We start from the raw sequence: 71,663 nt of genomic DNA on the forward strand, positions 1-71,663 counted from the left end.
AAAGCTCCTCATAGTCACAATCGTAACTTTCTTGGGTAATTTATCAAACATATAGTGAACACACAAAAATAACATGATCTAAGCATCAACTAGAGTAGCACCCATCACAAGTAAACTTTCAACTCATTCAACGAAGAAGTCCTAGAAAATACATAACAATTAATAGAGATCGAGTTTGCTTAGATTTTTCTCGTCGCTGTCACTTTTTCTCATCTCCTGTTCCCGTATTTGTAGAAGTTTGAAGATTTGTAGGTTTCGTGGGTTTAGTTATTTTGCTAAGATTTTTCTCATCTCTTGTTCTCGTATTTGTAGATATGTAGAAGGTTAAGGGTTTGTAGGTTTTGTGGGTTTAGTTATTCTGTTGTCGTCTAGCCCTAGAATGGGTAAGGCGAAGGGTTTTCCTCGAACTGGGAAGGCAAAGAGTTTTCCTAAATCTACAAACTACACATGTTCCCTCGCCATCCTTTCTTCTCGTTGCTTGTTCTGCTACCATCACTTGTTCCCAAATTAGCCAAAATGATAGATTTTTCTAGCAATAGCGCCACAACCCAAAAGCGGGGTGAATTAGTTATTTTAAAAATGGTGGTTTTGAAAGAGAAATATAAAAAACAAAGAAACACAACCAAAGTAAAATGCAAAAGAGACACAAGCAATTTATAGTGATTTGATTAAATATGGACTAATCCACTCCCTTAACTCCTCACTAAAGATTTTTAAATATCTACTAAATCCTTCTACTTGATCACAAGTAGACTCTCTAGTTTCTAAGACTAGGAATTACAACATCCTACTATCCAAATAGACCCTCCTAGCAACCTTGCTATGCAATTACAAGAATTTTATAATAAGAGAGAATTTGAGAAATAAATCGTCTCAGTTACAAGATTTCTTAAAAATTAAATACAAGACTTGAAATCAAATGATACAAATTAAATACAAAGCCTTTGAGAAAAAAAGTATAGAACACTTGAACACTTGAATGATTCGAACACTTGCTTGTAATCAATTCTCTAAGAGTCATAAATGATCTATCAGTCTTCAATTTATAGAGCATGACGAGCTATTTGAAAATTTTAGCCGTTGGTAGGTAGTTAGAGGCATTTAATGAACTATCGAACTAGCTGTTAGAGAAGTCTGAAAGAAAAACGGTCGACAGATTCTAATAAAAAGTCGACAGGTTAGTTCAAAAATTTAAAAACGGTCGACATGAAAGGCAAAAATTGATGTTTTACATTTGATATAATTTTGATGATGAAAAACAATTGTATTTTGATGATGAAATAAAGTTATGAAATTTCAATGTTAAAGAATTTTATGATTCAAAATATTCTTTTTCGTGTTATCATTTATCGTTTCAGTTTTTATAAAAAGGATAGTCGACTATGTGTTTCATTCTGTTGACTATGCAGTATAAAAAGAATTTTTATAAAAAGAATTTTTAGGCAGTAGTTGTCGACCGCATTTGGCTGAAGACAAACATTCGACCGGTCAACAGCAAGGACCAAAACGGTTGACATTTCCTTTAGAATTGGTCGACAATTTATCCTTTACTTCTAAAAATTTTGTTTCATATCTCCGGCACTTTAAAATGAATTTTAATTGAATCTCATGACATCAAAACTTGATTTTTCAAGTGCCCTCAAGATATGTTTGACATTGACTTAAAAGAGTTCGAAAATGATTTGGAAGTCTTTAACAATTGATAAAATGATTTAGTGCACAAGGATATAGTATTTTTCATCGTTAAAATTAAAATTAAGAGTAAAATAACAAAATAAAAAAAAAAAGGAAAGAAGAAGTCCGGACTAATTTTAACTTTTCTCATTCTATATGTTGATCAGTAAAAAATTGCATGAAATTTAGTTTTCCAAGAATTATTTTCATTTATATAAAATTAAAAATAAAAAAAAAATCATATGATGCCAAGAGTGAAGACGGACAAGACAACAAGGACTTAGACTAATTAATGTTTGAGACAGGGTGAGTAAAATATGTGCCACCATATCTCACTACCATCCCCATAAATATCAACCAACCCATCAAGTAAATAAATCAAATTATACAAGTACTAGAAAAAAACAAGATTAATTAATGTTTGCAGTCATCCACAAACATTATATCTAATTAATCATTAAAGCCTCCATTCTAGGTGAGTATTTATATCATTCCAGATGATGGCATTTATATCGTAAGTAAAAAATATAAATGATTTAATTTTTTTTTTTACTACTTTGCCAAACAACAACCAACCACTTTTTTTGATTTGATTTAATTAATTTTTTTTTATTATAAAAAATTCGAGAGGTCTCCAATCATAGACAACTTTAGGTATATAGATAAATTCGCAACAAGCTGAAACTCGAACCTTGACCCTTAAGATAGATGTGAGATGAAATCAAAACTATAATCTCATAATATCCCAAACTCTCGAATGCTTACAAATGAGCTATCATAAGGGTTAATTTTCTTCTTATCTACCTATATATTGCACGTATCATATCTCTTTATTATATATGCTGATAACAAAATTAGAAAATTGTCATTCTTTAAGAGTCTTTTTTGGTTTTTTTTTCTGTAAAAAACAGGTTACTCTTTAAAAACAAAACAAGCTCGCAGTGTATCTTCAACCTTTTCCTTCTCACCGGTCTTATTTTTTTAGGGACATTTAGAGTTGTTTATAGCTTCTCTTTGGTTTGCTCCATATAATGCAAGTAATAGGTTATTATGGGATATATACGATATTTGTTTTAATGTTTTTTTGTTCAATTATGTTATTGTTCGAATACAACATTGAATTTATTAATTGAAAATATCGTCGTCAATCTGTTTGAACTTTGTAAAAAAGAGAATGATCAGAGGATGCATGACAGTTCTAGCACAAACACTCTAATATTTAAATTAGACACTAAAAACTTGAATGCAATATTAGAATAAGTATCAGAGACATATCTCTTTTGGAATGAGTGGTCATCTATAATTAATAGATGAGTATGGAGCTTTGTGATAAATATTCTTGTTATTCCAAAATCTATTACAATTAAAATTTTTAGGGATAGTGTGTTTATTTTGATATTTCAAAGTCCACTAGGATTAAGATATTTTTTTTAGATAATTTTTATTTTTATTTTTTTTTGCAAAACTCTGGAATTTTTTTTTGGATATCAAAGTTATTTTGTTTGCATTTTATTCAAAATCTCCCTTGATAAAGAGAAAATTTATAAGATACAGTATTCCCATGGTTTTGGCCATGAGAATATAGTTAAGATTGGTTTGAAAGACTCTCGCAAGATTATGGGGTAAGTAAGTTTTACTGAGCCCCACAGTGAGTGCCAAATGTTTGTTTCGGCCCAAAAGAATGGTCAGACCTGGGCTTGCAGTGGCAGGGAATGGACTCCGGTGAATGGGACGACGAATGGTGGCTGACACCTGCAAACACTCCGATGCACAAGTAAATAAGAAATTAAAATAACAAAGTATCAATAGGCTCGAAAAGAACACGCACCTTGACCTGTTATCAGGTTGGTTTATATAAAATAGAGAAAGGGGGAGTCTCCATGTATGTATACTTGCCTTGTGTGCCGTATGGTGATGAAACTGTGATATTCGGCGTCAACGAGGTTCCCTGACAAAGGCGTGATGCCAACGAGATCAACAATAAATGCGGATGGAATCCATAATAGGTGTGGGGTACCACCGTGCCAATACGTAATAGTGATGATAGTTGCTATAGATTGAAGTTGGGCTAAGCAGTCTTTGGACTTTTGGAACTAGGCTATGCTTGATTTGGCCAGTACAATCCATTAGTATTTCGTTAACCTGATAATTGATCGTAATTATAGAATTATATATTAAATAGAAGTTAAATGATATTTTAACTATAAATTAAAATTTAATAATTTTTTTATGTTTTAGTATAAAATTCATTGATCAATTATACTATTTCGTTTCTTAAAAAAATAATTTCACTAATTTAATTTCTATTTTAATTCAAAACTCGTCACCCTCAAACGTTCTGCTCTTCACGTTGGCTTTAAGGTACAGCGGCCATCACCATCACAAGTTGATAGGCATAGTCTGCGAGCATGCACTTGCACGGTCAGACGTTAAATGCGAGAATCTTGTCCACCTAGCTGGCCTTTGCTTTGTGCGTCTTGCAGCCTCGAGGAATCTCATTCTAGAATGGTTCAACCTAACACAATATAATATCATAATAATGGGTCCTGCATGTCAGCGGGTGCCCGGGAAGCCCATTACCATTCAGAATTAATAATCTACTTTTGCCTCTTGGGTGTTGAAGCTAAGTTAGAGATGCTTTATACAGGGCAGTTCCTGGCAGGCTTTCAAATGTTATATTTTATATAGGGTTAATATCCTCGTATATACTCAACTTTTCTTTAGTTTTTTATTTAATGTATTGTTTTAATTTATGTTTAATTTTTGAAGATTAGTTATAATTATATTTTAATTTATTTTGCCATAAACCCTTACTGAGATGAACTGACGCATTGATGGCCAAATTGTTGACTTATCAATGGAGTGCCACTATAATTCATGGTTATAATAATGGTTACTGACCAAATTTAAAGATCGATTATGTTCTCAACAAGTTAGAACGCTCTGAATAAGAATTAAGTTTTGTCACTTTTTCTCGCTAAGAACTCAAGTTCCAAAACAAAAATAAGCAATGAAGAGCCCTTGAATCTCGATCGAGCTACACATTTAACAAGGTCTTGGGAATGGAAACCCAATAAAAATTAATTTTCAGAAAATTACTCTAAGTCCCATTTCTAACATTAAAATCTCGTTTGTCACACACATTTAATTAATACAAAACTAGAAAAATAAAATACTCATAATATTTGTAGTACAACAAAAGTCTTTTTATGACTGGTTAAACACGTTCACCGAAAAATTGTCCACTAGCTACCACCGCTTTTCTTTTACTAGGGCTTGAGTTATCTATGTGATTAGTGAATAGGGGTGAGTCTTAAAACCCAATAATAATAAATTGTAACTCATGACAAATATAGAAAAATATAAAGTGAAACAAACATGCAGACCCATCCACCTAATCCATCAAAGACTCTTGATGGCCCTATATGAATTTCTATAGAGCCTAACACGAGTTCTGTTTCGTCCCCAAAATTTATAATCTCATGCTTAGGTACTCTCCTGTCATTATATACTAGTCATAAGAATGTAATTTGCACAAATAACATATTAACCCTTACCACATTAATGTCTACGCCATTTCTTGAAAAATTCCTTTAAGCCATTAGAATCACTAACGTTGCGCTTCAAAATTTCTCTAGCAAAATTAAACACAATAGGTAAAAAAAACTATTTAAATAAGTATCACTAAATCTAAATTTATCTAATACTAGACATATCTCATTTACTTTGCTCATTAACTTTAAGTGCTTTCTTCCTTTTAATTTCTTCTTAAATTCACGCTCGTTTTCTCTTTGCTAATTTCTCCTCAGCTTGTTCTTCACCATTTATAGCAAATTTTACACACATTTGAGGCATATTTAAAATATCCTATGTCTCACGTTTTTCTCTTGAAATCCTGACCTTACCTTTAATTTATGAACTTTCTTTAATTTTTTACACTTGATTTAATGTGGGAATGCTGCAGAAGTGGAGCATCAACTTCATGAATTAAGGTGATATGTCTATAGCAAAGGAATAAATAATGCATCGGATGACAACTTTTAAGGAGATGTGTTTGTAAAAAAAAAATAATAATAATACATTAAGTGGCAGCATACCTTTCTCATTTGATATATGTGCAATGAATAATTATACACTAATCCCAACTCCCTTTAAAAATATAAATTTCAACCTTCTACTCCTACTCCCAAGAATTGAACCCTGAACCTGCAATTCGCTTGTGCACAAATAACCACTAAGATACAAGGTCTATTTATTTATATTTTTGTAACAATTTATTTTATACTAAAGAAACTCCCAAATTCCAATCTTATGCTTAGATTTCAAAAATCTCAAAAACTTTGGATCACTTTCCTAAAAATTTAATGTACTCCATTAAATTCCACAATACTATAAATTTTTAATAAATCATAAATAAATCATCTCAAAAATAAAAATTAATTTATTATTCATTCCCAAAATACCGAGGTGTTACAGGTGTCGAATTGATTGTGGGTTTAAAACATCGTTCCATTGATGAGTTAGCAATTTGACACGCCAGCGTGCTAACTCACCTCACTATGTCAGGGCACATACCATAACAAATTTGGATACAATTGCAATCAATCTCAAAGTATTTCACATAAATTAAAGTAATTCTCAAAATATGATTAAACTAAAAATTGATAAAAAGTTTAAAATAAATCAACCTATTAACCCTTTTGTATAATATGAAGAGTATTTTATATAATATAAATGTTGTTGCTTGACTACAACAGTGAATTTATAATATCGAAGACCGTCTCAAGATAATATACAAGTGGCCTCTTGGATGATGGGTGACCCTCTCATGACGAGTGACCTACTAAAAAAGAAAATCGGATAGAGGTACAGATGAGTGTCCTCTACATAGATCTTCTAATGCTTAAGTCAGTCTTTTGAGAATATTGAGTGCTCAAACGTAATGAAAGAGTCTAGGTGTGAGAGTGAGCAAGGATACTCACCCAGACCTTTAACTGATTTTTTTCTTAGCAGATCACTCATCATGAAAGAGTCTCCCACCATTAGGGCTAGTTCAAGTGTTAATGGGGCGTTAGTGGGGTCCTAGGCGAAAATTAATTTAGTGGTCTTATAAAAAATAATAAAAAAATATTAAAAATTTATTTTTTTATTTGAAATACAAAATCACTAATTAAATTTTTGTATTTTAGTTTAAAAATAAATTTTTTTCAATTGACAATATAGCTAAATTACTTAATCATTTTTGTGACACAATTGAAGGTGAATAAGATTTTATTAATTTCAATTTTGGAAATTTTTTTCTTGCTAAATATATAGTAACATGAATAGTTAATAATATTTTATAAGTTATCCATGTATTTGGAAACGAATTTATCTTTTTTATAAAATTTGGTATCGCAAGTAGTGTTTTAATTTTTATAGTTATAATTTCTTTTAAAACTTTTAATTCTAAAAATAAATCTAAATCATCAATATCAATAACATATCATGTTTTAGAAATTTTTCAAGATTTAAATAATTTTTTTTTTCAAATTATCATCATCAAACAATTTTAACTTTTCTACATTATAAAGGAAATTAAAATTATCTTTATAAATTTTAAATTACTCAAATCTATTTTGAAGAGAGGAAATAGCATGATCAACTAAATATGAAAATAATTAATTTTAAAAGATTCTTCAATAGATAATTTAATCTCCTCCTTTTCATTCTCATCAGATTGTTTCTTTCTTCTTATTGTATGTTTTTATGAAAATTTGATTTTATATTCATTTACTATGTAATTTCTTTAGCATAAATCATAGAAAATTTAAACTATTTTTTTTTTAAAATAAGAGATCTATTGCAATAACAATGACCCTATCTTTACATTACAAATATTTATTAACCATATTAATAGTAAAGAACATATCGTATCAAATAGTCATGCCTAATAAAAACAGAACTCGATAATATGAATTAGCTTTTGAACATAAATAGAACTTAATAATATCTACTTTTTATTTTTTTATCCAAAACTCGCAGCGACTAAATATCCTTCTAGTATATGCATTATACTGAGGTCAATTCACCACTACGTGCACCAAATAAATATAAAAAGGAGATAATATTGGTAGCAAAAGAGACCCTTATATTCTCTTAACACGAGTAGTACAACTTTAAGATTATAGTATCTAATTTATCAACCCTGAAAATTTCAAAGAACATTTGGAGATTACCAGTTGATTCATCATTTACAGCCACACCGGAGCAGGTATCAGTAGAATAAGAGAAACCCACTCCAACTGGTGTCTCTAAATACAGCATATTAATTAATTTGCTTCTGAAAACAACAAATTAATTAATAGGAAAATGGGCTGAAAAATTAAATGTGTGTGACAAACTCCCATTTATAGTTCTAATACGAGTTTGTTTCTGAAATTTACAGCAAAACACACACAAAACAACCCAAGTTGGGAAATAGGAAAATGGGCTGCCAATTTTGGGACTTAAGAGCATCTCCAATGGAGAGTGGCATGTAGAGTGCCATTTCCATAACCACCAAAATAACACTTTAGATTAAAAATTAACCACTCTAATGGGGTGGGATATGGGGTTGTAAAATGACAACAACCCTCTTGAGATGCCATTTTATAAATAAATAATTTAACACTCCAAAATAACACTCCTCGTTAGAGATGCTCTAAACCGGCCGGGCCTGCTGCCCGCCATCCAAGAGATCACTCGCATATTATTATATAACACAGTCTATGACACAAAGCATTACATTTCTAGGAATTTTTTGAAACTAATCCTAGAGACGTGATAATTGTGTTGACCTTCTCTAACGTGGCGCGGGGTAAGCTATATATGAATAGCTAGCTACAGGTCTGAACCCTGCTGCATGATGCTTGCTGCCTGCAAGTAATCAATGAATTGAATTAAGCAATTCTGAACGATCTAGTACTGGAGCATTCAGGCTCTGTGTCTGCAGGTGCTGCAGTTGTGTGCTCGTCAGGAGAAGGCTTTCTGGGCCAAAGTATTTGTTGGGATCCGCGTGCATTAATTACTTAAAAGGTGAAAAAGGGAAAAAGATGGAACTCGCGGGCTTCGAAAGGTTCTTCTTAATTTAGCCTTCTTGAAACTCTTCTCATTTCTGAAGGTAATGTTCTTTCCTTGTTGAGCTTCCTCGTTCGCTATCTAGTCTCAGCAATCATTATGATGAGCTGCGGGAATGGAATGGTGCTGAATTCTAGTTATGGTTAGCAATGAAATTCTTCACCTTGTTTTGCCATATAGATAGTATACAATTTTTAAAATTATTTTATGATTTGTAGATGGAACACAAATAATAAATTTATTAATTACAAATGTTGTCATTAAATAGTTTAGATCTTATAAGAAATAGAATGATAAGAAGGCACGTGATAATTTTCACACAAATAATATGATGTTTAAGTCAAATATTAAAAATTTAAATATACTATTAAAATTAGTATCAAAGATCTATTTTTTTTTGAAATGGGAGTTGGAGCTTTCCAACGCGTATTAGAATTAGAATTTTTACGAATAATGTTTATTTTGATATTTCTAGTATCTACTAGAATTAGGATTTTTGTGAATATTTTTTAAGAATTTTTGGATATCGGAGTTATATATCATGTTTGTGCTTTATTCAAAACTCCTCCTTCCCCACCAATTAAGGAAAAATTTATATGACTGAATTGCAGGTTTTTATAGTCTCTGAACCTTATTAATTACAATCTTCAGGAGACTATTAAAGTATCTCAAAACAACTTTCGAAAGATTTGATGGTCTTCCAATTCTTTGGTCTCTAAGACAACATGTCTCACAGAGTCATGCGTTTTCAACCTCCTAGAGATCGGTATTTCCCATCTTCATTTTTTAGCTAAAAAATTGTTTTGGGCTTTTAAGCTTCTTTAGTATTTTAATGGATTTTTGTCTATGACATATCATTATGTACGATACGTTTTGGTTTTCTCTCAACAATTACTATAATTTTTAAATTAATTATTTTATTTATAAAATTCAACATTTTTCTCAAAGAACTAATAAAATTGCCACTTACATAGCATAATTGGCAACTACCTCCTAAAATCACGTGTCCTCATTGTAATAAGTCCTTAAGTCTATATGTCATTTCATAGATTTTGATATCCATATTATTTAGATTGGTTCGTCCATAGCAAATGTGGCCAATAAATGGAAGAACTAGATTGCTTTTTGGAGTCTCTATAATGCCAATTCAAACATTATATATTTCAATAGTTCCTAACCTTTTGCTATCTTTTTAGGTGGCATTTGTTAAAATGAGTAAAATAAAATTATATTAAGATAAAATTTAAATACTTTCTGAATCAAAATATGAAATAGTTAAGATAAAATTGAAAAACATTCTAAAATTTTTATCAAATTGTTTGTTAAATTTTTCAGAATACACTGAAAAACATATGCGTTATTTTTTTTTTATTTATAAAGTCCAAAATATGCTTATCTAAAGAGGAATGGAGAAATATCAGATAAGAAATCACATGACTTCTTTTTTAAAAGTCGTTAAATAAATTTAACAAGTACATTAAAAATAACAAAAGTATAGAATATATACTTTTTATATATGTCTTATCTTTTATAGTGTATATTTTAATTAACAAACACTATGTTAATTAATTATAATGTACTTGGTGTTGATCATCTTGCTACTATCATGGTAGCCTAAGCCTTGCCATAGAGTGATGAAACAATCTTCTTAGGTTATTTTTATATATCTTTGTCCACCATTAAACTAACTAGTACTTATAGTGTCTCATTTTCTCTTGCTTTTCTAATTATAGTTCTGGTTTGAGAACTAGCTATTGGTCTTGTTACAGTTCCTAAAGTCCTTTTGGATCGAGATGTTGGTAGATCACCAATATCGAATCGATAGCGAATGAAAACCAAGTCAAGAAGAAAACTAATTATTCATCACTTGCCTGTCACAACAAATTACAACTGCGCGCGCCCTAATATACTCTACTTCTTCACCTGTGACGGTCTGGGAGTACGGTCAGTTCACTGGGAGGATCGCCCGAAATCGATCGGGTTTTAAATTCCCAGAAACCACACGGTAAAGGGTGATGCTCCTTTGCAATTAAAAGAAAGTACTTAACTAATAATTATATATATGTTCTTCCCAAATAATTAACTAGCATTATACCTAACCACAGCGTTACTTCTGGCTATGGTTCAGAGCAATTCACCAGAAGGCTATTCCAGTAATTCTTCTCCTCTTCAAAGTCACCACCACTACCGCAGCAGCTGGTTCCCACCACATTCTGCGAGTTTGTCTCCACAGATTCAAATGAGCACTCGTAAATCTCATAGGAATTATTGCGCAGTACATTCGCAAGCTTTTCTTCGAGATTTGGATGCAGCAATATGTTTGCATTACCACTGTAACCGTAATTAGATGGCTTCAACAACTCTGCAACGTAATCAGGATCATGCGCAGGAAGCGCCATGTCTTCAAACTGCATTGCACTGTGTATCATCTCCTTGAGCTTCGGATAACCGCTTGACAGTCCCAACACATCATCTTCTACTTTCATGATCATGCCGTTGTCCAAGCATTTAAATGACTCTGTAGCCGAATCATTACTGTGAAATGGGTTCATGGAAATGCCCTCTAAATTGACATTTTCCGGCAGCGGTGCCGGCCAGCAGGCGCCTTGCCAAGCAGTTAGTACGTCAAGGCGTAATGCTGTTGGCGGAGCTGCAGCTTGATTAAGGAGGTGAGCTAGCTTGGAATCTCGACCGAATCGGGCTTCGGCTTGGAGGCGGGCGCTCTCCCACTGAGCAACGTGGCTGAGGTTGGCGGCGTCCTTGGGCTGGCCCATGGGCTTGTGAGTCATCGGATCAATGCCCATCTTTGCTAATCGTTTCTTTAGGTGTGTGTTCCAGTAGTTCTTGATCTCATTGTCGGTTCTCTTTGGCAAGTGAGCTGCTATGGCTGACCACCTATATATATATATATATAATTAATATAATATGTATAGAAAGCTTAGGCGGTCTTAATTATTATCATCACCTGTTGCCAAGAAAAGCATGGAGTTGGATGATGGTCTGTTCTTCCTGGAAAGTGAACTTGCCCCTCTTGATATCGGGTCTCAGGTAATTCGTCCACCTCAGCCTACAGCTCTTTCCGCATCTTTGGAGCCCTGCCCGGATACAACTCTCACTATGAAAAACCAACAATATGTATAGTTCTGTACGTAGAAGGACTGTACAATTACAATACATGTACATATATATATATGTAAGTTATTATATGATTATTTTGATACGTCAAAATAGATGAATACCAAGAGAGAGAATTAAAAACAAATCACACACAATTAAGAAGGTAGGTAATTAAAAATGATTGATGCTTAATATTAATTACCAGCTTTGGCAGGCAAGGCACGCCAGCTTCCATGGCCATGAGCTTGAATGTAGGAGAAAAGCTTGTGGTCTTCAGCAGCAGTCCAGGGGCCTTTCTTCAACCCCAGCTGCTGCTGCTTCTCCCAGCTGCCACCCATCAGTCAAAAACCAAGTCTTGTGAATATGTATAGGTGTGCAGAGAGAAACTCTTGTTACGAGGCAGCCTGCTCGAGTGGAGTGGACTGGAGCCGAGAGCCAACAGTTAATTTATAAGGACTGCATGCATGTTCAAATGTATCTGTTAACGTACGTACGTATATAAAATAATTAAAAAAGACATTAGTAATTAAATAAGTATGTACCTTAAACAAGAGCAGTGCTAACTATATATTGTGTCGACAAATATATATATCTTAAGGATCACGATGAGGGACAACTTTTACTTCTTCTTTCCATCCATCAATTAGCCCAGACAGCCGAGTTGGCAAATTAAGTCTCCTTACTCTCTCTGAGTGATAAGTTTAATAAAACACGAAATAAAATGCATTAATATTAAACCAAGTCTATGTATTAATAAACCCATGCATAAAAACACAAAATAGAGCTAACCTGGCCCGACACTGTAAAGTCACCGTCCGTGACAACTTAAGGATATATAATTACATCGATCGTTTGTGTGTTAAATGGTTAGCTAATTCTGTGTTTCCTAGAAACATCAATATGAAGAAAGTTAAGGGTCCACTGTACATAAAGGGGGCCAAAGCACAAGAAACAATGGGAAAGAAAATATGTGGTCTTGGAATATTGCATTTATTTCATGTGTGAATAGGAGAAACCAAGTCTTGTTATGTCCATATATATACATAATTAATGATAGAGCCAGTGATAAATTATTGCTATGACCAGAAATTTACATTGTGGTGTAAGCCACACCTAAAAACTAGCCTGAATTTATGGTTTCATAGAGGCTGAAATTGATCTTCGAAGGCTGCGAATCTAAGCACAGTACTTTCATTTCATGCAAACTCAGAGCAAAGAGATGTAACATTGACAAGAGAGTTACCAGCGGACAGCAAGCTTTAATGTACCCTTAAATTTATGTGCTTCTGGGAATAATTAAAAACGACAAGTCTTACAGAGAAGACAATAATATATAGTTCTGTTTATCAGAAATTATAATTATTTTTTTTATTACTTTTTCATCTAATACCTCATTAAATTCCTTAATCATTGTCTAATAAATAAGGCAAGAAATGATCAAAGTTTGAGAAATCTAATAGATTCTCCAAAACCCACTAGAAGTGTTAGTATTTGATTAATTAAATTTAATATCTAAAGTTTAACTTTAACATTTATTAAATTCCCCATGCAGCATCCTGCGAGGGATAGCCCTGAAATCTGAAATAGTAGTTTGGGCACCATAAATGATCGACCAACCCTAATCAATTCTATCATGTCCCTTTTAGCAATTAATATTTAGTTTTGAGTAATGTTAGGAATTTTGTTTCATAACATAACAATATCATTAATTATGTGTCGTATTTTTATTGGACAAAGTACTAAAGAGATGAGACGATGACACATGGCCTCCTTAAATTCCTCTAATGAGGAAATACCACATAACTGATAATACTATTATCAGTCATGACTCATAATATTATTTTTTAATTTTTGACGTGTAAAATTTTAAATTTTAATTTCTTAACTACTAAAATTATTGTTTTAAATTTTTAACCTAACAAAAAGTTAGAGCATGCATGAACGTGCATGTTTCTACAAATGACACGCTATATGGATGACCAGTTGACAGTATTTGAATAGACTGATTGGTTTGCTGTGCTCTTTCAACAATTAAAAAACATGGTGTTTGTCCCCTAATATACAAAAATGTCAAGATTTAGTATCTCAACTATTAAAAGTTGTTGCTTTAATAATAAAAATATCGAATCTTAATATTTTATACATTAAAGACTAAACGCTACCATATATATATCAAACCTTATTATTATTATTATTATTATTGTAAATGCATATCCAGTAGTTTACAATGCCTCTAGATTATTTGGGAGAGTTAAAAACAGACGATTTTGCACCTAATTTTATCTTTGTTTTGTCTTGTAAATGGTTCATAAAGAATCTAAACATATCTTGAGATCATAGTATATATACAAGACTATTTTTGTTCATGTTACATGATATTTAATTTTTGCAGGTAGAGTCTTGCATAAAAATTGTCAGATGATTGGCACGGAATTTATGTCCATATCACTATAATATTTTTTTTTATACCGTGAAAAATTCAAAAAATTCTTAATCACAGATAACTTTTAACGTGTATCTTCTTATCTATTATAAAACTCACAGTTCATGTTGATTTGGTTTAGATATACAGACAAATTTGTTACGAATCGAACTCCAAAATCTACCTCCTAAGTACATAGATAATTGTACAAGTTCATATAAAAATATAATCAAACCCGTAACTTTACAATATCATAAGTTTTTAAATGCATGTGATGAATCATTTGTGTTACCGTAGAGTTTATATGACTCGTAATATTATGGTAAAACTAACAAAACTTGTATATTTATCAAATTTTTATGCAGAGGATGCCATGAGAAGGATGACACTAATCATAAAATGAAATACTTTTGTTGGTCAAATCAAATAAAATTGATTAATATTGGTCAAATCAAATGAGAAATACTTTTATTGTTAAATATGTTTAGCCTTTAGAAAAGTGTAAAATAAAATTACCAAAAATGATACTAATAAAATTGTTTAATGTAGTTAATATTATTGGATAAGTGTGATATTTATAATTTTAAATATTGATTGAGATAATTTTGTCTAAAAATAATAATCTCGACTAAACACGCAATAATATAATTTATTATATTTTAAATTAATTATTAATTATATACTATAAGGTGGGTTCAGCTTCAATACAGAACATTCCCTCTCAATCATTGGTAGAAAATTCTTAGAAAGAGGAGAAATATTAAAATATTCTTTTATTGGTTCTTATATTATCATCTTATATTGTTAAGATGTGACAAAACATTTTTGGCTATGAAGTAATAGTACACAATTCGACCACGCCACGTGCAGTCGGCTGCTTTTGATCCTTAAACCAAGGCCCCATGCTTGGAATTATTCTCAACACCTGCCAGCCAACTCAACCCAGGAGATTTATCCAAATGCCTTGGAAAACGACAGTCACTTCACCCACAGTTTTTATACTCAAACTACATAATTATATCAAATGGCATATGCTTTTTGTAATTAGAAACTATATATTTTACGTTATGAATATTTATACCAAAGTTCATACAGAATGATGCACAATGGCATCATAACTCCTCGTGGTTTTATGCATAAAAGCACATGAAATGATACATATTTTTTCATAATCTCGAAAGGAATGAGGAATATGTAAGGAGGAGTATGTAAGGACCCATAAATGGTGAGGTGGGTTGAGGACTTTATCTGTATTTTTTTTTAATTTATTCATTGCCCATGCTTATCTGTTTTCTGGGTCTCTTTTAGGCATGTGACAGGTGTCCACCTTCTAAGTGGCCCGCTTGGAATATACATTTGGTTTGAGGTCAAGTATGAAAAGGAACCTACTCTCGGCACGCTATTGACTACATTTTTCTAAAGAAAACGTGTCCTTTTCTTTCTTTTTCTTAAACACTTCTAATGCTGATCCTTTCCCTTTCTTTTTCCAATAGTAATGTTAAGAATTTTTTTGTCTTTCCATGCCATGCCCCAAGGTCTACATTTGGAGCTTCTCTTGCTTAGCACATAAGTTATTAATTGAAAGAAAAAAGAGAGAATTTGAGAAGTGGGTCTAAAAGGGTTTGGGGGTTGAGTGATAAATTTGGCAACCAAAGTCGCAAAGTTTGAACCCCTGAGAAGGATATCCCCATTCCATCTGAATATTTCTCTAAGGACGGAAGCAAAGCATTTTGGTCAGCTCTGCAAGTATGGCCTCTTGCAATAACCATACAAGGTATGAGCAAAAGTCCAAGGAAGCAAAGCCAGCAATGAGTGTTTTGTGATGTGATCCCTACAAAATGACAAGAAACCCTCACAAATAAAATGGCTACCCCTCCCCTAATGACCATTTCAAACACCCTCTCCCCTTCCCTTCTCTTCAAAAAGGAATACATTGTCTTCTCTTTTATAGCATTAGTAGAACCCATATTGCCAAGCTCTCTTGCATGGCTGCCATCTTTTCTCATAATACATATAGAGAGCCATCTTCTCCTAGTTGATTTACTTTCTCATATTACATATATTCAAAGCAAAAATATAGGGATTGATGTATATGCAGAAAATGGTAGGAAGAAACAGTTCGGAGCTCCCTCCTGGTTTCAGGTTTCACCCCACAGATGAGGAGCTAATCATGTATTACCTCAGGCACCAGGCCACTTCAAGGCCTTGCCCAGTATCAATCATCCCAGAAGTTGATATCTATAAGTTTGATCCCTGGCAGTTGCCTGGTTAGTTCCGAAACTAAGTATATCAAAGGTTTTTTTATTTTTTTTGTTCACATAAAGCTAGCTTGATTACTTGTCATGAGCTAACAATGTGTATTCGTGTGATTGGTCGCAGAGAAGGCAGATTTTGGAGAAACTGAATGGTACTTCTTTAGCCCCAGAGAGAGGAAATACCCAAATGGGGCAAGGCCCAATAGAGCAGCTGTTTCTGGGTATTGGAAGGCCACAGGGACAGACAAGTCTATTTACAGCGGAACTAAGTTTGTGGGTGTCAAGAAAGCTCTTGTGTTTTATGAGGGAAAGCCCCCAAAGGGTATCAAGACAGATTGGATTATGCATGAATATAGACTAAGTGATTCATCAACTCATATTCCCAGGAAAAATGGATCTATGAGGGTAAGACTTCTTTTTCTATACATGTTACAATATATATATATATATATATATAGTGCCATTGATTTGGTGATTAATGGGGGTTGGCTTTGTGTGTTTCAGTTGGATGATTGGGTGCTATGTAGAATCTACAAGAAGAAAAGCCTAGTAAGAACAGTGGAGAAGACAGCTGAAGAAGATTCAAGCGCCCAGATGGTGGCTTCAAATGGTGCTAGTGACTCACAAGCGTCAAGAATTCCAACGACTTGTTCACTTTCCCAATTATGGGAGTTGGATGGCCTGGCCTCACTTCCCCAACTATTAAGTGACAATATTTCATACAACTCAAACCTTCAAACTAACTACCAGGACCCAGTTTGGAATGCAGGAAATGGGTTTCAGTGAATCAGCCATTTTTTGTGAGTCCTATGTTCCAATATCACTGACACTAGATGTGGCTTGTTAGGCTTGATTAGAATTTAGGTGCATTTAACTTCTAGGCGATTGTAACACTTTCATTCAATGAAACAAACATGTATTGTTGTGGGTATGAATAAATCTTATAAATTTGAAGAATTAATGCTGTGATTTTCATTTGGTTTTGGCTGATCAAAATTCTGCCAAGTGTTTGATCCAGCTCTGAATTCGTGCAAGTTATTGGATCTATGGGCTGTTAAAATTTTCTTTTGTTTTTGGTAAGTGGGCTGCTAAAATTTTCAGAGGATGATATACAAAGCTCTCTATGGAATGAACAAGCTGTGGCTGCTTCCTAGTTGTCCTTCAACAAAGTCAAAATATAAGAGTTAATTACACGTGGCATCCCAGAGCTTCTACTAAATTATACTGACCTCCCCTAGGTCAAAAAATTGTTAATAAATCTGTAGAATTTTATAAAACTTCAGGGTACTTCTAACGTAAATTAACTTCAATGGGTAATCTGGCATAACTTTTAAATAGTAAGGATAGTTAGTGTAATTTTCTAAAAATTGAGGGTACTTCCTATATTTATACCAAACTTTCAAGGTGCTAACTGCTATTTACCCAAAAATATAACTAGAATAATGTGAAGTGATTTTTTTGGGTAATTATAAACTGCGTATAACATACATTTGTGTTTAATAAATGAAGACAAAAGAGACATTTTAATTGCATTCTAGCTATAAATTTTTAATTTTTGGACAACATTACCCTTTAGGAATTAGGTCAGATCATCCCAAATGTATGAACCGACTTCTAATCAAAAGCACATAAAGAATGTTGGCAAGGTATGCTAGCTCATTACCCACCCACATTTCAGCCACTTCTTCAGCACCAATTCTCTTTAAAAGAAGCAAAGCCCTTCAATCCCTTCCAACTACTGCTACATTTCACTTTATCTTCTTTCTTTTCTCCCTTCAAATGGAAACAGAGATCAACCTCCCCTCATTTCCTTTACTAGCAGATGGACATACCATGGCCATTCTAACGCTAGCCTGCATGCTGGCATCATGGATTTTGATCCACAGATGGAACCAGAGAAACACAAAAGGCCCAAGAACATGGCCGCTCGTTGGTGCAGCGATCGAGCAGTTCATGAACTATGACCGGATGCATGACTGGCTTGTCAACTACCTCTCTGAATCGAAAACAGTAGTTGTCCCAATGCCATTCACCACCTATACCTACATTGCTGATCCTGCTAATGTAGAACATGTCCTCAAAACCAACTTCCCTAACTACCCAAAGGTAAAAAGATCGTCTTTCTTACATTTTCAATGATAACAGGTTGAGTATCGGGCAAGTTTGTCTCAACATGATCTTAATCCGAACGAGATAATGGACCATATGTGTGTTGTGTTTGAAGGGAGAAGTGTACCATTCTTATATGGAGGTGCTGCTTGGAGATGGCATTTTCAATGCTGACGGCGAGCTCTGGAGGAAACAGAGAAAGACCGCAAGCTTTGAGTTCGCATCCAAGAACCTGAGGGATTTCAGCACTGTAGTCTTCAGAGACTATAGCCTCAAGCTATCAGCTATTCTGAATCAAGCATCTCTCAACGAGCAAGAATTGGATATGCAGGTACTTAATCTCCCTGGCAAAATTCAACAACAAATCAATCAGTTCAAAGTAAGCAATAACTAGAAGGCTCTTAAAGTTTCTGTTTTTGATAGGAATTGTTCATGAGGATGACTTTGGACTCCATATGTAAGGTGGGATTTGGGGTGGAAATAGGAACTCTGGCTGCCCACCTGCCAGAAAATTCCTTTGCCCGAGCATTTGACTCTGCAAACATTATTGTTACTCTTCGATTTATTGATCCACTATGGAAAATAAAGAAATTTCTTAATGTCGGGTCAGAAGCAGTTCTCGACCAGAGCATCAAAGTTATCGATGATTTTACATACTCCGTTATTCGAAGAAGGAAGACAGAGATGAAAGCAACAGGGGGGACCTCTACAAATGAGAAGGTAATGTTCATTTTCTTTTAATGAATTCAAAAGGAGAAACAAAAATTATTGAAGTAAATTATACTTGACGACATGATCAGATGAAGCATGACATATTATCAAGATTTATTGAGCTTGGCAAAGATCCAGAAAACAACATTACTGACAAAAGCCTTAGAGATGTTGTCCTGAACTTTGTCATTGCTGGCCGAGACACAACAGCCACAACTCTTTCTTGGGCTATGTACATGATAATGACCAACAGCCATGTAGCAGACAAACTCTACTCAGAACTCAAAAGTTTCGAAGAAGACCGGGCAAAGGAAGAAAAGGTCTCACTGTTTAATTTTGACACAGAGGATCCTGAATCATTCAACAAAAGAACAGCACAATTTGCTCAACTCTTGACATACGATTCTTTGGGGAGGTTGGCTTACTTGCATGCAGTGATCACAGAGACTCTCCGACTGTACCCCGCTGTACCTCAGGTATGAAATTCTCACTCACTATACAGCACACAAAACCAAGAAGTGGATAACTCAATCTGCCAGTAGAAGAAATTTTCAATAATGTGGTTAGGATTATCCATGTTTGGCTATTCTTTTGCATGATAAGTGATTTCAGGTCAACATAAATTTAGTACACATTCGAGCAAGTTGAAATTGGACAACTTGAACACAAACAATTACCACAAACATAAGAAAAAAGAGAACTGAAAGGGAGCAAAACTTGGGCAATTGTAGGACCCCAAGGGCATCATGGAGGATGATGTTTTGCCAGATGGAACCAAAGTAAAGGCAGGTGGGATGGTGACTTATGTTCCATATTCAATGGGCAGAATGGAGTACAACTGGGGCCCTGATGCGGCTTCGTTTAAGCCCGAGAGATGGCTTAAAGAGGGATTCTTCCAGAATGCATCACCATTCAAGTTCACTGCATTCCAGGCATGTTTAAAAGAACAAATGAATATATACACACACACACGCACACATCCATGAAGTTTAAACTTTAAAGTTCTCCACCACGGTTATCATTTTGGTTGAAGCCAACTTTCTTTGAATTTCTTGCTTTTTTCTCCTTTTTCTGTTTGAAATCCAGGCTGGGCCAAGGATATGCCTCGGGAAGGACTCAGCTTATCTCCAAATGAAGATAGCTCTGGCTATTTTGTGTAGGTTCTTCAAATTCAGTTTAGTGCCAGGGCATCCAGTGAAGTACAGGATGATGACAATACTATCAATGGCACATGGACTAAAGGTTACTGTGAGCAGGCGTTTATGTGACTTCTAAAGACATTATGATCTAGTTGATGTTGAAATGGTACAAATTTCTACATGATACAACATTAGGGGATTGTTCTCTTCAACCTGATAGCATGTGGCTGCAAACAATGACTTTATAATCAAATCCTAAAGTACTTCTATTAATTTGAAAGATTTATGTGGATGAATACTGATGACAAGAAGTTCGTCTGCCATGCTGAGTAACAAATTTTAAGCTCCTTTGAGCTTCATGGATTTATGATGGTACAAAACATTTAATGCAGAAATGTTTATGTGAAGTGCTGATCATTGTGATTCAAAAGGAAGGGAGTAAAGATACAAATACTGGACAAGATAACTGTGATAAAATGAGAGTAGGGTCTTGACGTCAATGACTGTAAAGGGAAAATTACTGACTGAAAGGAATGATGACACAAGTAAGAAAAATGAAAAAGAGGAAGAAATCTGAATGCATAAAATCATGACAAAGTGCTCAGTGGCATGAGAACTAGAGCACATACCTTGTTATTTCTACTTAAGACCTGCAGTAAACTACCACTGGGCAAAACAACACTATGCCTTCTGCAAAGTAAGAGCCAGATGACAACACGATTCATAATAATAGTGATTGTGGTAGTAAGAGCTGCTCTCGGGAATTTTAATTAAAACAGCTCAGCGAATTGGCTAATACTAGGACTGGTGATAGATAACATTCAAGAATGTTGGCAAATAACAAGCAGTTTATGCATTACTTGAAAAATTCCAAATTGAATCAGACCAGAAGCCACCCAGTGGTGGGGCTCTCAAAAGAGTAATTTATCCTGCAAAGCTTGAGATGTTTGCAATATTTCAAGTCAACTATAACATAGTTTTCAAAAATCCACTGCAACTCTATGGAATTTTGAGCTCCTAAATCACAATCTGCACACAAGTTTGAAGGCTTGTAATTACAACTCGTAGGCCTTATTCCTATAGTAACATGACACAAGCACCAGCACATAGTAACATGACACAAGCACCAGCACGAACTTAAGAGATTAGTTTCTTCTTCTTCTCTTGCCATTCGCAAATTTCAGCTTCTATCTTTGCTTCAACTGCAGCATGGAACCCTGGGTATGGTTCATAACCAAAAAGTACCTGTAGAACCTGCATCAACCAAGAGTGGTTAATATTCATTATTAGTTTCCAAACATGAAATCCTCCAAAGCACATCCAAAATCATACAGTAGCTACCTCCAATAGAACAAAGAAGGGAGCCATCAGAAAGGCTTGAGAGAGATTGTCCAGAAGAGCTGGTGCACGTTTCTGCATTATATTTTCCTATTAGAGATTTTCAAACATGGTTGGAAGAAACTAGTTAGTTGAATCAGTTACCTCAAATACCCCATGTCCAATAAATTGTCCTGTCCAACATACCAGCTGAGCTACCAGAACAACCTGGAATGGTTGGAACAAAATGGTATGATATGAAGCTTTGTGTGTCCTAAGTCACTTGTCAAGTAGGAAATACGAACAAAAGGTGAGAGCAGTAGACAGGTTTTAATAAAAACTTCCTCCTTAATTTCAAATAGCAAGTAGTATGCAAAAAAATAACATATCAAGCTTTAATCCCACTATGTGTGATCAGCTACATGAATTCTAGTTCACCAATTATTTTTATCTATAGCCTTATCTTCTGTAAGGCCCTTATATATATCATACCTAAGAGTCTCTCACCAAGTTTTCTTGATCTTCCTATACATCTTCTAAGCAGGTGACAGTAGTTCTCATAATACAAGCCAATGAAATTATGCCATCCAAGTCCATACCTATTCTCCATGTTGGCTTTTTTCTTGTCAATTTCACATTGATGAATATCCTTGCGAAGGCAACCCCACAGTTCAATGTTGCTCTTACAAGTGTTTAGTTCACGGGAGATTAAATCAGGGAATCCCCTGCATTACTATTAAGTTTATCCCAAAACATAATGCAAATGTAAAGTAGATGAAGTTGCTAGAGGACAGGAAATGAGTGACTTTGTTGTACGCAGAAACAAAATCTGAGGATAGATGAGCAATAGTACCTTCAATCCAGGATTATAACAGTTGAATTTTCCCAGATCATGAATACTACCAATAAAAAACCAAACTGTGGAACAAGGCAAGTAACATGTGAATCCAGCCCAACCAGAAGAAAATTGGTTCAAGAATGAGTGGCAGCAAGGAGGACTACAAGGTAGAGTGGGGTGACAATAAAATATGGCTTATGTAGATGAAGGGAAAGAAAGACAGCCAAAGCAGCAAAGAAATGAAATACCAAAAACAGAAGCAACGGAAAATTCAGCAAAAGTGCCTAAATATTGGTATCTCTCCCTCCCGGTAGCTGGAAACATTCATTTCACAAATACTTGTGTACACAAAATGTTAGGGGTATCAGATAAAAAGTCAACAACAAAAGCCATAAAGGAAAGGAAAATAAAAGGGAACTGAGGGACCAAAGCCATAAAGCCACAGCTCTAAACACCACCAATTCAAAATTAAGAAGCAGGACAAGCATTCAATTCGAGCCCAAACAAAAAACCCTAATTAATTCGATATAATATAAATGAAATAGCATCATAGTACTTACCTTCCAAGCCAGTGAAAAACCCAGTTGACTTGCAAGGTAACCGCTGAAAACCCAACAAACGAAACAGAGGAAGGCAGCCAAACACCCAGCTTTCACATCCAAACAGACATAAAACACGGCGTAGATCAAGGTAACCAAGAACCCAATATTCAGAGGCAGAACAATATTGTTCCCGATCAGAGAAATCTCGATGCTGGGGAGATTGAATGGAGAAGGCACGAAGTAGAGAATGACCAGAGCCGTGAAGAAAATTGGCCAAACAAAAAAGGTGTGGATGGCTATGTTGATTGGATTGCTATGATAAGCCCCGTAAAAGGCGAAGTGCCTCTCCAGATCAAACAACCCAGTTTTCCCCATCGAGAGAGATCCTCTGGGATATCTAGCAATCTGAGACAGAGCTGGTGGGATTCAGTAGATGAATCACACGAACGAAGAACTTTCTTAAAAGAAACGAATGGGTTTGTTTAATTACATGTCATTAAAGGGACAGCTATGATTAAGCACACCTACCTTATCATTTGTCAAATTATCATTTTCCACTCACAACTTTATCTTTATCATTGAGGAACTATCTAAAGTTTAGATTTTTATTAAATAAAAATTCTGTAAACACAAGACAGATTACCTGGTCACATATATTTTCACAAATATCATTAGATTTCTCAGTAACTGTCATCATTTTGTATCCCTGTTTTCTATCTCTTATATATATATATATATATATATATCAACCAAGAAAGGTAATTAAAAGTTAAATAATTATGTTGGTAGGTATTGACGTGTTTCAAGTTCAAAGGGCCATATATATGACTAATGAGTTCTATGAATCAAGTTTAAGGAATAAATAAAATAAAATAAAATATTATTACGAAAACTTTATAATAATATTTTGGATTAATTATGAAAATAATTATTTTTTTTTTAAAATTTGATAGATTTTATTTATATATTATTTTATGTTTTTAAATAAAGAATTAAATGAATATAAGAGACTCTATTTTACAAAATGAGCCTTCATAAGCTCTCCTCCCAACTGGCCCATGAGAGTAGTAGGCTTCATGGGACCATTCTTGTACTCTTTTGCCCATCCTACATACAAGCAAACATCGTTCAAGCATTATGGATAACTTTGGCATATCACAAAACATTTTTTTTTTTTTTTTTTTCAATTTGAGCCTCACATTTGTTGCTGAATTGTCACAGTAAAGCACAACTCATTTTCTCGTGCCTTAAGTTGCAACGTGCAAACCATCCCACGTGGATCAACATTAACTACTTTGGCGCACAACTTTGAAAATGCCTTAAAAAAAATTTATTTAGTAATACACTAAGTTAATATTTATTAATCAAAATATAGAATGAAAAAAAATAAAATATGAAAAAAATTAGATAAAAATAATTTTTATTGTTTTTGTTAAATTTATCTAGCAACTCTTAAAAAAAATCACATAATTTATTATTTAAATTTTTTTAAATATATTTATCTCTCATTTTCTAGATAAATTTATCTTAAATGTTATAGATAAAAAAAAAATTACGCATATGACTCACAATGCATTCTAAACAATTTAATAAAAATTTTACAATACTTCACAATCTTATTTTGATCATTTCATATCTTGATCCGAAAAGCATTTCAATCTTATATTTATATAACTTTATCTTACTCATTTTAACAAATGTTGCCTAAAAAAGTTATATTAAATATTCTCTTAATCATATTACTAAAAAAATTATGGGTAAATTCTACAAATCGCTTTTGAGATTTGATTAAATTTCCTCAATCACGCATTTGTTTTTAAAAATAATATACACCTATCTCTCTTGAGTTTGGATCACTTATCCTCCACCATTAACAAATTTTAATTATTTTTTTATAAATTTCTAAAATATGCATTTTCTTTCAATAAGAAAAAAAAAAAAAGTACAGATGGTCGATGACCATCGCCTAACCCCTCTAGTTGAAAGAATCCATATTAAAATTTGAGTCATTTGAACTCAAAAATCGAGACACATATGAGTTTGAAACACATAAATCATCAAATTTTTGAATTTGTCTTTGAACCCATATTGAATTCTAGATTTAAAGATGGACCTCAATTTTTGACAATCTACAACCAAGGTTTGCTTGTGTTTATTTTCAAATCAAAATCATAAACATAAAAAATAAACTAAGCTTGCTAAAAACATAACCCTAATTTCTAGATCAAAGATTGAGTAGATATATATTATATATATATATATAAATTTATCGACACAAAGAACGATGACACCAACTAGCCTCGTAGAGGTAGAAGAATAGCTTGGAGAGGATAAAAGAAAAAAGGGAAAGGAGAAGAGAGAACCCAACTATCCAAGGGTACATTTTAAAGAGGGTTAAAATAGTCAAGATTAGTTAATGGCAAGGGAATAGAATGCTATTTTTGAAAATAGAAGGGTGATCAATGCAAGTTAGACAAACCCTAAGGGGGATTTGTAAAATTTAGTCAAAAATCATATACAAGATTATACAATAAAATCTGGAGAAATTGTGCACGATACCCTTGAAGTTGAACATGATTGCAAGAACTACCCCAACTAAACCACCCATAATCTTTTTCTATACTATTTAGCTCCAACGCATTTCTTAGCATTCTGGAATTTTTAATTTTGCAAAATAAAAGAAGAAAAACTCTTTGCTCGTACCATTATTCAAGTAAGTGTTAGTTGAATTAATTCATTTTGCAAATTTGATATATTATATACATTGTTTTATAATTTTTTTGGGCTAAAGGGTTAAATTAGTATAATAAAGAGACCTTTTTATAAAAAATAATATTTTATGAACTCTTTTGCCTTGACCACGAAAGTAGACCTCAGAGGCCATTCTTATACTCTTTTGCCCGAGGTCGATTTACGACATAAGCCACTAAGACCTATGCCTAAGACCCAAAAAAAAAAAGGTCCCAAAAAAAAGGGCACACCAGAAAAAGGATGAGAGACACCAAAAAAGATACCGAATGAAGGAGATGTTGCAAAGTGAGAGGGATACTAGAGGAAGAAGATTGTTAATGGAAGAAGATTGTGAATGCCGATGAAAGCTAAGAGACCAAAAGACGCAATCACCAACAAGAGGAAGGAAACTAAGAGCAAAAGACCATAGACACATGGTTTCCAGTTAGACGACGATGACGTTGCTCAGTGTTGGCGCAATACGATGGAAAAGAGAGAGAGAGGGAGAGCTACGATCGACTGCGTCGTTGCCAGAGAGAACACTACGATCGACTACGTCGTTGCCACCTATTGCCTAAGACCCCACCAACTCTTAAGCTAACCCTACTTTTGCCTATGCTACAAACAAACCTTGTTGGAGCATTATGAATAATTCTTGATGTATCATGTTAGTTAAGCGCGTCACTTAATTCAATTTGTTTTTGTCACTTTGAACCTAACTCTTGTGATGACTGTTCCTGCACAGCCCCCATTGCTCGTGCCCTCGATTTTGGTAGATGAGGTAAATTATAGGTAGAGACTTTACTTCACTGTGTAGGATAAGGAACTGAATCCATGATTTACTGGTACAAGTCATAGCTTATCGCAGTCTAACCACTTGATCTATGCCCTGAAGGTACTCTAAGCCTAACTCTTGAGATGAATGCCCTTGCACAGTTCCCCGTGTTCATGCCCTTGATTACGTGAGAAAAGATAAATCATAGACGTGAAGCTTTGCCTCATTATGTAGAGAAATATTTGAATTCGCGCGCCAACCGAATTAACACTGACGTAACACTCATTCTTGGCAACTCACCTATGCCCTGGGAACCTCTTAGGCTAACTCTTATTGGTTACCAACTTGTAGGTAAATATGCAAAATGACACAAATACTATCGATTGTGCCACATGAATCAACTTGCTTGGCCCATAATTTTGAAAAGATGCTAAAATTTTATTTTTAACGATATAACAAAAAGGTTATATTAAATGTTCCTTAATTATTTCACTAAAAAATCATATATGAGATTATAAATAAAATCATAAAAAAATTACAAGCAACACTCTTGAGATTTAAAATAATTATAAAAATTACTCTTGATATTTGAATAAATACAACAAGCATTCCCGAGGTGTAACGCTATGTTATAATTTTTCCTGTTATTAGTTATCCTCAATTAAATATTCATAAATGACTAAAATACCCTTATATGTGAAATGTCTCTCTCTTGCAATTAAACTAACAACATTGCCACCAATAGTCACCATTGTCATTTTTACTATTTTTTGACATACTATGCTTTTGCTCCTCCTCTTCTCTTGTGACCCTATCACTTTTACTCTTGTCATTATTCATGCAACGTCAACCTGATATGCCATTATCTAGTGTGAGGTAACTTTTTTTTTCATCTCTTCTCTTTTTTTTATTTTCGACGATCAAACCTTGTTAACGTTCAATCTAGATTTGATCGAAACCAAATATCTAAGGGTCGGGAGAAAAGGAAGAAATACAAAAAAAAAAAAAAAATGAATGAAGGATAAAATAATCATTTTAACTATTCATCATTTAACGATAGGATAAATTATTGTTATTTTTAAAACATGAGAGGTGACTTTTGCAATTACATCAAAAACCTCAGCGGTAGTTATTACAATTTTTCCTAATTTTTTTGCATCAAATAATATCTCAAATATTGACAAATAAAAACTAATAAAGTAAACTTATAATTTGCAAAATATAATGTTAAAAATTAGAAACTATATGCTATAATAATGTATATGTTAAATTATGTCTTAACATATTTATTAATATTGATATAAATTTAAAAAAATATTATTTTGCATATGGCCTCTCACTTTGGGTGACAATTGAATTGCACTCTATTAATAAAATTTTGGCCTCTTCAAATACATTAAATATGTAAATGTTAATATTCAATTAATTTCATCTCTCTCTTGCCTAGCAAAATAATAATAATAATAATCTTAGCTCATATTTTGATTGATTTGTTAGTTATGTATTAATTCAGTAGCAAGCCAGAACCTCTCAAGTTTTTAGATTTCAAATTTAAATTCTTACATCTATATAATTTATTCCAACATAATGTTTGTTTCCTTTAATTTATAAGTGACATTGTTGTTATCTAGATATAACAATTAATTTATAATTATCAGAGGGTATTCATCTCGAGCATCTAGTCTCTAGGATACCTGCGAAAGAAGAAACGGTTAGGAGTGCAAGGTGTCTCTTGTGCAAGCCATCTGATAATTAAGTTAGTTTTTGTAGAAAAGTGTGAAAAAAGAAGAAGATTTTAGTTTGAATAAAGTTTTAATTTTACCAAGATCGGAGGAATTACCTCTTATTTATAGAGGTCAAAGTTAACAAATAATAAAACATCAACATTTTTTCGAATTTCTAGGAAAAGGCATCAGAAGTGGGCTAGAAACATTCTTAAACCCAAAAAAAGCTTCTGTAAAGGTTTCTTGAGGGTACCTAGAAGAGGCTTTCGAGAGAATTTTTCGAGGACAATTTTGCTAGGAAAGTCTCCCGAGCTTATCATGGACGAGCACCCACTTTAATGGACACAACATATACTAAGTCATTCATAACTATTTCCTTAATTTAAAATGTATTTTGTACCTGTAAAAATGAAATTTTGATACCATGGTCATATCCACCATATCATCCTAAGATAGCATTTGATAAGATGAACAAGATAATATTGTATTAAGATAAGGTTGAAATGATTTTTGAAACAAGATATGAAATTGTTAAGATAATATTGAGAAGTATTCCAAAATTTTTATCAAACTATTTATTAAATTTTTAGGAATACATTAAGAGACATATAAATCATTTTTTCTTATTCATAAAGTTTAAGATAAATTTATCTAAAATGAAAAGAGATAAATTTATTTAAAAAATTTCATATAAGAAGTCATGTGACTTTTTTTTCAAGAATAATTACTAGATAAATTTAATAAACATAATTAAAATTATTTTTATATAAAATATTTTTCATATTCCACTTCTTTCAACTCATATATTGATTAACAAATATTACCTATATAAAAAATATATAATTCAAAAATAATTATTAATTTCCTAATTTTCACCAACTTACTATAGATTTATTTGTATAGGCCAATGCCAACCTATTTCAATATTTTTCGAACGAAAATTTTATATTATTTGTGTTGGACAACATAACGTTTGCCTGATGTGGACAAAATAAGAGGAGAGGGAAGGGGGGGCATGGGCCTCACCCCTTTCCCAAACACCCCTTCCCCCTTACATGCCCACGCTGAGTACAGCACAAATATGATTTTTTGAATTATCAGTCTTTATTGAGTTATGGCTTTTTAATCTTTTTTATTTAAAATAATATTTGCAGCATGTTAACTAAATTTGGATGCTTTTTAAGTAATTAAATGTGGTTTGTTTTTGACTAACTATTAACCTTATGAATTTAATCTTAAATAATTAAAACATAAAAAATTCTCCACCATATTTCCAAAAAGAATAGAACTCAAAAATAGATAATTCCTAAATTAACAAATAGAGTAAATTACAATAACTATTCTTGATGTGTATCTTAATTGGAGAGACTACATTATAAAAATTAGAAGTAACTATTTCTCTTGTTTAAAATTGAAATAAAATAACTAAAATACTGATATTTCTCTCTCTTCTTGTTTGTCTATTTCTTTCTATTCTCTCCTAATTTTAGAAAAAAAAAATAAAAGTAGAAAACAAAAAGACTAAAGGTTGTTGGCTATGGAGCCCCAAATTTGGGGGTTTAAGTCTATTGTAGAACCCCAACAATCCCCTAGATCTAGGGTTTTGAGAGAAAGAAAGAGAGATCACTACTTGAGTATGTCGAAAAAGATAGATTTTTTGATGACTCATGTAAGAGAGCAAGTAGACAATTGAGATTGTAAAGGATGTTATTTGGTCATGTTGGGATCTAACTTTTGTGATTGTGGAAAAAGATAAAGGGTTGTCAATATTGTTGGATAGAAAGACTTACCCTAATGTGTTGATTCAACTATGATCAAAGGAAAAGAAGGAACGACCTGACGTTAATGCAATGGTTGGTTACCATTGTTGAACATTCAACTTCATTAGAAGGAAGGTGAGGTGCAAAGTCCTACAAACAGAGAAAATAGAGAAGTTTTTCCATTGTCTTCAATTAAGAGAAATCATCGACTACTACATACCATTGCCATTGATGTGAAGATAGAGAACATTGACATTACTATTATTGTTGATAGCCATTGTTGAAAAAAGAGACAAAAAGAAAGATGAAGACACCATAGCCATTGAGATGAAGAGAAATGGGAGGTTTAGTTGGTCGGCGACCAAGAATAAGAGAAAAAGAAAGGAAGAAAAAAGGAACCAAAAGAGCAAATGAAAGGGCATTATTAAAATTTAAGGGTAATTTGGTTATTTTTGAATATATAATTGGGGTTAAGTAATGACATGGGAGAAATTATAACATGGTACTAAAGGTTACCGGTAGTTGTATTTTATCAAATGTCGAGGATTCTATTTGCAATTACTCTAAACTTCAAGGGTATCGTATGCCTTTTTGTCTAATAGATAAGAACAAAATGTTGAATTATAATAATCGAAAATTGATGTAATAGATATTTTTCCAAAAATTCCATGTACTTTCTCTTTCTAGGATGTTTGAGGAGTAGATTACTTTGTTGTTATCAGATCCTAAGCATTTTTGTCAATGTTATTCATATTGATTTCTCTTTTTATAGCATAATCGATTTCTTGTCTTTCGCCACGATGTTCGTACAATTCAACATCCTCTTGTAAACCCTCATTTGATTTGATTTGCTTTCAAGTGGTTTTCATCTTCTCGGCCCCTTTTCTCCTAAGTCTTTCTAACCCCAAAATTCTCTTTTGTCACAAACTCTAACCTAATTTTATCTCTCCCACTCAAATCCTACCCCTCTATCGGCCTATTTTACAAATCCTTGTTTCAACTTTCGTGATGACCCTCAAAATTGATTTGTTAAACTCTTGAAATTGTGCCTCCCCCTGTTGTTTTTGTTGAGATCATTTCGAGTATTTATTTAAGGCTTCATCCATGGGATCTGGGAAGGAATCAAAGGAGCTTTGTTCATCACATAGTTCTTGAGCTTATGGATATGAAGGTCTAAGGTAAGCCCTATCAAAGCCCTTTCTATGGGTTGATTTTATTTTTTAAATAAAGTTTTGGTGTGAAATGTTCTTTTATTATCTGATGTAGTTGTTGAAGATTGGTCTTGAATCTAGGGTTTTCGGAGAGTGGATTACTTATTGTAGTCGAATCTTGATCATCTTTGTCTCCATCATTCTAATTGATTTCTCTCTTAATAGCATAATCGATTTCTCCCCTTCCACCATGATGTTCGCTTAATTTCATGCTCTCTTGTAAACCACCACTCAATTCAGTTTGCTTCCAAATAGTTTGCATCTTTCCTTTCTCCAAGTCTTTCTAGTCTCATAATTCCCTTTTGTCACGAACCCTAACCTAATTTTAACTCGATCGATCCCTGGGAGCAATGTAGTACTGTATCGCTGCGCTACATTAGAGGTCATAGGCATAGGTTTTCGACCCAGATTAACCTAATCTAGCTGGATTGCCCAATTTAGTCGATTCTAAGAGGAAATTAAGGTTTTTGCTAAAGGCTTAAGTATCGGGCTTTTTTGATTCCTATGTTAAAAAAAAAAATAAATTAAACTCTCCCACTCAAACCCCACACCTCGATTTGTTGAGCACTTGAAGTGGTGCCCCTCCACCTTGTTCTTGTTGAAATCATTATGGGTATTCCTCTAAGGCTTCCATGGGATCCAGGAAAGAGCCAAAAACTCTTCTTAAGGTAAGCCCCATCAAGCCCTCTTCATAGGTTGATATAAACCATGGCTTCCTGTCTATAAAGCTTTAGTCTGAACTGTTCTTTAATTATCTAATGCAGTTGTTGAAGATTAGTTCTGAATCTAGTTGTTTTTTATGTTGTTGCTTTGCTTCAGCTTCGGCTTCTAATTGTTGGGATAATATCGATGTTGCACGAGAGCAAGGGTTGATGCTTCCTTAGCTCACATGATGAGGATCCTTCAACGATCCCCAATTTTGGAGGTCTCCTTATTGCCTTCTGTTGGTTCCTGTGAGCCCTTTTGCCTGTCTCCCCCATTTTCATCATTGTTTCCTCTCATTCTAGAGTTAAGAGGCTATATGAAGATCTGGCACAGTTATGCAAGAAAGGAAAAAAAAAAAAAAAACACCAAAAGGTGTAACAATGTTCTGTATATATGTCCATGATTCATCTTAGACCAAAAAAAATCCATATTCCTTTTCACTTTTAATGACACCTTAACCTATGAATTGTTTGACAGTGCACAAGAGAGAAGATTTTGTCCTTCAACTACGAGAGCTACAGGGCAGAGATAGGAAGGACAATATGAGCTGGGGCCTCTTGCTCAATCAGACTTTCTTTATGGCCCACTTGCTAAGGACAATGTGATCTTTTTCAGCACCAAAATCATAAAAAAATCTTTATTGGAATCATACCCAACAAAATACATGTACCCATAGAGAAGGGTAAGTCTCTTTTAGTGTAGATATTGATACCCCTATTGTATATATAATTTTGTGTGATATTTAGATATTGCCTAATTTACTTTGGAATGTGTTCATTTTTTTTGTCACAAAGGTAATATTAATGGTCAAATATATCTGCTAAACAGGTCCATTCAATTTGTAAGTTATTTGAACTTATTAAAAAGGAAGGCATTCAAATCAAAATTTGGAAGGTACTCTTCAGATTTGACCTTGTCTCACATAGATGGAAGTCAAATCTGAAGCCTACCTTGCAAATTATGACTTGAATGACTTCATTTTTAATATGTTCAAATACCTTAAAAATTGAATGAACCTGTTTAGCTGATATATTTGACCATAAATTTTCAATAAACATTGCCTTACATGTGACAAGAATAATGAACATAGTCTAACAACCAATTAATGACTCACCTTCTCTTAGTTTGTATTAATTTTTGGGCTGTAATTCTCATGAAGATTTGAGGATTTTGGTTTTCGTTTTTGTGCTCTCTTGATAGTGTGTTTAGTTTGCTCAAGTTGTAATTTGTTGACCCGAGTCTAATGTAATTTTCTCTCTACATGGTATTTATCGCTCGTTTGTGACTTATTTATAAGCTCATCTAATTTGAGGGCTATTCCAAGATAATGCCGGTGTTTTCTAATTGAGTTTTTATTTGTTATATTATTTAAACTATAAATATATGTTAAGCTACATTAATCTTATATATTTTACAGAAAATGAGTTTTAAATGGAGAAATCTAGAGATTATGAAAAAGTTCATTTGACGCTCATTTGAAGTCAATTTAATATACATGAGTAAAGTTTGAGCTTAAACTTGAATTTCACAAAATTTAAACAAGCTACTCAAATCTCAAGCTTGAACTCGACTAAAGTTTGAGTCACAACTTAAAAAAATTATAAGTAAATATGTCTGAACTTCTAAGTGATCAGTTCAACTCAAAGCTACTCAAATCTCAAGCTTGAACTTGATTAAAGTTTGAGTCGCAACTTAAAAAGATTATAAATAAGTTTGAACTTCCAAGTGATCAGTTCAACTCGACTTGTTTCCAACACTAGAAACAAATCAACAATTACAAATGGTAATCCCATTATATCTAATTGGCTAGAATTCATGAATATAAAACTTCACTTCTGAATTTTTATTTATAGCTGGCTAATACGTAAAACTTATCAAAACAAACAATAAACACACACACACATATATATATATATAATATAATAATCGGTATAACAATAAATTCGAGAACCACCATCAAAATGTATAACACGCTGGACTAGATAGTATGATACAAGAAATGACATGAATTCCTATCACATTTGCCGCAATGTACAGAAGGATCAGCATGCATCATGCATGCTCCCACGGTGCTACCTACCTGCATTAGAAGGGTAGAGGAGGCTGTTTTTACATGTGGAGTCCTATTTTTATTTTTCAAAAAAAATTATTTTCAATCACCCGACCATTTAGTAAAAAAAAAAAAAAGGAGAAACTGCTGACTAAATAAAATTTTATTTTTATTTTGATTGAAGCTGCACCCAGTAACTGATAATTCAACAGGATATACATATAATCATTTTTCTTTGCTTTAAAAGTAACAAAATGGATAAGCAAAATGATGAAATGTGATTCTATAGAGAATGGAGAGGAGGAACAGAAGGGACTTACTGTTGTGGCAGTAGCTGCCCGTGACCATTGTCCTGAGAGGCAAATCCACATGTATAGCAATGACAATATAAATATATATATATATATATAATTCATCAATAGATCTGACATGTGAATATGAAATACGCATGTAGCCAAGGACAACTTGCCGGTGGGTTCTTCCTCACTGTATGTGCATATATCATTTGAATATTTCTGGATAGGGAAAGATATAGAAATCTGAAGCATAGAACTCATCAGGAAGATTATGACAGGAAAATGCTTGCGTTGTTTTATATATCTCATATATAATATAAATGAGACATTTATAGAACACATTAGGAGAATTAGTTGCCGGCAAGTCATCCTTGGCTGCACATATACTTCATATCCCACATGCAAGAACTTGGATGAAAACCATTCTGCAATCTGCAATATCATGCACACACACACACATATATGTATATATAGAAGGGTTCTCTTCAAGAAGTTGCTATAAAGACTTCGCCTTTTGTTTTGAGAGAAAATGAAAAGGAAAGGAAAGGAAAGAAAAGAAAATGAGGGCAGGATGGGATTGCATATAGCTTGTGTTGGTGGATAAGGAGGAGAGGTTTTGAAGCATCTGGGACTCGGAGGGATAAAGGAGGGGATGGAAGAGTGGTGGTTTTGAGGGAGGGGATAGAATACAACACTTGCTATATATAATATATTAATGAGAAATCAGTGTGTGTGTGTGTGTGTGTGTGTGTGACACAGTGGGGTCACCATATCCTGCGCCAGCTTTTTTTGTGCTCTTCCAAACAATAGCCCTCTTATCACTTTCCAGTTCAAACCCAACGAAGAAAAAGAAAAAAAGAAAAGAAAAGAAAACTTTTGGATAAGGCCACAGCCATTGCAACATCATCTCTCTCTCTCAAACATATATTGTTTGCAGCATGAATGAATCAAAAAAGATTATATGTTGAATCAGTAAGGCCTCACCTCTCTGTTTACCATTGATTTGACTGCTTAAGGAGAATTCTGTAATCTTTAATATCAAAAACAAACAAAAATTAATTAGTAGATTAATATATATATATATATATATATATGTAGACAAAAAGAAAAGAAAGAGGAAAAGGGAAGAAGCACGAGGAGGAGGAGGAAGTTAGACTGGATAGGAGTTGTGATGTAATGGGAAGATGGGGTGGGTGGGGATTGTGGGATCTCGTGAATGTGGTTGTGGAATATCATGGGGGGGGGATGGGGCTGCCCCCTTTCTCAATTCAACTCTCCTTATCTTCAGCCAAACTTTAAGGCACCCTATGCCCTGCCCTTCTTCACTTTAATCACTGCATTACTCACTTGTTAATAAACAGTAATTACAAGTTTTCATCAATAATAAAATTACTACAAGTGTATTTTACATTAAAAAGATCTCGAGAGAAATTCTAGTGCTTACTACTCATGGCAAATTTGGGATCATCCCACCTTTATAATATAACCTTGCACTTAACTAAAGCCAGGCAACCATGCTACTTAAAGGTTGTCTTATCTGGCCCTGTTGTAAATTAACCCACTCAGTGAAGTTTCAACATAATTAATGTACTAAAATAGTATTTATTAATTAAAATATAGACTAAAAAAATAAGATATAAAAAATATTCTAGACAAACATTATCGCTTTTCCTTTAAATAAATTATCTTAAATTTTATAAATAAATTATCTTGATAAAACCTTATCTTACTCATTTTAACAAATAACAAATATTACCTAAAGATAATCTTTTAAGCTCCCATCAATAAATCTTTTTAAGTATATTATTGTGACCGTTAATTTGCCATTGCTCAATCTTATCGTGTATATAACACGAATACGGATCACAAAATCTTATATAGGAAACGTAATTAAGATTATATATGAATTTGTTGATATTTTTATACCCAAAAAAAAACCCAATCTATAAAATGTCAACCTTTTCCCTGAAAAGATGACTGCAGCTTCCAATAATAATGTGCGGCAAACGTACGCATCTGTAATTTTCAGAAATATTTTGTCGAAAAGCACAACATGGGTACAGAAATGGATCCAAATCCAACTTTATGCCCACAGATTGCTATGGGTGGGTGGCACAAAATCTTTAGCTCCATGGGCTATAACTTATGGCCCATCTTCATTTTATACATTCTCTACTCTGCCACTGCCACCTCTGAAAAAACAATATTCGAAATCAATTCACCAAAAGATATTTTACTTTCCCAATCTTATATGATTTAATTTAATCACAAGCAATGTAAAATACAGCTTTTCCGAATCATATCCAAAGTATTCTGGGAGATCAGCACACAGTCACCACCAACATACAAATAATTTAAAAAATAAATCTAATAAAAAATATTCCCATCAATCTCCCACTTCCGTATTGGTAAAAGCCCAAAGCTGGGAGATCATCCATCTGCAAGCTAGAGCCATTAGCACCAAAAAAGGGGTCCGACTTATTTGGTGAAGGGGTTACAAGCAAGCCAGGGGATAAAACTGAAGATTCATTCCTCCAACCAAATTGGTCCCCATTTTCGGACTATGTATCACTTTCGCTAAAAGATCCATCGGCGTAAGGCTTCAAAGTCCTGTCAGCTTTGTCATGAGAGAGAGAGAGATCTACAAAGATATGAGAACCATATCTAGTTCTACCTTAAGTTCCTTATCCATGTACCATCACAGAGACATCTACAAAGATATGAGAACCATATCTAGTTCTACCTTAAAGTTCCTTATCCATGTACCATCACAGATGTGCGACACACAAAATATTGCCAATTTATGATCTAAACGACACACAGCTGTGGATGAAGAGCTCCTCAACTTCGTTCATATTATATTACAATAATTGGCTAACAAATGAGATCATTCTCCAGTCATCATGGTGTGTACAACGCTTGAATTTGTTTAAATGAATGTGAACGCCAAACCAAACAAAATGTCCGGGCTCTAATCGTTCGTAACTTTATTCACTTTTGGGAAGGCAGGTTGTAGGTCCACCCACCAAAAAAGTGCAACTGTATATTCCTCCTGTTCCACTACTAACTAGGCTAAAACTGGAAAAGACTTGGGGGTTGTTCATTTGTGAAAAAACAGCCATAGTTGTCTATAAAATTACTCTATAGAAGAAAAATTATAAATTGTGTTCAAATAGAAATAATTCTTAAACGGAAAACAAAACAAATTTTCCAAATTTGAACTGAAATTGAGTCTCCCAACCCAACAGAAAATCCCGCCCTTCATCTGAACATTTGGACACACTTTCCCAATTTTCTCTGAAAAAAGGGAACTGGAGATTTTGTAGAGAACTGGAAAACATTTTGCACAACTATTAATAGAAAGACCTTACAGTTTTGATATTGCCAGTCTGCATAATCTAATATACTGACTAAAAGAGCAACTTACCTTTTTTTGCAGTGAAGCCGAACCAGAAACTTATCAACCTGGCAGATTAGTTGCAGGAGTGAAAAAAAGGACTCAATAAAACCCACAAAGAGTCATGAATATCTAAAAAAATTGTACAGACCTCATAACACCGAGAAAGAAAAGAGTACACACCTTTTACCATATAATCATAATATCTTGACATCAATAATATGCAGTTAAGCCCTCAACATTGATATGAGCACAAAGCATCAATTCAGAAATCATCCCCAGAGCTACTGTGAAACTGATAGCTTAACCATGGTATTCGTTTCAAAATCACAACTTCAAAAACTGATTCTCATAAGAGAAAAATTACATCCCTCAAAGCAACTTGTGGGTTATAAAGTCTACTTGCTATCACCAATTTCAACCATAATCCAATACTAACAACAGTGGGATCAAGCAATTCCTTCTTTCTAGAATCTGAAGACAGGCAAATATGCCCTTCTTTAGGAATCAGAAGCCAAGATTACTGCAAAAGCAACATCTAGAGCAGGCACGCATGTACAATGTATGGGGCATAAATCCAATAGACCAATGCAATCTTTCTTTTGTAGTCTAATCTAGTCCTGAAAATAAAGAAGTAAAGAGGAAACCATCATGGCCACCATTCATATGTTTTACACAAGTAAATAAGCTGCTCCAACAGTCGGATGAGTTGGCTACATTGGCTTGGTGAAAATAGGTTCTAAGGCCATAATAAATTTAAAATAGTTGACAACAAAACAAATTAAGGTAGGACGGGGTGGAACATAATTTCTTAAATGCTGTTCGTCTGGTCCTCAGGTCTAGGCTGGAGACATCATCAAAAGGGGCAATGGTCTTGGCTTCAGGCATTGTAGATAGAGCTGTTTTGATGGGAGAGGAAAGGAAACAAAACAGAAAACAGAGGATTAGATCCAAAACATGGCTGTCAGCTAGGTCTAGAGTCTTAAGATACAAGCAAAGACTTTTACACTATGTCTACATATATTGAGAAAACAGCAAGTTGTATAAGAGTAAGTGAAATAAAAGGAGCAGTTACGAAACCTGTAGTCCCCAATAATCTATGAGTCTAATAGCCATGATGTTTTCCATGGGAAACAGGGCTCTGACCAGATAACCTGTCAACAAATCTAAGACTCAGTGAATGGTTGAGGTGTAGACATCTCAAAAAAACATAAAAAGAAAATCTTACCAAACTCCAAAAGGAACAAACAAACATGTGATGAGCTCCCCAAAAAAAGAAAAGACAAGTTCTGGAAATGAATTCAGTTTTAATAGTGGAAAGAAAGATAAATCATACCCAGCACCACCAGACCGACCAGATGAGTAAATGCTATAAGCTCCATATGCATTTCCAGCACCACTCTAAAGCAGGGTGACAATAAACACCATTATCAAGAGGAGCAAAAGATCACATGGGTATAAAATCAGTTTATAAATTTAATAAAAACTTTTCTTCCTCCCTGGGTAAAAGGTCATAAACTTTTCAAGCATCATCTTTTATTTTTATAAAATTGTTACGTAGAAAAATATATGAAATTGAATATAAATCCAAACTAATTTGAGTTTGTCATGAGGAGGAAAGTAATTGGAAAAGACACATACAGATGAGTTTACTTGCAAACCACCATAACTGTCGCTCAGAGACAAGTCATTGGTGCCATATCCATCAGAGTAAGCAGCATATCCCCGTCCACGTGACTTATTATCACGGTTGCCATATTTTGAACCATTTGACATGTCAATTGGAACAGGGAGATATGGCAGAGCAGGTGGCAATGCAGCTAAAGCTCCCTCCATTTCAAATACATTGGCTTTTAACCGCATAATTACTTGTAGAAGGGCGTTGCTTGCAACATTGAGGTCCCCAGTAATCTGGTTGGCATCAAAACAATATGATATATAACTCTTGCCAAATTGAGAGCATATAAATGTGGACACAGAAAAGAATAAGCAAAGATAGAAATGCCACTGAAAAAGAAAAATAAGACAGGAAAGGAAAAAAGTAAAAGCCACATTCAAGCAACAATACAGATAACTCTCATCAATTTAAGAGTGCATTAATGAGGACAGAGGAAAGAATAAGTACAGAAGGGCACTCTTACCGAATTAAGGAACCATAAATGTGGACAGAGGAAAGAATAAGATAATAAAGAAATACCACTATGGAAAGGAAAAATAACACAGGAAAGTGTGTGTGTGTGTGGGGGGGGGGGGGGGGGGGGAGAAAGGAAAAGACACATAAAAGCAACATCATTGATAACTCTCATCAAATTAAGAGTGCATTAATGTGGACTGGGGAAAGAATAACTAGAGAGTGGCATATCAGTACCAAAAAAGGAAAGAAAAAGAAAAAAGAAGTAAAATCCACACAACAGTAACAATGCTACTTCTCTTAGTTAAGCATGCGTGCAAGCATGCACACACATTTTTATTTTACCTGCACCATCTCCTCATCTTCTGAAGCAACTCTAGGAAGGTTTTCCTTTGAAAGAATGCGGATGGCTGCTCTTGTGCCATTTCTCATTTCTGTAATGATGGCCCCTCCTTTACCAATAAGACATCCAATTCGTGAGCTCAAAACTAGAAGGCGGGTAGTATATACAGAATCACCAGATTCTTTTTCAGTTTTCAGACTACATCTTGGCTGCAAGCGCATTGCTGCGTCAATGGTTGGCGATGGATCTTCAAATGACTGATAAGACCAAATAATATAATCACATAATATCAAGACCTTTTCCTAGGAAGTTTATCAGTTAAAGAAGAAAATAAACCATCTGAGAGAATGATGCTTACCTCCTTTGCTGATATGGATATAATGCAATCATCTCCTTCAGCACCTGAACTATCAACCTTGATGGATGCACCAGACTCCTGCCTTATTTGGTTGATAATAGCACCACCTTTGCCAATTACACCTCCAATGTTTTCAATTGGACAAACCAAACGTAATGAGAATTCCCTTACAGAGCCTGACCAATCCCCAACGTCACTTTTGTATCCTGCATAAGGACCCATCAATGAAGATACACCCACAAGTGGCACACTTCCACTTTGGGTCATAAATGCACCACCAGATTTATACATTGAAGATGATGACAACAGAAGGTGCTGAGATCGTGATGGATTATCATGGAGGCGAGATGCCACTTGATAAAGGGCCTTCCTGACAATAGAGGGCTCCCCAGTTATCTGAAAATCAAAAGATAATAGTTATAACAACAAAAAATGTATCCAACCAACCATTGTGTACAGCCAATAATATGCAAACAAAGCCCTTACTCTACTATCATCCAGGACAAAATTTTCAAATTAATCATGGCTGACAGATGATAATCCAACAGATCCAGCGAGAGAGAAAATTATAACAAGAAGCTTCATAGCTCCCAACTGTTCAAAGCTTACATAACCTAGAATATGTACAAAACCTGTGCTATTAGCAATCTCAACAATGCCCAGAGATACAAAGGTAATTAACACCTTTGAACAATAATAATTACTTCTCAATTTCATTGAGGCACAGCCAGTTGAAATAAACAGTGGAAAGTTTTAATAATTTTATTGACAACTCCAACAGACAATCAATGGGTAAGTGCATGAACAGCTAAATGGATATTAAATACCAATTATAGAACTTCATTTTTGTCCAGATGTTAAGTTATCTAGTTGCTTCGTTATAAAAAATAAACATGTGTAACCAGGTGTAAGATGTGCGTGTAACCAAGTGTAAGATGTGCATGTAACCAGGTGTAATGATCTAATTCTCAAGAACAAACATGCAATAGAACCTGATGATATATGATAGCATGGGTAGAAATGACTCCTGTTACCTGGAGAAGCTCATCAGAATTCAAGGCAGAAGGTGGCAAATGCTCATGACTTAGAACTCGAATCTGGGCACGAGTTTCAGTACGCATATTTTGAATTACTTGTCCCCCTTTCCCAATAATACATCCAATCTGATCTGACGGCACAAGCATTCGAACAGTAACTTGCTGAGAATCCTCAAATTCATCTTCACCAAGTGATTCGTCAGCAACAATCCTGTCATGAACCCTGAATAGAGCATCCTGTGCTGGTGAAACAAGCTCTCCAATATCTTCCAATTCATTAGTTTCCTCACTTGAACTATAAATAGTGACGACACGCTCCTCGCATCCAGGCACAGTCTCCCCAATCCTGATCCTTGAATGAGTTTCTGCTCTCAGTTGCTTTGCAATCTCACCACCCTTTCCGATAATACTTCCAATTCTCTTCACAGGGCACAAGTAACGGTATACAGTATCCTCTGACCCAATAGCGTTCTGGTCCCTTTCATCAGAAGGATTTCTCCTCTTACTACCCCCATCTCCAGGATGGTCAGATCGAGAATAGGATCTCTTACCATAGTTATTCCTCTGCTCAGCCATTACGATGTGCAAGTATATCTAGAGCCCAAGCAGATCCCCACCACTTGAATCAATCAAAACTGCAGCCAGGAAAGAAAGATATAAGTACCATAAAGAACTCTAGCTTCACAGAAGCCCCAAACTATTATCAGATAATAAATCATAACTTCTGATGAAAAGGTCAACCCGTCAAGTTGAGTTACATTGACAAGGGAGCAAAATGGAAAGTAAAAAATTAAAGCAGACATAAACATAAGTATCTCAGATATTTCAAGCCCCTTCACCTCCATACAGACCTAGATCACAACAAAATCATGACCCTTTATAATACTAAAATTATCTCTTCGGAACAGAAAACCATATGCTCCAGATATGCAATTACCAGACGGAATAGTATTGACCTACATAACACATCAAACTAACCCCCGGTAAACATTCACTAGAAAAAAGCCATGAAAACGACAGGAGTGCTTTGTTTCGCATGCTGAAACTCATCCCACGAATTTCAACCCTAAAAATGACTGCAGCGACTGATTTCTCGCGACTTCAAAAGCAATTAGATCGGCACAATAAAAGAGCGTACTTCATCGTTGATGTTGAAAATAAAAATTAAACAAAATCGTCAACCAGTTCTATGCTTCCCATCAGACTTAGTTTGGATACACAATTACAAATCATGACAACATATCCATCTATAAATTTCCCTAGAGATTTAATTTCCCGATCAACCATGACAATTAGAATCACAAAAATTCAGCCGAAGTTGGCAATCAGTGGATGAAACAAACAAAACAAAACAAAACAAATTACGAGCATATATATATATTATTGGAGAACAGAAAGCGAACTCGAGAAACCGAGGTTTGGAGACGAGAGCGAGCGTCCTCGTTGGAGTCTCTTCGAATGGATAAATCTCTCTCTCTCTCTCTCTCTCTCTCTCTTAGGGCGCGTGCTTGCTGCAAAAATATCTGAAATCTAACCCCTGATTTGTGTTTTTAGGGTTCGAACTTTAAATTACGGAAATGCCCAAACCTATAGTTACAGTCGCTTTTCAGCGAGACAGCGAGATGAAACTTAAGGTCATTTTCTGTATTTTCTTCAAACTATAGGGTGCTTATTGAAATTTATCAGAAGATCGGGAAAGTTGAATTGGTAGAATAAAAGAATAATGAGGGTAATCTGAAATATAGGGCATACATGAGGGGGCACAGTGCAAGTTAAGGCCATCGATAATCGCGCTCTTCCCCGACATATTAGGGTTTTCTCAGTCAAGGCATTTCTTCTCCAGCAGAGTTCTTATCCCCTACACAAATCGTAAGCTCTATCTCTCTACTTGTATGTGTGTGTGTGTGTGTGTATACGCTAATGTGTTGGCTTGTAAAGCCCTGGTTCTGGGACTCCTGAATTTGTCTATAAGGTTCCTGATTTTTTCTGTCCACTGGAATCATTGTTGGTGATGATGGTATCTCTGTCCGAAGTGTCTTATGTGAAACCCCTTGCGTGCAAAATTGTTAATTGAAGTTATGTGGTTTGATTTATGCTCGCAGATGTTAAGATTTAAACTTTTCCATCGGTGCTTGTCAATTTTGTATTAGGTTTGCTTGCATTTACTTTTTACTTCCCTAATACTCAGTTTCCGTGGACTTATTTTTCATTTGTGTTCTTCTTTTAGTTCCTAATATTCGGATTTCCACGATTTTTTTTTTTTTTTTGGGTTTTATTTTTCGTTCATATAGTTCAATTTCCTTTAAATTCCCTTTTTTTTTGGTTTCCCTTTTGGTAGTTTAGGAACGGCCACTTTCGTCTTAATTTTTCATAAACATCCTTTATCCCGTAGAGCTATGAGTAGATCAGGTGTATTTGTTCATATATGCACACACACATATATTTTGTGATTTTAACATAATGGAGAATAGAAGGAAAAGTTATCTGCATTACTTTTGTGGCTAAGATACACATGAAAGAGTTCTACTCGAAAATATTACGTTGGCCATGTCCTTTCTGTGGATTTAGTAATAATGAAATTTGTGTTAATGTTGTTTTTTTTTCTCTTGCAGCTGTTTTGTCTGCGGGAGAACTCTGAACAAGGTTTTGCAACTTCCCATACCTTGTAAGCATGCAAGGTAGAGTTCATATATTGTATTGGTGAGGCGCATGTGTTTTTTTATATGCACTTATAAGGAGAGATAAGTTGACAGCTGTGCTCTCTAGGCGGTATTGGATTAATTTCATCATATATGAGCATTGTCTATTCAAAAATGGCAGCTTCTTTCTATTGATTGCCAAATCTTTGATTAGATGGCATATGTAGTAAATGCCATAAGTGATATGTCTAAGCAGATTTGTTGTGTCATTGGAAAATGTAGTATTTTGAGAGCATGAGGTGAGCTTTTGGTTGGTCTGCTGTCAAGTTGTGGAAGTTTGTAGAGGCAACCACAGCAGATTTTTTGTTGAGTTTAATAAAACATAGCTAAGACGGGGTCCCTTTGTTGCGTGGCTGCTAGGCCACATGGCTCTAATGCAGCCAGCAGGGAGTGGTCCCTGGGTCCAAATGAACCCTATTGGCGAACTAATACAAGCTTCTCACCTCCACCATCAAGATGGGATTTCCAGTTTCAACCTGAAGGGCTATCATTTGGTTCTCATGATGGTAATCAACTGTACAATTCTTCTACCTCATCAAACAGCAGAGAAAGTAGGAGCTGGATGAGAGGAAACCATATTTCCAATCAATACTCAATATCTGACACTGTTGGTCCATACTTCAGTAGTCCATCTGAAATGTCGCCAGCCCAGCAATGGGCTCCTCCAACAATACAAGAAATTAGAATGGATGATTATGGAAGTTCATCAAGGAGAGGTAATGAATTATTCTCTCTGTGTGTGTGTGTGTGTGTGTGTTTGTGTTTCTTTTAACATATCTGATGTTGAAATATTCAAGACTTTGTTGTCTTGATAGCTATTTCATTATTATTTTTGTTTTTCGAGCTTGTGCTAATGGAAAATTGCATTTATTAACTTGGGTTTCTATTTCTAGTTGTTTTTGGTCATGACAATTGCTTTAAGTTATTTTTCCAAGTTCGTATTATTTTTGGTCTTAAAGATTAAGGACAATATTTTGATCCACACTTGTTTTTGACTGCTTGTTGCTTTGAATATGATGAACTGAATCATGAATATGATCGATAAATGTAAACCTAATGAGTTGTGTGTATGTGCGCGTCTTTATAAACCAGTTTGACAATGGTTTTCTTAGGTCTGCTTCAATTGTCCATTTCCAATTTTTCCATAGTTGATGAGGGGGTGCCACAATTAATGCTTTATCTGCTAAACTTCATTTTGGTTTTTGTGATTTGCCACTTTAAGAGGCATGCACAGTTCTACATTGTTGTAAGTGCTTAATATGTTGTTGTTGGACACTTCATAGACATTTAGAGGGTAGTTGTGTACATCATAATATCATGCATGTCCATCAGTTAAACAAAAACTGCATTATAAGTTAAAATAAAACAGTGTCAACTCATGTCTAATAGCTCTCTATCTTTTAAACTCTATAATCTTAAGCTCTTTGAATTCAAAAGGTTCTTATGAGTAGACTCTTCTTAATTATATTAAGATGTTTAATTGCACATATTTCCTTATGATCGTGAAAAATAAAAAATGCGAGCTATTTTTATGTAAAAAAACAACAATATCAAGCCTTTATACCCACTATGTGGGGTTAACTAAGTTGTTTATATGTATGCATGTATATATAAAAAAATATGGAGCTTATTATTTGACATGTTTCTATCATGTCATTGTTCTTTTTACTTTTTTTAAGTTGCCGTCTCAACATGCCCTAGTCATGGTATTTGAGCTTCTTAGTTATAAGTATACAATAGTGGACATGTTATTGTCTATAAAATAGTAATTAAAAAATGTATTTTTTTTTATTTCAGTTGTGATGGAGTGAATTATGCATTCTATTTTCAACATTTACTAACATTGCTTCCTTTTGATTTTTACTATTTAATATCCAACTATCCATTCCAAGTAATAGGCTTAATGCACTCTGAAGTTACCGGCATAAAATCATTGTTGATCTACTAGGCTACTCTAGATTGTGCTCATTGAGTTGGTGAGCAAACTCTGCTGTTCTAGCTATCAAAATCATTGGTTGCTTTAATCTCCCTCCTTGTTTTTGGCAAGGATTCTCCTAGATGCTATAGTCACTGACCTCTAATAAGTCTTCAAATAGAAAATTCCAATTCAAAGTGATTTCAAAGGGTGCATTTTATTTCATGTATTGATTTACTGTCTTGCATGCAAGACGTTTTACTAAAAGATATTATATAGTTTGTGGTGAGGATGAGGAGCATCCCAGGGCTTATATCTAAGATTATAATCGTAGTTGCTAATGCCATTCCATACTGGCCGGTATGCATCATCTCATTAAATGAAAAAAAAAAGTATAAAGTTGTTTATATCCCGCTTCGGACAAAGCACTAGTTGGTACGTGCCAATATTGACCAGAAATATCTTGATGCTGGTGGTCCAGTGGTACTAAAAGTGATTTACTTTATTTCATAATACGAAACATTGTTTGGCATGTGCCAAGCATGCTAGGCTAAAACCCTTGGTTTATAGCCACTTTTGGAGGATATATTATATGAATTATTTATAAATATGGTGTTCTTTTTTAATTTGATGATAAAAATTTGTAAAAAAAAAAAATGAAAACAAAAGAATAATTATTGAGAAGCTTAAAAATTAATGGAAATTTTAATTTTTAGATCGGAGTTAATTTAATTTTATTTATATTTTGCTTTTTCTAGTTTTTTTATACAAGTTATTTTTTACATACATATGTATATTATATCATTAATTGTACAATCTATTTCTCAATTATCATCAATTGCAGAATTTATTTCTTTGCATATAATATGTATCCTTATGTAGATTTATTTTTATGTTGAATTATTTGTTTATGACATGTTTTTCACAACACTGATGATTTATATACTTAAACAATTTCATTATATATTTTCTTACAATATATACCGTTAATTTAGTATTAAAATCTGCAATGCTACCCCAGTACCATCTGGTATCGTACTGTATTGTACTGATGACAAATTTGGTACCTTGTCTGGTATCGTATTGCAGCTATTATTATAACTTACCTCCTGGAATCTCTCTCTCCCTCTCTCTGACTTCAGGTTGTAGTCATGGTGAACTATTTTGCGGAAGAACTTTTGTTAAAGACAGTTAAACAATTAAAATGAAAGAACTTGTGCGACTCTTTAACTTCTTACTAAAATGAAAGAACTCAATCTACAAACTAGGGTGACACATGGCAGAGGGATCGCCCAACACTTTAATAATGTCTTCTCAAAAGTGCTTACTGTCTCACTCATATCTCAATTTTATTTTATGTCAATTATTTTTCTTCATCCTTGCACTTCATGTTATCCGATAATAGCTTCTTTTGACATGCGGCACACTCGGTGCTTTATTTCATTCCTAAACAGCTCAATGGAAATTGTTAGGACCTTGAATGTGTAGATGTGGAAATCTAATATTTTTTGTGTTGCTAGCTAAACGTTAAAAGAAATCCCAAAGGTTTTCTGTAGGATACCAAATCGTTTCCACCTAAAACTGATAGTTCAATGGTCACGGTACAGGCTTGTGCCATGGGTCTTTGCTGTTGATGATTCTTCAACCTCTGACCCACAAGCCTACCTCCAAACCCCATGACATTTGAATTTACTTCTTGATATACCTGCATGGCATTGCAGATTTGTACCACACAAATGCTATTGAATGATGCCTGCTTTTTTTTAAGTCAGTCTTGTAGTTTGGGTGCTTTGATGTGTAAATGTTGGAGTTTGCCTGTCTACTAAACTAATGAGTTCCACCTCATGATGATATGGATTCTTTGTCACTATGTATGAACTCTGTGAGTAAAATAGTATCTTGCTAGATATAACTGCTGGTTTGTATTGGCATCCCATTAATCTCATCATACTTAATTTGCAATTCCCCAGAACTATTCATTATTTCCTCCTAGAGTAAAAGGGGGATTTCCTATTTCAAGTCAGGAATCTGATATTTCCATGTAACTATATTAGATTGCGATTCTCTTTTTGTTTGGTTTTTGTAGCTAACATGAAAGGGCTTATGGGAAAGGAGTTTGCTGAAAATTTGTGCTTTTGAGGTTAAGATTCATCATCCTGCCTTTCATGGGGTGATGAAATCTCAGGGATGAAAGGGCAAGTAATTATGTAAAAAGGGGCAGGGAGTCAAATGTCAATATTTTAATATTATGGATCTTTGATAATCATTCATGTACCTCTGCATTGCAAGCCCCCAAGTATGTGGGAGATGGTAATCCATTCTAGGGTGAGCATTATTTGGTTAAAACAGAATTTTTGAACTGAACAAATTAATTTCAGTTAATTTGGTTGGTTTTTTACTAAATTTGGTTCAGTTCAGTTTTGATATACAAAAAAAATGATTTCCGGTTTTCTGTTCTCGGTTTGTTAATGTAATGTTTTGGTTTTTAACTGAATTGATCAAAATATATGATTATTTTAACATTAATACTCAATTTTTTATTTTAACAATAATACTTCTAAATTTTTAGTTTTTTATGAAATTGTTATTATTATAAACCTAATATGATCTCTATTGCAATAATTACACTTACTGAAATACGTTAAATTCCTATTAGACTTTCTCTATATAGGTTATTTTGAATATGATTTGGTTATTTTGATTATTTTTAGTCATTTCAGTTGTTTACATTATTATTATGATTAATTTCTGTCATTTAAGTTAAATCAGTTTTTTAAGATTTTGGTTCCATCTGGTTCTATTATATAGAAGGTCAATTAATTCGGTTTAGTTGCCGAATCACTACATAACTGACTGAAATATCCAAATTCATTCTTCCAAATTCATGTTTGGTTTTGATTTGAACAAGGGTTTCTCCGATGGTGACAAAAAAGAGAAGTGGGGGAGGAGAGAGAACTTCATGGCATTGACAACAACCTCCCAGTAGCATGACGATATAAGCGTCTCTCTCTCTCTCTCACACACACACACACATCTTGGAACCCAGGTCTAGGTTCAAGATGCATCTTGAACCAGATTTGGGTTGGTTTGGTTTGAGATGCTCACTCCTCTCTCTTTCTCTCTCTCTTCGTCTCTGTCTGTCTGTCTCTCTATCATCTTCAAACCTACAGTTGGGTTTTGTTGTTCATCTCAAACCCTAATCTGGCTTTGCTATTCAACCTAGATGACATTCATTTTTTATTTTTATTTTTCTAAAATTAGAGGAGAAAGCAGAGAAAAAGATAGGAAAGAGGGGACAGAATGAAGGGAAAATGGTCATTTTGTCCCTTGTTTAACATCTGGGAAGATCACTGTTATTTTCAAACCGTGAGTCTCTTGAAATTATGTTGAACTTAAGGGGTGGTTATTGCAATTTTCCTTTTCTTTTTATAATTTTGCCAACTAGTGTGACAGGTAGACACCAAGTAAAAGCCCATGCAGCACCACAGTTTACAAGATGTGTAGTGAAATTAGTGTAGCAGTTCTGAACTATGCCTAAAGACTTACTTTGGTTTTGTGAATATTTTCTATGGTATATCATTGAGAAACTATTGGTCATGTTGTACCTCTATCACTGCTGTCAAATAAGTGAAAATGTCAAATTTGTGTTTCATATCATTGATTTCATATGCTGACTCATTTTGCCTTGTCATTGATGCAGTCCTAGGTCTATTATCATTTTCACCAGCAAGGGAGGTACCGTATGTTCATATTTGCTTTGGTATTCAGCTGATGAGTCCCTTAATGGAACCTGACTTCCTGACTATTTTGAAACATATGCAGGAAACATCAGTTGTCCAAGATAGCAGGGGTTCTACTTCATCCCGATCAGACAGTAGTGATTATGAGGCAATGACCAAGTCACAGTTATCCTCCCACCGCAATTTCCCTAGTCGCCGTTGCTTTATGTCCAAACCCATTCACCCCCTGTCCTTTCCATCTGAAACACCTGCAGGTCAAGCTGCTGACACATCAGCCACTAGTTTTTCAGAGCTTGATGCTGGCGTCCCTAGAAGAGAGTCTCAACGTATTAGCAGCGCCAGTGGTAGTTTTGATTTTACAGATGTTTCTGAGCAATTGGAGTCTGATTCTTTCAGTCGATTGTGTAATCCGTCCGATGGTTTTAAATGTGCATTGTGCGAGAGGTTTCTTTCACAGAGATCACCCTGGAGTTCTCGTCGAATTGTGAAAAGTGGGGACATGCCAGTTGCTGGAGTTCTTTCATGCCGTCATGTTTTCCACGCGGAATGCTTGGAGCAAACAACACCAAAGACGCGCAAAAGCGACCCTCCTTGTCCTCTCTGTGCGAGGTCAGAGGAAGAAAATTCCCCCGAGCAGCGTGTTTTCTCCAAGCTGAAGAGCAGCTTCCCAAAGCTTCGACCCCTGAACGAGGACGGCCCATCAAGGCCCTGGGGCTGCACTCAGGCAGGTGACTGTGTAGAAGGGGCTTTGCAAGCTCCTTCACGCAACACTATGTTGTTACTCAATAGGAACAGAATTAGAAAGAATCTGGCCTTGAAGGGTAGTTCAGGCAAGGAATTTCCGGGGAAGTTGAGGAAGATTGGCTCATATTCTTCCCCCCTCTTGATTGGAAGGTCCGGAGAGCAGGGAACAGCTGCTGCTGGGTCATCGAAGACAACACCGGGGCCGGGTATTGGTATGAAATGACAAGAATTCTGTATGTAGTTTTGGTGCTGGAATTTGCTTTTATATGTTATTAAGCAGCAGGTCAGGTATTGATGAATTAGATGGGATGATATGTTTGTGATCAGATCAGCCAGCAGCCGAAATATGGGATGAGTTTCCCTTGGCTCCGGAGGGAGAGGGCAACTGCATATTTTTGCGACTTCTTTGAGTTACTAGCATGTAAAATCCTCTACTCTTGTCTGGGTCTCATTGCAAGCATGGGCATGGGTGGTTTCGGACTAGTAAAATGGCTATTTAATAGAGAATGGCTTTTGTTGGTGTTTGGCTGAATTTTTATGTTCTGCTGCTTTGATTTTTCGCTGTCTGTCACACAGAAGAAGCCAATAAATGTCATCCCTTTCATTTTGCAGAGGACTAATCTCGACCTGAGGCCTGACTGAGCTAACCTAAGTGCAAGTTCTTCACTTAACAGACAAAATGAAACCACAAAATTGGTAATTTCGTGAGACTTGTCAAAGCTTTCTAATAATTTACTCCATGGATTGAAAAATAAAATTCGCTAATTTTGTAATAATCATGGTATTAATTAATATTTCCAACATAAATAACACCTAATCAAAAGACACCCCACTTGTTGAGTTATGTAAATAAATGTGAATGGATATACAAGTTCCAAAGATTTAATGCTCTATTCACCCAAATAAATACTAAATTACTTCTTTATATAACATGTTATGGTATTATGTTCACCATAGCCTAATGACCCAACAAGTTTTAATCTAAAATGGTTCTCTTTTTAACAAGCAAAAAATTGATTAATCTTATTCAATTTTATCCATCTATATAAATGTTTCTTTAACTAATCATATCACCACACTTAATCATCAATTTCAAACTTATATTCTTAGATAATATTTGCTAAAATGAGTAAAGATAAAATTATATCAAGATAAGGTTGGAATGTTTCTCAGATTAAGATATGAAATGGTCAAAATAAAATCATAAAATATTCTAAAATTTTTATCAAACTATTTGTTAAATTTTTTATAATGCACTAAATAATATATGCATTATTTTTTTCTTATCTGTAAGGATCAAGATAAATTTATCTTAAAAAACTCATATAAGAAGTCGCGTGATTTTTTTAATGGTCGTTATATAAATTTAACAAATACAATGAAAAGTATTTTTATCTAAAATGATTTTTATATCTATTTTTTTTGTATATATCTTAATTAATAAATATTACCTTAATGTGAAGAGTTACCAATTAATTTTCATATTTGAGAGAAATTGAAAGTGCTCTCAGTAACAATAAAGATAAGTAGAAATACTTTTTGTTCTTTTTATGAAGCTACATTGATTTACCTTTTGTTACATTACTTCCAAAGGAAAACCATTTTAACAATTAATTTTCTTTTTTTTTTTTTTTTTTTTTTGTAACGAGGAAACTTGAGGAGTTCTTGATCAAATATAGTTTTTGGTCTAGATCGTTTTACTCTCTCTAAAATTAACAGTCTATCTTAACCATCCGACCTAGGTGTACGGATAAATTTTTCATAAACCAAACCTCAAGGCCTGGCTTTTATGGTAGAGACAGGCAATTGCATAGTCTCGAACAGAGACAAAATTAAATTTACAATTTCACATATTTCAAACTCTCGGATACATGTGACAAACTATTTGTGCTATTTTTAGGGGTTGATAATAATTAGTTGAGTTGATGAATAATGAGTAATGGTTGTCTTTTAAAATATAAAATCTCACAAAGAACAAATTTAAGATATAATTTGTTTGGCATAAGATATTGATGGTGGATTTACTTTTATTTTGTTAATTTAATTATTTAATTAAAGTATATAATATGCAATATTACCATGATATTTGGATTTATAAAGGAATGGCAATGGCCCGATATCTTTTCTTCTCTCAATGCCCCCGTATTCGTTTTTCCATACCCATATCCCTTAGGTTACAGGCATAATTTTTTTTGTTCCCATTTTCATTAAATTAGAACTACCATTTGGAACTTCACTTTGTATAAGAACTATAAGTTGAACAAGATCGAGAACTTCACTTTTATTATCTGTTAATAATAATAAAGTTGTCATTGTTCAAATACAACAATAAATTTATTTATCGAAAAATTATCTTTAAACTTTCGAGACTCTACAAGAAAGAAAACGATCAGAGTGCACAAGGCAATTCCCAATAAAATATTTTGATGCTTAATTAGTTGATCTCTATTTTCAAAAGAGATAACATAGCTCTTTTTTTGGATAGAAGTGATTTATCTTTGAGAAATAAGAATTCTCTTATTTATAGAAGAGTTTAGGGGTTGATAATAAATATCTCTAGTATTTCGATATCAACCAGATTAATTAGAACTTCTAACAGATAAGCCCTATATTCTGCAAGATTTTTAGAGTGGTTTTTAGATATCAAAATTATCTATTTGCTCATCTTTTTTGGGAGCTCCTTGTTGAAGAGTCTATGAGAGACCTCCAAGTCTCTAGACCTTCTTTCCTCCATTTGCGGGACCACTCTGCAAGAGTCTTCAGGAGCATTGTTGTCAAACTTATAAATCAACTCATACAAATTTATGTGTCATTTAACTTTAAACGAGACAAATCACTTATAATATTAGAATTTAATAAAATCTGAGTTTACTGAGTTTACCTTTGGTGCACTGATTCGATCATTTGAGGGCTACCATCTACTAACCCTAAGCATTTACCTCTCTCAGGCCCCCTTATCAATGTTCCCCCTTGTCACCTAGTTGCTTAATGTTGGATGCCACCATTGATTCACAAACACAAACAGCCCTAAGCCACCATTGATGAATTGACGTTTCCATTGCTCGCCTGCTCAGTGCTGTCATTTCCATGCAACATGAATCAATTCACTTCATAGCTCTGATTGTTTGGTGTCACCTTCGATTCAACTTAAAAAGGTATTGGGTAAGCTTCGTTTGTTTTTTGGTATGCTTCATCTGTTTTTCCTTTTGTCTGTTTCTTGGTCTGATTCCTATTCTTCATCAATTCCTATATGTTTCTAAGCAAAAAGAATTACTCTAATTTGAGTATATGATGTTCAAATTCCTTTAGTAGGGAATCAAATGCCATTATCAAGAACTTGACAATATGCTAAAAGCAATTCTTTATTAAATTCCTCTTCAAATTCCTATCCAAATTCCCCGTTATTTATAAGAAATAATATTGTAAATCGTAATAATCATATTATTAAATAATATTAATTTATTTTTTACAAAATTATGTTATTTTGAACATATATTTATATATATTAAATGATATTTTTAATTGTCTATAAAATTTTATGATTCTACGTTATATTGCACGAAAACGAAAACGGGAAACATTTCTGGTACAAAATGAAAATGCTCAAACAAACATTCTTTTAAAAAAGTAGACATAAATAGAGTTCGAAACAAAAATAAAAAACGTTTAGGAAACAGGGAAACGACTTCTCTGAGAAGTTTCTATACAACATAGATTCTACGATTCGAGTTTACAATTCAATTTTATAGACCTTTTTTCGATCCTATTATAAAATATTGAGTTTAACAATCTTATTCGGGAGACCTCCAAGTTTTCTAGAATTCCTTCTTTGCGAGAGTCTTCTTCGGCTTTTTTGAATCTTCACTTTTGTGGGCTTGGGCCTTTGATGGTGAGCTTTACCCCTAACACATCAAAGTTATTTTTCTATTACCAAACATAAGCATAAATTCAGAACTTCTATTGTGAAGCAGAAAATAAATTTTTTTTTAAACAAAATTATCTCAATCAACATCTAGAATTACAAACACAATTTAATGAATAATATTAATTAATTATAAAAATAAAAATTAATTACATAAATATTTTCTAATAATTTTATTGTTTTAGCTTAAAAAATAATTCTTAAAAAAGTCCTTTTTACATAAATACCCCTACAAATTATTATTATTATCCCTAAATTCATCAATACCCATCGAGTAGTCATTATCCTAAAAGAAAAATATAAGCAGTGTGGAATATGGATAACATAACCCACATGAAATCTGAATATCAAATTCAAATATGAAGTTGGGCCCATTCACCTGGCAATTTAGAATTCAAAAAGGGAGGGCCCAGTACAATAAATAATATTTGTAGGGCCTTTGGGCAGGAGAGGGGACCATTGGCTGGTCCTGTTTGCTCACATTCATGTGCAGTGCCTACCCTATCCAAGGCAACCATTGCCCCCAACAACTTGGTTTTCTTATGGCGCCCATTCTCCCTCTGCCTCTCGCAATTTGGCCCATTTGCCTTTGCACTAACCGTGTCATTTTCCTCCATTTTGCCTTAAACCATGAAAGGTCAATGCCCGAAAGAGACTACTCCCGGCCCCTACCCCGACCTGTCCACGTTTTCTTTATTCTTTTTGCAACAATTTGGCCACAACAATATTCCTTAGGATAATCCACAAAAGAGAGCCCGCCCTCACAAACTGCTACAAAAATCATCAATTTTGGTTCAGCCAATGTCGTCACCCTCACTACATCAATATGCTTATCGACTTGATACCCAATCAGGGGCAGAGCTACGGTGTGCAATTGCCTTCCTCAACTTCTAAATTTATCTTTCGACCCTTTAATGTTATGTACATAAATTATTATATTCTCTAACACTTACCTTCTTAAAATAAAAAAGATAAAGAGCGATTAAGTAAAGTCTCACCTAATTTAAAGTCCTAAATTGTGCTACCATACCCAATGTTGCATAAAGTGTCTAGGTTTAGTCACATTTAGGATTCACCAAGTAGACATATATAATATGTCAAATGCAAGAGCTATTTAAATAGTAGTAATTAACCTAATTCATGGTGACCGTAAATTTTGTGTGGCTGTGGTTGTAGGGGGGATCCATGCTTGCATGTGCTTGTGCTCTGTCCATGTGATGGGTGGGTTCACCTAATTGACTTTTGCTGACCAAATTAAGAAATCAAAGGAAATATGCTTATCCCAGCTCAAGTAATCTCTCAATCTCATGAAACATGCTGGCCGTCACATGTGCCTCTCTACCCAGGCAAAGCCTATGCTTTTCCTCTTGCCCTAAGTATTATATTGTCTGGTTTAAGTAATTGGGTAGTAGTTGAAGTGGGATTGCTTTTACTACTGGAGTGTCACATACACATACCCATGATAGGGATGTGTGATTCCATTTCCCTTTCGGATTCTCTTATCTCTTAGAACCCAAGTTGTTGTGGTGTAAGTTTGCTGCTTCTATTTGGCTTCACATGGAGATTTTTTTCTACTATTTTTTAATTACCTTCAAGTACCCCTTTTATTTGCCTTGTAGATATATATAAGCATTCCACCATTATATGACTCATGAGTGATGCTGGGTGTTAGCATTTGAAGAGGTCTTTGCCTGGTAGAACAAATAATAGCTCCCCCCACATGCTTCCACTTACCACGTGCCGCCTTCATTTGTGGCTGTCAATTCATAAGTGAGCATTGTAATATTGATGCATGCATGGCCATGTTGTTCGCCACTCAGATCTCTTGCCTTGCATTATGATCTTTCTCATATATATACATATATATATGTATATCTTCCCCTCAATTGAGTTTAATTTGTTGGAAAATTTTAAAAAAATAAATTATTTATTTCCTCTCTGTTTAGTATTGTTGTTTCCAAACATACGAGTAAAATTTGTAGATCAAGAAACTCAAGTTATGAGGGAAGGAACAATGAATTGCAAGCCGAGGTACAAGTGACAAGCTACTTGTCTGGGGGAGAGCTTCAGACTTGTTCGGGGAAATGTTGTTTAACTGACCAACCTTGTTTCGGCGAATACTCTTAGCTGGTATTAGGTTTCCTTTGTATTTGTTTGGGAGGACTCTACCTATGAGTGGAAGAAAGTTGTCATGGAGAACGTATGCTCGTCGCATCTCCGAGGTCCCCCAAAAGACGTTTAATTGTTGCATCTCCAAGGCCCCCCGAACCTCATAGACTCGTTCTCTCAAACAACAAAGTACTCCTTGGGAAACAACCTTACTCTCATGCTTCAATCCTTAAGTTACTTGTTCAAGTCCGAAAGCTACTTATTTGAGAGACGTAGGCCAATCGATCTCTCCCCCACATAAAGGCATGAGCTTTCTCCCAGACAACGGATTAAGCTCTTCCCTAAACAAATAGCTTGTCACTTGCCTCCTAACTTGCAATTTCTTGTTCTTTGCTCGGCTTTGTCCTTGTTGTGGGACAACCAAATAGACCCTATGAGTTAGCATAAAAGGTCAAAAACCCTGAAAAGTCTTCTAGGCAACCTTGGCCAGGCGTCCAAATATTTGAAGAGTCTTTAGGGGAACACCTATAAAATGATACTCTTCAGGGCTTTTGGTCCTCGAAGGTACCTTTAGGCTCTCCGATCCTCATCTGCAGGCTCAAAGAGTTAGGTGCCACGCCCAAAGGGTTGTGCCACGTGGCCCAGCCCTTGACACCTATAAATACCCCATGGACCTGCACCTTCAAGATCCAGATCTTACACTCGAAGACCCAAACTTAAAGCAAAACCCAACACTTTAGATCCATCAACCCTAACCCTTCCGGAGACCCCGAAGACATATATACATATACTCGTCCGTATACTATCTTCTACATCATGACAACATCTAACTTTATCATCGAAAGGCCTACGCAAGAGAGCTCCTCATGTGTTTTTTAATTGTTTCTTTGCCGCAAACTACCTGAAGACCTGAAAGACCCATTCAGAGACAACAAAGCAAATAACTCCTCTCAAAAACCCCCATAACTCTTCCTGAGACGGATCCCAGCCAAAGACCCTTAGTCGAAAATCTCTTCGAGGCCATTTACTCTTAAAAACCATTCAGGCCATCAACCATCCGAATGCTATCCTTTTTGGGGAATTTTTTAGGACACCTATCTAGTTCTCCCAGACAATAGATGGAGCCTAGCCCTACATATTTGGCTCTCTCAAACAACGGATCAAGTCATTCCCACCCGAACGCTTACTAGTGCTGCCCACCAATGCAGATCTTACTCTATTTTTTTGTTAGGTTATGTCGAGTTGTTTTCCATGATAAACAAATTTAATTGTAGTATCCCTAGAATAACAATCCTAACTTGAGTTTCTAGACTTACAAATTTTACTTTTTATATTTTTGGCAACAAATACTAAAACATTTGAAATATATGTGTGCGTGTGCGCACACACGCGCATGCATGGTTGGCTTCACGTGCATAGAGTCAGAACTTTCTTTAATCAAATGATGTTTGTTTTATTGAGTAATTATGGCGGACATGAAATTAACCACTTCAAAAATTTTGATACTTTGTCTTAAGAAAAGTTAACGTAGCTTCAAGAGGGCATGTTATGCTTTAATCATTATTGTGAGCTACCTTTCTACTTGTCAATGGTACTCCCTTTTTTCTTTTTTCTTTTTTTATCTAATGGGTGGCCGTGGTGGACCTTGTCACACCACACCACACCACACCACAATGCAATGCTACTTTAGAAATTACAAGAGATGTGGGGTATGAGAATGCAAATACTTAGTGGTCCTTTTTGATTGCTAAGATGAAAATGAAAATGAAAATGAAATTTAGATAATGAGCTCTTTGATGGGTCACCCTCAAAATGAACATGGGTTCGTGGCTTATGTCACATAATCTTTGACTTGGATCCTAAATGGACTAAACCGAATATAGAATAAAACCCGCTTTCACACATTTTTTTGGATAAATTCCTTAACATAAACTAAACCAAAATTAATAATAAATAACTATTTATATATATATGTATATAAGTTCTAAATTTAGCAACTAAACATTGATGTTGTTCTTTTCATTTATTTTTCTATTGAGTATAGAGTGGGTTGCATTACGTCTTTAAATTAGATGGTCTATTTGTCACGATGCCAATTGTTGTAGCTCATTCTCTAGTAGGAGATGAAGTTCTCCCGAAAAAAATCTACTTTTCATGAAGAAGAAGTTCTCTTAAAAAAAGATGATGAGTAAGTCCTTCCGAGGAGATACGACCAAACCTCACACACCGCACACTCAGTTGAGCCACTCTCCAAAGGAATTACAAGGAAGATTCTCTCTCGGACAACCATACCTATTAATGTCCCGCACAATGATGGCTAGCCTCACAAAGGCATTCATTCTCTCACTCTTCCAATAGAGTTTTTCACCTGGCATATTCTATGCTTAACTCTGGACAAGACCATATACCTTGTGTGTGCACCACATGTCTTACTCACCAACTTCAAGAGGTATAAATACCTTCAATCCAACATTTTTTGGGAACTTTTTCGAACCTTTCTACTTCTAGACACACATGCATATCTAAGCCACTTGATTTTCTAGAAAAATATGCCATTCTCGAACAAGGCAACATACATTTTCTGCATGCATTTCACTTGTTTCTTCCAAGCATCATGCAGATATCTGTATCTAACTTAAACATTTGAGAAACTGTGCATGAGAAATCTCTGCTTGTCTTCTAACTGGTTGCTGCCTTGTAGTAGAAGACTTTCTCTCGAACATCGGAAGTTCTCCTAAACAACTACAACCTCAAAATGTTTCACTCATTGGGCTCCCACTTTTAAGCACAACAATTGCTCATTCACCCAGACAAAGACCTGATTTCTCCTAACAACAATAAACTCTTCTAGTCCTATTCTCTCCCTGGTTCTACCTTTACTTTGAGCTATCCCAGTACAAAATTTACTTGCTGTATCTCTAACAAAAACATCAATCAACTTAATTTGAACATTAAAACATTAGGGTTGTTAAGTGGTCAAAAATAAATTAATGTGGAAAAGTAGGTTTTTATTTTTTTTTATTTTTTTTTTTTGGGGGGGGAGGGGGGGGGGGGGGGGGGGGGGGGGTTGGTGTCGTAATCATTTTATTCCAAACTTTTCGTGGACTAATTTAAAGTTAGAGTAAGTGTAAGAATGAGAAAAGCTTTTGTGGGAACTGTGAAGTGTTACAACTTACGACAGGCATTTGAAATTCAATCGAAGAATATATGATGGTAAAAAGTAACAAATGGCGCCAGCCTGCAACTTCAGAAAGCATGTCCCAAAATCAAATGTGTTCCCCATGCCCCCAATCATTTCAAATTTTAAATTACTAATTTAAAGTTAATAATTTTTATGAATTTAAATGGAACATCAAATAAATTTTTAAATTAAAAAAAATAAAATGACAAAGTACAAAAAATAATGTTATTTTTTATATTTCGATTGGTTTAGTTATTTTATTTTTTTTAAAATGAAAAGCAAACCGAACCAAAATAACTAAAATTATTAATTAAATTTAAAAACCAAATCAATAATTTCAGCCAATTATTTCGATTTAATCCAAAATTTACTCACCCCTCCCAACCCAAGCAAGACTGTCGACTTTTTCTAAAAGCTTCCCAATAAGGCATGATTTTGTTTCAGGTGACAAAAACTGTAAGTGTTCCAGAGAGTTTCGCTCGGTGGTAGATTTTCTCAGACACAATTATTATTTTTCGGATTTAAGAAAAAATATTAAAATTCTTATATTTCACGGGTCAATTCTTGTGAAAAATTATCAAGGATATTTTAAAAATTAAGTAATATTTTAATTAATAAGTGATAACCAGTCAATTTCCATTTCGATCTCGAATTTTGTGTTGACTCGTTTATTTAAACTTATCTAATTGTTAAGCCAATTTTATTTTTTTTCAAATTAATTTATTATTAATTTGAATTCAATAAATTTTTACCCAATTGACACTACAACAAATTTTGGATTAAGAGGCATTTAAAAATACCTTAATAGATAGTTTATTGGGGCATTTTAACTATTAGGGCATTAATAATAATGCCTCATGTAACTGTGCGCCAAAAACGTATTGAGGCACTTACAAATGCCTCAAAAACAATTATAAATTTAAGTTTGTTGTGACACTTAAAAATGCCTCAAAAATCACTATAAATTTATTTTTCATATCCCCCACAAAAGCATCTCTTAACTTTAACTTACTTCTCCTTTAGCTCGAACCCTGAACCTTTCTTTCTTCTTGCACACGCGTGACCACATAATCTACACATTATCTTATTAATATATGTGCCTATATTTATTTTATAGTATATCTAAGTTTCATTAGAATTATTCTATTGTGTCACTTAAGATTTGTTTATTAGGGCACTTTGTTGGAGTGTCTTGTTAGGATTATTTTAATGGGGCATTTCAAAAATTCTGCCCTATTAGATTTATCTATTAAGACACTTATATTTGTCTATTAGGGCATTTCATTGTCGTGCCTCATTAGAGTTATTTTATTGGAGCACTTCTTTAAATTATGCCTTAAAATGATATTTTATAAGGCACTTAATTGTTGTACCTCATTAAAATTATTGTATTGGGGCATTTTTTTAGATTATGCCTTAAAATGATATTTTAGAGAACACTTTCTAAAAAATGTCTTAAAAAAATGCCTCAACAAATCATTTTTGTTGTGGAGTGACATAATAACAATCTAAATCTATTATCGTTGAGTACGAATTGAATTATTAAGTCACGTTGTTGATCGACGACAATCATACTTTTGATAGTTGAGTGAATGTAAAAATTTCAAAAGGAATATGAGTTTTTTCAACCTCTTAGTCCCAGCTAATCGTTAACATGAAATATGAGCTTTTTCAATAAATAATGACAAAAAGGAATAATAGCCCAAAAGAAATGAGAAAAAGTGTGGACACCAAATCAAATCCATGGCGTCCTACTAATACTAATCCTTTGATATGAGATGTGATTAATATAAGCAGTTATGGTTAACAGCTGGGGGAGGGTGGGATGGGATGGGATCAACGGTGGAAATGATGCGCGCAATTGACCGGTAGCTGCAGAGAATCAAATTCAGATTTTCCGACAAGACGTCGGCGCCGTTGAACCCTTTCCTCTCTCCTCCTCGGCAACAGTGAAAGCCGTGAACACGAAACTGAACATTTTCCAGGAAAAATATGTTATCTAAAGAGAAAGAGAGGGAAGACAGAGTTGGCCAGGATGGGATTTCATCAGATCTTGGAGATCAGACGGCAGGGAATCGTCCAGCAGGGAAAAGATTCTTCTGCTGTGGTCGCGCTGTTTCGAGCTTTCAACACAACGCACAACGATAAGTTGGTTATTGACCGTTGTAAAATCGCCATTTTTCGTTTTCTTCTTTTTATTTTTATATATATTCAACCCCCACCCCCCAATAACATAAAATAACCTTTCTTCCCCCACAATTGCCCATACTTTCTGAATCCAACGCCATTCCCTTCGGCGTTCCCTCCCAAATTTTAGAAGAATGTGCTTTTAGCCCCCTACTTTCTTGGAAACCAAAATAAATAGGATAATCAGACTAAGTAATGTAGTATAAAATAAAATAAAAATATTTATCTTGCGTAATCTCTTGTCGCTTGTGCCTCAACTTCAACAGAGAACGTAAATCGTAGATGAAGACTTTACCACGTAAACTAAGTATTATTCTCAGCGTCAAATTTATTTTTTTATTTTTGTACTGTTATAATTTTTTACATATATAGTAATTCAAATTTTTTGTTATTTTAATTATATCCTTAAATTTAATTTTTGAATTAATTTAATTTTTATATTTTGACATTTTTATTGTGTGATAAGTCAATTTTTTTATTATTTTGCGTATATTTATAAACTTATATTTTTTACTCAATTTAACTCATATACTTTAACGTGAATATAATGGGCGTATAATTTGTCATCTTACTTTATTTTTTTATATAATAAAGTATAAAGATTAAATTTATTTAAAAATTCAATTCTAGGGGTATAATTGAAATAAAAAAAAGTTTAACTTTTTACAAAAAAAAAAAGTTAAAGTATATGATTTAAATTAATTTAAAAATTAAGTTTAAAAATATAATTAAAATAATAAAAAATTAGAATAATCACACCAAAAAAAACATAAAAAATACAAAACAAAAAATAAGAATTTAGCCCTCAAATAGGTGTTACCTTCTTGAATTACATCGGACCTATGTGTCTTATCAAATAAAAAATATCTAAAATACCAAGAAACTGAAAAAAAAAAAAAAAAAATCTAAGTGGGCCCAGAGATAATCAAAACATAAATAAAGGGTGTGTGTTGGGGCGGGGGTTCTGTAATTCTCTCTTGGTTTGTCCTGTAACTGTGAGTTAATTGCTTGGAAACAAAAGCATAGAAAGAAGCCAAATGGGATTTGAATTGGGCGGAAAGTGCCAAACCATTGCATGTGCCCCCAAATTGCTTGCTGCTGGGGCATTCCCAATGCCAATCCCAATCCCAATCGTTTTCATCCATTCTTACCCCCAAAAAATAAATAAAAAATAAAAAAACCAAAAGATACCCTGAATATTTCTTTAAATAATAAAGCATAAAAATCAAATCTTGATGCAGAAAGATGCGACAATTTATAAAAATACAGCTTATTGGAAGAGCTTAATTAAGCTCATGCCCTAATTACTTAATTAGTGGGCACTTATTACCATATATCTTAATTAAAGAAAAATAATCCTCCAAGTGACGCACAGACAGTGACATGACATCAAACTTTCAAGCACTATTCTCACAAGCCTCCAATTTTGTCCTAATAATAATGGTTTGTTAGCGGGTCAATTAAAAACTAATTCCGTTAATCGCGGTCGAATCGCTTCACTAATCAATTCATAATCCAGATTTCATTGTCACGCAGATCTTCGTTAATTGATTATTAACACGTAACCCCCCGATTTCACTTTCCATGCAGATCTTCCAATACCATTTGAACACCATCCCCCCCTCCCTTGACTAAAAGATCGACAATTTGGCTCTATTAGGGTTCACTCAACCCTCCTTTTATTTCATTGGCTTAAATAAATAAATTTAAGTTTTATTTTAAAGATTATTTAATAAAAAAGTATTTGTTAATTAAGATATAAGTTAAAAAATATAAAATATGAAAAGCATTACATATAAAAATATTTTCTATTATATTTGTTAAGGTAGCATTTGTTAAAATAAGTAAGATAAGATTAGAAAATATTTCAAGAATTTTATTAAACTATTTGTTAAATTTTTTTAAATGTATTGAAAAATATATGTATTATTTTTTCTTATCTGTAAGATCATAAGCAAAAATAAATAAATATGAAAAATGACAGATAAAAAATCACGTGACTTTTTTTTTAATGATCACCAGATAAGTTTAAAAAACACGTTGGATAGGATAAAAGTTCGAAATACTTTTCATATCTTATATTTTTTTTATCTAGATATTAATTAATAAATATTACCTAAATTTATTTGACAACTCACTAAAAAGAAGTCATATGACTCTTTATTTGAGATTTTATAGAGATAAATTTATTTTAGATTTTATAGATATAAAAAAAAATAATTTATGTGCCCCATCTCATCAAAGTATAATTCTTAGTGCCATGATTGTTAAATTCTCAATTTTATGCATACGATTTTATGATTTTTTGCACTCAAAACCCTTACGATTTTACAATTTTGAAGTTGAATCACACTCGATTTTACGCTTTTACACGTCGAAAACTCTCTTACGTTTTTACGATTTTAACAACCTTATTTAGTGCATTTAAAAAAAATTAATAAATAATTTAATAAAAAAATTAAAATATTTTTCAATCTTACATTAACCATATCATATTTTGATCGGTAAAATATTTTAATTTTATCTTGATATAATAATATCTTATTCATCTTAACAAACGTTATCTAAATAAGTCATGCTTAAACATAAAGGTGTTTTGACTCGTTTTTGTCTTGTTTATAAGTTCATTTATGAACTCTTACATAAACAAGTGTAAAATCAACTTTATAATGACTTCAAAATTTAAAACTTATGAAACGACTTGTACCAACTAAATTAAAGTTCATTTAAAACTCTTTTAATATAATACGAATAAGTTGAGGTCAAGTCCATGTTTGTACTCAACAAACTTTTAAACAAATTAACTCGAACTCGAGTTTGAACTCGAACTTAATAAAATTATTGATGAAATTATTAAGAAGAAGTCCAAGCTTTTATGGGCGCTACTTAACCCAATTCATTTGCAGTCCTAAATGAACTACTACTGGTGTGGGTGGGTAGAAGCTAGCTAGGTAGGAGTGAAGAAGGGTTGGTGGGTTGGTTGGAGAGCATAATGCAGCCTTAATACATAGAATTGATGGAGGGGATTGGTTTTTCAAAAAGAGTAGAAATCGTAGCCACAGCCCATCTTAATTAAATTAAATTCCATTGCCAAAAGAAGATGCGGCGGCAGAGCATTAAATTCCTCAGCTTCTAAAGGGGGTCTTAATGATCACTCACATTACCCATTACCCAACTACAAGTTATGGGAGGAGAGGGAATATGGGCATCATATTGTTCCCTGTTTGTGCTAGCAATGTGCCGCCACTTGCTTTACAACTCGGGCGCTTGCCTAAATTATTGTTGAATGGATTCAATTGGTTGTAGCCCCATTCCATCATTACTTGATTTTCTTAGAGTTAGAGAAGATAAAAGGGGTGGTAAAATTAAGGGTTTAATTTGGTTTAAATAAGAATTCAACTTAATCCAAACACATTTTAATTTTAAAGTAGATCAAATTTAGTGACGTCATTAATAGGGTTGTAATCAAATTGGGCTGAGCTAAACTAAGTTTTGTTCGGTCCAAGTTCGACTCGTTAGAATTCTGGTGAATACGAGCTTGACTTGAGCTCAAAAATGCATTTGACTTTGAGTTCATTAAGGATTTATTGAGTTCGAACTTGGTTTGTTAGAATTTTTTTTTTTTAGATAGAAGTTATTAAAATTTATTTTTACATAACAAAAATATTGCAAATATAAACATTTTTATCATAAACACAAAGATAAATAACAAAATTTCGCAATCTTTATTTACGGGCAAGTTTTGTCTTATTCAAACTCAACTCATTTATAACACAAATAAAATGCGAACGATATTTTATTAAGCTAAACGTTGATCCGCTCGAAATAATTAAAACTCTAATTAGTAAAAAAGTAGTAGTATATAAGTTACAATAGGTAAAAAAGTAACTTTCACATACAATAGTTGTTCAAGAGAAGAATATTTTGATTCCACAACCAAAACATTTTAGTTAGAAAAAGAGAAGTTCCCAATTACCACTGAAACCTAATAAGCTTGCTTCTTCCATGGATGAACCGAAAGTAGGAGGTGCAAGAGAGCTTTAAAGAAATATTAAAGAGGAAAGGGGAAAGGGAAATGTGGCGTAGGATAGGCGGCGAGAGGGGGATAAAGCAAATGGCTGTTGGTTGCATGTGCATGTTGTCGAGGTTTTGGAAGTTTTCTCGCTTCCACCACCCGACGGAAAACCACTTGACCCCACATGGATTTGGGGGATTTTCCCGCCCGGAAAAGCTTCCCCAAAACCACACGCTTTTCGGCCACAAAACCATCTTTCAACATTAACTAAACAACCCCTTTAATCCCTTCGAGCGGTTTTTGGTCCCCCAACAATTTGTTGCATAAAAGGACCTCCAAAGGGCCCCACCCCCCCCAACTTCTATTTATTCCAGCCCAAACCTTCCCAATTCTTCACATTCGCTCTCCACTGCTCTGCCTCTCTAGGCCTTCGTTTCAAGCCTCAATCTTCGTGTAATCACCTCTCTCTCTCTCTCTCTCTCTCTCTCTCTCTCTCTCTGTGTGGCTAAAATGAGTAAAATGCTAAATGGGGGTAGTGGTAAATGAATCTTTTGCAGGAAAATGGCTGTGGCTGTGTTCTTCTTGGTGGGTTTTCTGTCAATGGCCTCACTGGTTCACGGCAATGGAGGGTGGATAAATGCTCACGCCACCTTCTACGGCGGTGGCGATGCCTCCGGCACAATGGGTACGTTCAGTTCACTCTTTTTTTTTTTTTCACTGGAATTGCTATTTCCAGAAGACTCAAAAGGCTGATTTTGATTGCTTATTTGGTGCAGGGGGGGCCTGTGGGTATGGAAATCTGTACAGCCAAGGGTATGGAACCAACACTGCGGCTCTGAGCACGGCTCTGTTCAACAATGGCCTGAGCTGCGGGTCTTGCTACGAGATCAAGTGCATGAATGACCCCAGATGGTGCCTGCCGGGCTCCATTGTCGTCACCGCCACCAATTTCTGCCCGCCGAACAACGCCCTCCCCAACAACGCCGGCGGCTGGTGCAACCCTCCTCTCCACCACTTCGACCTCTCCCAGCCCGTCTTCCAGCACATTGCCCAATACAAATCCGGCATTGTCCCCGTCGCTTACCGAAGGTACGTAGGCGGGCGTTTGTTTTATTCCACATCAAGTGATATGGATAATTGAACTAATGCTGACGAATACTTGGTTTTTGCAGGGTGGCTTGCGGGAGGAGGGGAGGCATAAGGTTCACAATCAACGGCCACTCCTACTTTAATCTGGTCCTCATCACCAACGTCGCCGGCGCCGGCGACGTCCACGCCGTGGCCATCAAGGGCTCCCGCACTGGGTGGCAGGCTATGTCCAGAAACTGGGGCCAGAACTGGCAGAGCAACACCTACCTCAACGGCCAGAGCCTCTCCTTCAAGGTCACCACCAGCGACGGCCGCTCCGTCGTCTCCTACAATGTCGCCCCCGCCGGCTGGTCCTTCGGCCAGACCTACACAGGAGCACAGTTCCGCTGAACACAATTTTAGCTGTTTGCTTCCAAACTTTAGCCATATCTACAATTTTAGCTGTATCTACCGTTCTAAGCAGTCACTAGTATTAGTATTGTGACTAAGATTACTAGGAGATTTATCTATTGTGGGTCAATCTTGGATTTGGCCTTTAGGGTCTAGAATGAAAGGGGCTTATTTTAACGGCCCTTGTCATTTTGATCGTGGGTACCCTCCATTTCTATTGATGGGTACCCTCTAATTCTTGGGGCCTTTTTGTAGCTTTATTATTTTATTTTCTTTTTTGGTGGGTTATTTTTCCTTCTGTTGCAAGGGAGGAGGAGGGAGATGGCAGAGGTGGACTTTTACCACCCGCCACTAGTAACCAGTCTTTTTTTTCTCGGTTTGGAGTTTACACTTCTGGGTTGTAACTTGTGTATGGCCGTGGCATTCTTGGGCTTGCCGCACTATATATTCAGTTTCTTTAGTAATGAAAGAGTGTTTTAGAACTTATATTATCTCCCATTTGTTGCTCATAAATGTGGCTCTTTAATTCTCTCCTCCCATATCTTGATGGTTCCCATGCCTGGCTGCTAGCCCAGATTTGATTCGTTCTTACATTATTGTTTAGCCTAAAAAGTGAAAAACTGTTGACAAGTCAAAGGGGCAAGGTCCCATCTCATGAATCTCTGCTTATTTGATAATAGCAACACCAATAAGGTTATGTAGTAAAAGAGACAAATGACTGGACCACCAATAGAAGACATCTCATGTGTCAGTGTGTTTCGCTGTCTCTCCCAGAGCTCCCCCTTGTCCCTTTCACTAGATTGGCCAAGAGATTCACAATCTCTTGAAAGATGAAACATATTTTGCAGCGACGTTTCCCAGAAGAAAGTATCGGTGCTAGCCTGTGTCGATTCACACCTTCGTTCAAGTGCACTGTACATCACACAGTCGTTTCAGCATTTTCCATGGCTGGCTTTTAAACTAAAGCCCTGCTTGATCACGTGGGTTCTGATTCTGCAGCTTCCCACATAGAACCAAAGAAGCGAGCTTCGTCGAAACTTCCTGCAGAGAAACCGCTTAGAGAGAGAGAGAGAGAGAGAGGAAATTGTATTAAAAAAAGGACTCTTTTTCCCGAGAAAATAGACCGTTTGAACCCTTCGAAACGCCGCAAAGATCTTTGCATCTGCTGCTTCTGCTGCCATTTTTAATCGGTTCGAGGCTGAGGCTTTAAGTTGGCGCTTCTTTTCGGGCAATCAGCTTGACCCCTTGGGGATCCCATTTGACTCTCAACTCTCATTTATTTATTTATTTAGAGTCTAATACTAAGTTTAGTTTTGTTTTAAAACAAAGGAATATATTCAAGAAAAATTTGGGAAACTTAGCTAAATTTTATTGGTCAAACTCATAATTCACTCTTTCAATTTTGATTTTTTTAATGTAATAAATTAAATTTTTTGTTATTTAGATTTGAGTCAATTGTAGTAGAGTTGGAAGGGAATGAGGCCATGGATCTATGCTCGTTGGAGAGGTATGGGCTCTGATATCATATAGAAAAGCTAACAGCTTTTGTTTTGATTCAATTTCACTCACAATGATATATAAGATACATGTAAATATATATCAACAAATGTACAGTTGGAAGTTTGAATTTAAAATACAACCATTCTTATCTTCAGCTAAGTTTGAATGGCCGGGATAATAGTCTAGAGAATTGGAGCAAATTGGAACATCTAAAGTTTGAATCAAATAGGTTCCATTACAATTTTGTTAAAATTAAATTAGAGTGTTTAATACACTTGAATTGATAAAAAAAACTAATAAAAAAAGCTATGAAGTGAAAAGCTAAAAACTAAAAACACAACAATACAATGGTTCAATGATCGGATATGGCTATAAATGAGAGTGGCGTCACTACTTGATCCTTTTACTAGACCTTTGTTTTTGGTACTAAAAAAGAAAAAGTAATGCCACTATGAGCAAAAAATTGATTTTGATCGCTTCGCACACCACAGTAGCCATCGCTAGGCCGTTATTACTCTGCCACCACGATATCTAGTCGTAGTCATGTTCTTCACCTCCAACAATGGCACATTCATCGCTGCAGTCCACATTCTCGCTTCATCAAAGAACGATAACTTCTATAGGTATTTAATTGAGTTCAAGTGGGTCGATAACATGAGTCATTTGTCTTGTTGTCAAGGTGTATAATTGATTTAAAAATGCATAATTTAAAAATATAATTGAAATTATGAAAAATTTGAATTACTAAAAAAAAAAATAGAGATTTAAGTTATGGGTTTAGCCAAATTTTATTGGGCGTTTAAAATGAAATGATTTGGAGTTGAAAACAACATTACCGATTGAGAAAATAAATGTAATACTATTGGTTAGTGGTTGCTACCACTGATTAAAGACAGGTCCCCACAGTGTAGGGTTTAGGGTCGCCTAATCCCATTCATTTGCCACCCCTAACATTTGCCTTTTTACAAATTTTAGACTCCCTGAGCTCTAATGGGATTATCATGTGTGACAAAGGTGACAATTTTAGCATACTTTCGCTCTGTTTGGTAATGAAAAATTGTCATGCAATTTTAGATAATTATTTTATAGTAATTATTCCGTACATTTGATAAAATACAAAGATGGTTTGATTTTTGATAATTTCCTATGTTAAAACTTTAAACCACGTTTTCTTTACTATTTTTAACTTATTTTCAATTTTTTATTTTTAAAATACTGAAAACATATTTACTTTGCTATTTTCAAAAACTCATTTTCGTAAACAAGAATTTATTTTTAAAGGAAACCCAAAACTTGTTGGTTTTGGTGTTTTTAGCCAAAACACGCCCCTTCCCCCCCTCCCCTCCCTCCCAATCTCGCACACAAAACTCATTTTTTAAAATAAGAAAAAAAATTTAAAGAAAACCCAAAATTTGTTATTTTGGCCCTCCCAATCTCGCACACAGATTTCTCCTCTCTCTCTCTCTCTCTCATTTCTCCTATCTTCCGTTCCTCAAGACTCAATGATGGCTTGATGATGCTGATGGCCAAGCAACATCCACTGCCATGGCGAGGGCAAGAAATAATGGCCATGGCAGAGTAATAAAGACTGACGACCATGGCGATGCATAAGGCCATGGTCAATCGAACATGGTGGAGACGTTTGATTAGTGGTTAATTTTGTTATAATTATAACCTCCATTTTGATTTTAAATTGGTTTAATTGAATAGTTATATGTAATATATATATATATAATATAATACATTATAATAAACATGTAAATATAATATATATTATAACATAATACATATACTCAATGGAGTGCATGCATGGAGCATCTATATAATGTATAAGTATATAATATACTATATAATATATCATATAAATATATACATAATATATAATTTAATAACATTCAATTGATTGTTTGTAGGCATGAAGAACGTGGGCTTCGAGACTCAAATTGAATTGAAGAATGAAGAATTAAAGTCCATAAAGAATTAAGACCCAACTTGAGCAACTCATGGAAGATATCATTTGGAGAATGCCCAAACATTATTTTTAATCCTAATAAAGATCAAAAACCCAATTGTAGAAATTTATTTTTAATATTTTTTTTGTGAGTGCTTTATTATATATGTTTTTTTAGCTAAAATCCATTTAACTATTAGGTGTGTATTATAGCTAAAATCCATTTAACTTTATAAGTGCTTTATTAGGTGTGTATTTTAGCTAAAATCTATTTAATATTAGGTGTGTATTATAACTAAAATTCATTTAACTTTAAGTGTGTGAGTGCCCATTAGATATAATTATCTCTAATTGAATAATTGAAATTGTGTGGTTTGTATTGCATCTTGTGGGCTATAAATAGCTCACTTGATTGCATTTGTAAGGATTATTATTCTTAAATCAAAATTTAGTTGTTTCCTTAAAATTCTTTCTTTGATAAT

The 71,663-nt window shown here is 34.3% G+C and overlaps 7 protein-coding genes across 8 annotated transcripts; 4 read left to right on the top strand and 3 right to left on the bottom strand.

The window, feature by feature from the left end:
* Positions 1-10,677: 10,677 nt before the first annotated feature.
* LOC127797656 (transcription factor MYB53-like) lies at positions 10,678-12,282 on the bottom strand. The gene is made up of 3 exons (XM_052330745.1): positions 12,092-12,282; positions 11,738-11,867; positions 10,678-11,667 (listed from the first exon to the last, which is right to left on the bottom strand). The coding sequence occupies exons 1-3, from the start codon at positions 12,225-12,227 to the stop codon at positions 10,890-10,892; spliced, it is 1,044 nt and encodes a 347-aa protein (XP_052186705.1). The 5' UTR covers positions 12,228-12,282; the 3' UTR covers positions 10,678-10,889.
* Positions 12,283-16,011: 3,729 nt separating this feature from the next.
* On the top strand, positions 16,012-17,527 carry LOC127797657 (NAC domain-containing protein 1). The gene is made up of 3 exons (XM_052330746.1): positions 16,012-16,578; positions 16,691-16,971; positions 17,071-17,527. The coding sequence occupies exons 1-3, from the start codon at positions 16,398-16,400 to the stop codon at positions 17,350-17,352; spliced, it is 744 nt and encodes a 247-aa protein (XP_052186706.1). The 5' UTR covers positions 16,012-16,397; the 3' UTR covers positions 17,353-17,527.
* A 147-nt stretch (positions 17,528-17,674) lies between these two features.
* On the top strand, positions 17,675-21,682 carry LOC127797655 (cytochrome P450 704B1). The gene is made up of 6 exons (XM_052330743.1): positions 17,675-18,672; positions 18,791-19,006; positions 19,099-19,395; positions 19,476-19,862; positions 20,118-20,318; positions 20,473-21,682. The coding sequence occupies exons 1-6, from the start codon at positions 18,202-18,204 to the stop codon at positions 20,659-20,661; spliced, it is 1,761 nt and encodes a 586-aa protein (XP_052186703.1). The 5' UTR covers positions 17,675-18,201; the 3' UTR covers positions 20,662-21,682.
* On the bottom strand, positions 21,354-23,764 carry LOC127797658 (2-hydroxy-palmitic acid dioxygenase mpo1-like). The gene is made up of 4 exons (XM_052330747.1): positions 23,241-23,764; positions 22,008-22,070; positions 21,867-21,938; positions 21,354-21,779 (listed from the first exon to the last, which is right to left on the bottom strand). Exons 1-4 carry the CDS (start codon positions 23,595-23,597, stop codon positions 21,663-21,665), a joined length of 609 nt encoding a protein of 202 aa, XP_052186707.1. The 5' UTR covers positions 23,598-23,764; the 3' UTR covers positions 21,354-21,662.
* A 14,271-nt stretch (positions 23,765-38,035) lies between these two features.
* Positions 38,036-43,311, bottom strand: LOC127796221 (KH domain-containing protein At4g18375-like). Of its 2 annotated transcripts, none has more exons than XM_052328253.1 (8): positions 43,143-43,311; positions 41,737-42,374; positions 40,703-41,098; positions 40,347-40,601; positions 39,512-39,781; positions 39,207-39,271; positions 38,951-39,024; positions 38,036-38,490 (listed from the first exon to the last, which is right to left on the bottom strand). In XM_052328253.1, exons 2-7 carry the CDS (start codon positions 42,313-42,315, stop codon positions 38,976-38,978), a joined length of 1,614 nt encoding a protein of 537 aa, XP_052184213.1. In that variant the 5' UTR covers positions 42,316-42,374; positions 43,143-43,311; the 3' UTR covers positions 38,036-38,490; positions 38,951-38,975. The 2 variants fall into 2 exon arrangements, with proteins under 2 accessions (XP_052184213.1, XP_052184212.1); XM_052328252.1 differs by having other exon boundaries at positions 38,036-38,769.
* A 1,446-nt stretch (positions 43,312-44,757) lies between these two features.
* On the top strand, positions 44,758-51,369 carry LOC127796268 (uncharacterized; the record flags this gene model as incomplete). The annotated part of the gene is made up of 3 exons (XM_052328331.1): positions 44,758-45,154; positions 50,054-50,088; positions 50,176-51,369. Coding segments are annotated over 3 exons (1,317 nt in total), but the record flags the coding sequence as incomplete, so codon positions are not given.
* A 15,249-nt stretch (positions 51,370-66,618) lies between these two features.
* On the top strand, positions 66,619-68,214 carry LOC127798401 (expansin-A1-like). The gene is made up of 4 exons (XM_052331936.1): positions 66,619-66,704; positions 66,809-66,936; positions 67,028-67,340; positions 67,424-68,214. The coding sequence occupies exons 2-4, from the start codon at positions 66,813-66,815 to the stop codon at positions 67,728-67,730; spliced, it is 744 nt and encodes a 247-aa protein (XP_052187896.1). The 5' UTR covers positions 66,619-66,704; positions 66,809-66,812; the 3' UTR covers positions 67,731-68,214.
* The last annotated feature ends 3,449 nt before the right edge of the window (positions 68,215-71,663 follow it).

This window comes from Diospyros lotus, chromosome 3, assembly GCF_014633365.1.
Source record: "Diospyros lotus cultivar Yz01 chromosome 3, ASM1463336v1, whole genome shotgun sequence".
NCBI classification, from domain to species: domain Eukaryota; kingdom Viridiplantae; phylum Streptophyta; class Magnoliopsida; order Ericales; family Ebenaceae; genus Diospyros; species Diospyros lotus.

Bases quoted from the DNA above. Each gene is read 5' to 3' on its own strand.
- LOC127797655 (XM_052330743.1), top strand. From the start codon at position 18,202: ATGTTGGCAAGGTATGCTAGCTCATTACCCACCCACATTTCAGCCACT. The intron at 18,673-18,790 runs GTAAAAAGATCG...TTGTGTTTGAAG, and splicing joins ACTTCCCTAACTACCCAAAG to GGAGAAGTGTACCATTCTTA. The intron at 19,007-19,098 runs GTACTTAATCTC...TGTTTTTGATAG, and splicing joins AGCAAGAATTGGATATGCAG to GAATTGTTCATGAGGATGAC.
- LOC127798401 (XM_052331936.1), top strand. From the start codon at position 66,813: ATGGCTGTGGCTGTGTTCTTCTTGGTGGGTTTTCTGTCAATGGCCTCA. The intron at 66,937-67,027 runs GTACGTTCAGTT...TATTTGGTGCAG, and splicing joins CGATGCCTCCGGCACAATGG to GGGGGGCCTGTGGGTATGGA. The intron at 67,341-67,423 runs GTACGTAGGCGG...TGGTTTTTGCAG, and splicing joins GTCCCCGTCGCTTACCGAAG to GGTGGCTTGCGGGAGGAGGG.
- LOC127796221 (XM_052328253.1), bottom strand. From the start codon at position 42,315: ATGGCTGAGCAGAGGAATAACTATGGTAAGAGATCCTATTCTCGATCT. The intron at 39,272-39,511 runs GTATGTGTCTTT...ACCCTGCTTTAG, and splicing joins GTTTGCAAGTAAACTCATCT to AGTGGTGCTGGAAATGCATA. The intron at 39,025-39,206 runs GTATGATTTATC...ATTTGTTGACAG, and splicing joins GGTCGGTCTGGTGGTGCTGG to GTTATCTGGTCAGAGCCCTG.
- LOC127797657 (XM_052330746.1), top strand. From the start codon at position 16,398: ATGTATATGCAGAAAATGGTAGGAAGAAACAGTTCGGAGCTCCCTCCT. The intron at 16,579-16,690 runs GTTAGTTCCGAA...GATTGGTCGCAG, and splicing joins TGATCCCTGGCAGTTGCCTG to AGAAGGCAGATTTTGGAGAA. The intron at 16,972-17,070 runs GTAAGACTTCTT...TGTGTGTTTCAG, and splicing joins GGAAAAATGGATCTATGAGG to TTGGATGATTGGGTGCTATG.
- LOC127797656 (XM_052330745.1), bottom strand. From the start codon at position 12,227: ATGGGTGGCAGCTGGGAGAAGCAGCAGCAGCTGGGGTTGAAGAAAGGC. The intron at 11,868-12,091 runs GTAATTAATATT...GTATCCGGGCAG, and splicing joins TGCCTTGCCTGCCAAAGCTG to GGCTCCAAAGATGCGGAAAG. The intron at 11,668-11,737 runs GTGATGATAATA...ATATATATATAG, and splicing joins CATGCTTTTCTTGGCAACAG to GTGGTCAGCCATAGCAGCTC.
- LOC127797658 (XM_052330747.1), bottom strand. From the start codon at position 23,597: ATGGGGAAAACTGGGTTGTTTGATCTGGAGAGGCACTTCGCCTTTTAC. The intron at 22,071-23,240 runs GTAAGTACTATG...CAACCATTCCAG, and splicing joins GTTTTTCACTGGCTTGGAAG to GTTGTTCTGGTAGCTCAGCT. The intron at 21,939-22,007 runs GTAACTGATTCA...AATATAATGCAG, and splicing joins TTGGACATGGGGTATTTGAG to AAACGTGCACCAGCTCTTCT.